This window comes from Gossypium hirsutum, chromosome D09 (assembly GCF_007990345.1).
Source record: "Gossypium hirsutum isolate 1008001.06 chromosome D09, Gossypium_hirsutum_v2.1, whole genome shotgun sequence".
NCBI classification, from domain to species: domain Eukaryota; kingdom Viridiplantae; phylum Streptophyta; class Magnoliopsida; order Malvales; family Malvaceae; genus Gossypium; species Gossypium hirsutum.
In genome coordinates this window covers 3,674,448-3,746,536 of record NC_053445.1, presented here as the reverse complement: position 1 = coordinate 3,746,536, position 72,089 = coordinate 3,674,448, and the positions used below count along the sequence as shown (strand labels likewise).

Below are 72,089 nucleotides of genomic sequence, written 5' to 3'. Positions count from 1 at the left end.
TATTCAGCCTAGCAATCCTTGTTTCCCAGATATCGCTTTCGTCGACGCAAAATGTGAACGTTGTGATTCAGGGAGCAATACCAATTGCTGAAACAGATGATAACTTTGTATGCGCTACATTGGATTGGTGGCCTACTGAAAAATGCAACTACAATCAATGTCCTTGGGGAAAGGCTGGAATTTTAAATTTGGTATGAATATTTTATTTTGTGTGTATGAACAATGTCTTTTACATAAATTTTGACTTTTCTTGTACTTTATGTTTTTCGTAGGATTTGAAAAAGAAGGGTCTAATAAATGCAATAAAAGGTGAGTTCTACGTATATAATATTACATGCCTCTATCATTAATTCATCCATGGTAGTCCATACCCTATGAATAAAAAAAAAGATTGCAAATATTGCGGTTCGAATACTGTTAAAAGCCACCTCATAAGAGTGGTTGCGTGAACGAGTTGGACTAAACTTGGTTCAAAGCTGGTAAGAACAATTTCAGACTAATTTTTAATGCTACTTTCAGCATTCAATCCTTTAAGAATCAAAATTGGTGGGTCGTTGCAAGATAAAGTGGTGTACGGAGTAGGAGGAGTTAAGAATTGCCCCAATTTCATGAAAAATGAAGATAGTTTATTTGGATTCTCTCAGGGCTGCCTTCCCATGGAAAGATGGGACGAACTCAATAATTTTTTCAATCAAACTGGGTTGGTATTTCTATTTATTCTGAAAAAGAATTAAACATTCCCTTTTTTTCTTAGTAAAGACATTGACTTTATTGATATGACATTTTGAAGAGTAAAGGTTACATTCGGGTTGAATGATCTTCTCAAAAGAAATCGGTCAGAAATCGAAAAGGGTCTTTGGGTTGGCAATTGGCAATCGCAAAATGCAGGGGATTTCATGAAGTATACTATTTCCAAGGGATACAAAGTTGATTCTTATGAATTTGGTAACTAAATTTGTTTTCCCGAAGCTCTGCATGAGATTATTTTTCATTATTTTTCGAATTGTATTTTAATCCATTTATTATTTCAGGAAATCAACTCTCCGGAGCTGGGATGGGTGCAAGCGTTGAGGCTGAACAATATGGAAAAGACATAGTGGTACTTAAGAATCTAGTGAAAGAATTACACCCAGATCCAAAAACTCAACCAAAGGTTCTAGGTCCTAGTGGCTATTATGATGAGAAATGGTTTAATTCCTTCCTAGAAGTTTCAGGACATGATGTTGTTGATGGAGTTACACACCATATCTATAATCTTGGACCGGGTATCCAAATATGTCTTAATTCAGTGTTTATCGAAGAGCTTTTAGAGGCTTACTTATTACTAGTAGGGTCAGTTTCTTAATTCGATGGATGCATATGCAGGTGATGATCCAAACGTGATTGCCAAGATTCAAGATCCATCTTACTTAAATCAAGTTTCCCAAACCTATAAAGGTGTTTTGAATATTGTCAACAAGTTTAAACCGCAGTCGAGAGCTTGGGTTTCTGAATCTGGCGAAGCTCTTCACGGCGGTGCTAAAGATTTGTCCCCAACCTTTGCTGATGGATTTTGGTAATATTTTTCTCTCATTTTCTTCTACCTCTTCCTTTTCTCTGTGTATAATAAAACACGCGGTTGAACTTTTCTCCCTTAATAGGTATCTTGATCAATTGGGAATGGCTTCAACCTACAATCAGAAGGTCTTCTGCAGGCAAACTCTCATCGGTGGAAATTATGCTTTACTTAATACTACAACATCTATTCCCAATCCAGATTACTACGGGTCCGTATCTTCACACAGATAGTGTGAGCCTTATCCTTGTTTTTTTCCCTATAGCAACCAACATAATTCATCTTATTAATTTGTTTTGTTTCTAGTGCACTTCTATGGCACCGACTTATGGGAAGTACTGTACTTGCCGTAACTCAAGAGTCTAACCCAAATTTGCGTGTATATGCTCATTGTGCGAAGAAAAAGGTAAGCCAACTTTGATAGAGCGAACTTTTCGTTTTTCAAATTATTTATTGTTATTAAATGTTATCAGCATCATTTTCTCTCTTGTAGCCTGGGATTTCTATCATTTTTATTAACTTGTCGAAAGATAGCTCGTTCAATGTCACCCTTTCAAATTACGAACACCAGGGTCGTAATTTGAGATCCACGGATGTTGTGAAGCCTAATTTTGAATTTAGAGGTTCCAAGGATAGAGAAGAGTATCATTTGGCTGCGCTAGCTAGAAATATACGAGGTCAAATCGTGTTGCTGAATGACGTTCCAATGGTTCCAACAGAAACATTTGACATTCCGGCGGTAGAGCCAAAGCTTGTCAATGCTTCCACACCCATCCATATTGTAGCTCATTCCATAGTCTATGTAACCATCAGAGACTTTCAAGCCCCTGCTTGTGCTTAAATTACATCATTTCTTTATCCAAAATGTAATACCTTTAAACTCTGCTTGAACTTTTAGAATGTGATAAGAGTTTCTAACTTATTTTTTCAGTTGTTACTATTGTTCTTAGTTATGTATGAATGTTTAGATTTTAGTTTCCTTCAATTTTTCTGCCTTTATCTCAATTCATTTCTTACTATATTTTGCATGGACAAAAAAAATCCACCGGGAATAAATCACTCACTTTCGCTTTTATATTAGACTCGGCATGTTTCCGATGTGTTTTCCTCTGGGATGACATTTATCAGCAGAAGCGCCCAAAGAAGAGGTCTCGTCGCGCCTAGTGTCTTCTGCATTTTCGAAGCTGGGACGGCCACGTTAGATTTGCCGCATGTGTTGGCCTTGGTGAATCTGCAATAAAATAAATTAACCAAATATTAATTTTTATATTCAATGTAAAAGCATGAATCGACAAAATGGATCAGTTCAAATAATCACAAAATGAAAGTTGAATCGCGCTAAATTCCACAGTCACAAGATCGAACACTCAGGTAAATACTTGAATCGAACAGTCACATAAAAGAAGCAGCGAGAATAATATAATAATGAAAGAATAATAATAATAGAAAACAAAACCCTAACATAATAAAACAATAAATCATCAACTCCTAACATAACTATAGAAATACCAAAATGACTAATAATCATAACAAAAATAAAACTAAGTAATAAGAAAATAATAATAATAATAATAATAATATATGAAAATAATAAATCAACACAAACAAAAAGAGCATACTAATGCAAGTCACCAATGTAATACTACGATAGCTAAAATAATAATAAATAATAATAAATAATAATAAATAATAAACATAATAATAATAAAAAATAAAAATAAAAATAAGAAAACAAAGGATAATAAATATAATAAAAATAAATAAGAATAATAAATAAATAAAAAGGGAAAAAAGACAAATGTTGGTGGACCGACGGTGGGATGGTGGCAGCGGAGATAGGTGGCGATGGTTGGATGAGGTACGGATGGTAACGGGGATGGAGGGATGGTGGAAGGTGAGGCGATGAAGGGGTGTTTCAGAAGTGGGGGAGTGGAGGTTGTTTTTCGAAGGGGAAAGGGAGGGTTTAGGGTGGTTTGCAGCTTGAAGGAGGGGACAGGGGAAAATAAAAAGGAAAGGGGAAAAAAGGGAGAAAGGATGAGGGCGAATGGGGGTGGGGGGAGAAGGGGTTCAGTTAGGGGGAAGGTTGCGATAGGAAGGAGGGGAGAAAGAGAAAAGACGGAGGGAAGGGGAAAAAACAAAGGGGAGAGGGGAAGTTTGGTTATAGGTGGCTGGAAAGGAAAGGGAAAGAGTAGGAATGCTTGTGGGTAGGGGTTGTCGCAAGAGGAGAAGAAAGAAAGGATGTTATGTGCGGTGGGAGCGATGGTGAATGGTGGTCGACAGTGTCAGAGAGGACTGTGAAGAGCAGTGGCTAGAGTTTTGGTTTTTGGATTTTGGGGGATTAGAATGAATAAGACAAAACCAAAACAAATTAGGGTTTAAGGGTTAAAAAGGGTGACATTATCGTGTAAAGGCCTGTGTTGGGCAACACGGCCATGTCACACACCCGTATGCAACTCTTTCAGGCCGTGTGTGATTCAAAATTTGAACCCAATCTTCACATGCCCGTGTGCCCAGGCCGTGTGCCCGGGGAAAGGCAAGTTTGTGGACTAAGACGCAAACATTTGATATTTTGGACCGAGGTAAGTTTGTATGTAAATAATGCATCATTTTTACTTACGCTTTCATATTTTGATATATTTTGTGAAATGTGGTTGAATATTTGATGTATTTGACAAAATATCAACAAGTGAGAAATTTCCCAGTTGAACCTTAAGAATAGAATAGGATACAAGTGACATGTCACTAGGAAACTATGTGAAAGCTATGTGAAATTATGACTAAGTGAATCTAGGTGTTGGTCTTATAAGTTCTATCAGTGACTGAGTAATTCGGCATGTGTTGCGGATACCTGACAGCTTGTGTGTGCAGCACTGAGTAGTTACGAATGACCGACAACTTGTGTGAGCAAACCCGCGAATGTGAATAGCTTGAGAACGAGCCTATGTGTGATAAGTGATGTGAAGTAGCTTTGGCTACAAGTGTGGAACTATGTGAAATATTCCGATGTATCTGTTAATATTCTGATGTGTTCAACGAGAAATGACTAAGTGTAAATGATTGTGATTATGTGATGAATGAGTGCAGGTACATGTGTATATATATTCATGAGCAATGTGCTCGATATGTGATCGAATTTTGGTAAGGTTGATGTGGAGTAAGTATGACTATGAAGACTTGTAAATATTTGATAATGACTAGCTATGGATAGCAGCAGTTGTATAACTTTGAAAATTCACCAAAAATTATGAAAATCTTATTAGAGGTTGAATAAGATATGAAATTAAATCTTATTGAGTCTAGTTTTACATAGAAGAAACGTTGTAAGCAAGAGAATTTCATATTATGAGATATTTGAATTTTTATGAGACAGGGTCAGAGTGATTTCAGAATCCCCTATTTTGACTTTGGAAACTCATTAATAATTGTATAAAAATAATTATGGATTAGGGTTAGAATTTATATGTTTAAAATTATTAATGAGTCTATTTTCAATAGAAACAAATAGGAAAATCATCTGAATCCCGTACGAGAAGATAACTAATTTTTAGTGAAGAAGGGTCGAAACTGTCAGACAGCAGAACAGGGATGACTTTAAAGAATAAACTGTACTTATTGCTAAACCATAAATTTTGAAAATTTTATGGTAAGAAGATATGTGAGTATAGTTTCAGATAAATTTATTAGATCTTAATTTGGAGTTCCATAGCTCAAGATATAAATAATTTATTAACTATGACTCGCGTAGATAGCTTGATATGAACATGAGTGAATAGTGAAACTATGTGCAAATATGATTGTATTATCTTGAGAACACATTATGAGGATTGATAAAAGCATGTTAATAAATTGTTTATTATTTACATACCAACTTACTAAGCTATATGCTTACTCCCTTTTCTTTCCCTTGTCTTATAGTTTCACCAAGCTAGCTTGGGGTACGGAGATGGTCGGAGATCCATCCACACTATCAACACTTTTTTTGTATTTTTAAAACAATATTATTAATTATGGCATGTATAGAGGACTTGATTATTTTGTTATGTGTCATAATTTATTTGGCCTAAAATGTTGGCCTATGTTTTTTGATAGTTCATTTTGTATAAGGCCATTGATGTTGGCTATTATTGGTTAAGTTGTACGTTTATGATAATGCCATGTTGTGTGTTGATAAATTTGGTATGAGTGTGTAAATGTTTGGATGGAAAAAGACTTGGTAAATATCCTAACTTTCATCCACACGTTTGGCCACATGGCCATGTGCTCAGGGCATGTGCCCCTGTTTTTCAAGAAATTTTTCAAAGTTTTCAAAAGTTCTCGGTTTGGTCCCGAACTACTTTCAAAGTATGTATTGGGTCTCGTAAGCCCATATTAGGGACTTTATGATGAAATATGGAATGTTTTAATTTGGATGAAATTTCATGATTCGGTTTTGTATGATTGGTTATGTTTGTCTGGTAATGCCTCGTACCCTGTCCCGGCGTCTAACATGGGTAAGAGGTGTTACACACACAGCCAAGGACACACCCGTGTGTCAAGGCCGTGTGACCTACATGGCCATGGCTTCACACCATGTAACTCACTGTAGAACACTCCCTTTTGCACACGGCCGGTCAATCTCAGCGAGAAGCCATGTACGGTCAAGACATGTTTTGCCTTAGCATTTAATATTGTCTTTGAACTTTTATAATTTTATTACCGTTTGAAATTTGAATAAATAATAATAATAATAAACCTTTGCAAGCTAGCATAGTTGAGGCTATTAACCAAATAAAAAAAAGTTATTTCAAACTCCGAATTCACAACTCTTATATGTTTAGTAAGTTAGTATTAGATAATCTTGTGGTTGAATGTTTGAAATATTTTTTTTCTTATTTATTTTGGATTTATCAAATGATAAATTATTATATCCTTAGTATGAAATGATTCTGGGATGTTTGATGAATAATTTATTATATTTGTAAATTTTTTATTAATATTTACATTATTGATGATTTTTTTTATTTGAAATTGAATTAATCTTATTTATTTAATATTTATAAACATATTTTGTATACATATATTAAATATTTTTCAAAAATAGTGGTTAGTCTAAAAAGGTACACCAAAATAGACTAATATTGGTATGCACTAGTACCAATAAAAAAAGGTACATTTTGTAATAACTCGGTTTTCAGTGGTATCAAAAATTGTAGTTTCAAGACCTTATTTTCATAAACTAAGTCCGTAAATATTAAATAGGGGTATTTACTGAGTTAGTGTGTTCCTGAATTGAAAAATGGCTAAGCGATTTAGCTGAAATTGTGTCTAATTAAGGCTCAATGACTAAATTGTAAAAATCCAATCGTTATACATTTTTAGTTGACAAAAGACTTGAGGATTAAAATAGAAATTAGCCAAATGTCCAAAATGGTTATTAAACCATTTATAATTGAGATTTAGAAGATGATGATGTCAACTCCCATTAATTAAAGTTAATAGATAGATTAGATTAATTAAATTATGTTAATTAAGTTGGATTAATTAGTCTTAATTAATGTATAAATATAAAGTAAGTGGGAAATGATGACAACCATTTTCATCTTTTTTCACGCTTTAAACTTGACCCAAATTACTAAGTCCGGATCTCGGGTATTACAACACAAACACGTATAAAAAATTACAAACCATTCATCGTAAACTCACATTTTAAAGACATTTTTTCTTATTGTTTTCTTAAGTGTCTTGATACTTATGAAATAGGGAAATATACTAAAGAATACTACAGACTTATTACAACTTTAAAATGTACAAATATCATTCTCAACATGGCATAAAATACTATCACTATGCCCTTAAAGAATCCCTATATGCACAATATCGCCACTTCAAACCACTTCATTATTGCGCTCCTGGCTTGGTCCCTCCTAGAAAACTCACTATTCCAGCATAACCTGAAACATGAACAAATACTTATAAGTTCATACGAACTTATCGATTTTAACTATAAAATACCTTTATGTCTTTCGAGTTGAATTCCCTAACTTAAAAGTTTGGATTACCACCCTGTCTTTGGCGGGCACCTTTATAACGTTAATATTACCTGGCTAACTTCAAATCTTTCCAGATGATAACTACATCTTCTTTTGTCTTAAATCCACGGAGATACTTCTAAAAAGGATACCTATACAAAACCCACTTTTATACAAATTTACCCTTCAAATAAAATTTTCCCTTTATCTTAGAATGGTTATTCACAGACACTCACTCTTGGCGAATATCACTTACCGGTCTTACATATTGCAAATTCTCATATTGAGTTTGATGATTATCAGACTATCAATCATATCATATCATACCTTGACCCAACCTAAACCATACTCATACTAACGATGTAACATTCAAGATCATTCAAAAGCATTCCACGTCTATGTCACATAACACCAGGACACCCAATTTGATAAAGGACTCAGATTACAAATAGTCTCTGAATGAACCATGAAAACAATTCATATATGGTGGATACCAGATTTCAGACATCATGACTACATAACGTAAATGAACTCATTCCAATGAACACATAGATTATTCATTTATATAAAAGAATACGCCCCCATGTCTTATACTGACGAACTACTAGGGCTAATACTCCCTTTAAGATTACCAATACATAATCTTATTCAGAAAACGCCCATTAAAGCTTATCAAACTTCATTACAAGATCAAATAAACCAAGCTATCTTCAAACTCATCAGATCCTTATTATCGAACTAATTATCGAATAAATCTTAGAATATACACAGATCTTACTAAATAGGTAGTTAACTAATTCTAGTACATCGACATTACAGGATTTACACAACAACATATACAAAATACGCCACTAAGGTTTAACAGATCACGCCACACAGGCAACATACAAAATCACATGTTTACTATCCCGACAAAGTTTCACAGATAATATCATTGAACTTTATTTACAGACAACTCCCATGCAGGGTCTCTATTTACAACCTATAGTTCATTTGCTTCTTAATATACTTAATCTTTCAAAAACTTAACATGCAAAGCTATCAAACTTACTAGGAGGTGGTATATCCACTCATTGATTTGAAAACCTTAGCTTCCAACTTTATAAAGGAGAAGAAAACATATAAGTTTAAGAAAGATAACCAGAGAGTAGTATTGAAGGAAGAAAAATCATCTGACTAATCCTTCTCATAATATATATATTCAATTTCCCCCTTAGTGGAACTTGACAAGTGTCAATTGTATCCAAATTTTGTCCTAATAAATGGCCTACAAAGTTTGAGAGAAGTATAAATGAGGATTATGTACAAATATCATTTAACCAGTCAATTCAGTTGGCTTCTAACCAAATCACATTACAAACTCAATTAACACAGTGTTTAGGGAAACTGAGCGTACTATACATTTGGTGAACTATATTTGGCAGTAACTCACACCACGTTTACTTTTTTCTTGACATATTCTTTTTCTTAAATAGAAGAATAACCTAAGATAACATCTTTAATTACCTGCATGGCAAATACTATATGCTAACTCTTATTCATTGGAAAACTGTAAATGGGCGAACTAAACCACGCCAAATAGATAATTTCACACTTATATGCCTCCTGATCAGGTCCGCCAAATTTAGGGTATGACATCTTCTTCAACCCACCATCCCAATTACAAGGAAAATAAAAGGAAAAGCTCTAAAACCCTTGAAGTATTCAACCATAAATTGAAAGGTAATTTCAACTCCCATTTTCTTGTAATTCTTCTAAATTTGAGGTCGTAGGAGCTTGATTTAGATAGCCCATGTACCAATTTACAAAACTATTAAAGTTTTACAAAGTTTTGATTGTTGATTTCTTGAATAATTATTGTTGAAATTGATAGATTTTAAGCTTAGTTTAAGAAAATGACTAAATTGTAAAGCTTAATTGATAGTTTTGCATATTAGGTACCAAAGTGAATAAAATGCAAAATTGTTCTTCAATTTTGGTAGGAATAGAAAGTAGAGGGCCCCTAATGAATAATTGTAAAATTGAAATTTAATCTGAAGCTTTAAATTAAAAGTAATACTTGTCTTAGTTTTAGGGACTAAATTGAATAAATTGTAAAATATGAAAATTTGATATTTGGTTATGATTGGCTAGAAATTGATTGAATAATATGTTTTATGGCTTTACATAGATAACATTGATGCTGAGCCATTGAGAGGGAAAGGAAAAATGGCATTTATCGACAAGTGACGTGAGACCCTGGTTTGTACCTTTACAATTCGTATCATTTTAATTATTTTCACATATTTGCTAGTTGCATATGGAATGTCAAGGTGAGTATACAATGATAAAGTGAATTGTAATGTTAAATGGGTTAGATGATATCAGAATAGAGGGCTAAAATGAATAAGATGATAAATTATATACATTACCTTAAAATGTGATGTGTTGTGGAAATTGAATAAAAAATATGTATGATATGAATGTATGTGTTTGAATAATGATTTGATGATGAGATTATATGTGCTACATGGTTACAATGTGTATCAATTCAGTATTATGCTAATAACGGTCCATTTTGAATGGTAGCATAGGTAAAAATAGAATGAACCATCATTGTCAGGACATTCAGACTATTATTAGATTGTGAACCATCATAATTAGGCTATCTGGGATGGTAATATATTGAATAGATTGAACCATAAACACTAAACCTTGAGGTTTAAGTCGATTTTGTATCAAAAATGGTCGAATTTAGAATTCAATTGCTTGATGTTGTTATAAAGTATCAATTTGACATATTTTAGCTTGAACGCAGTTGGCATATTTTTGTTTTGGTTGTAATTGGAACGTAAAGTGTTATTACAAGTCTCTCAAACTTGTTCCTTGTTGAATTTTATGGAAACAGTATGTCATGTCATGACTTCATATCCCCAACATTAGGACGAAGAGCAGCCCAAGATTCATGTTGTTAAGACGTGTACTCGAGGTCACGATAACACCTACTCAGTATGTTGCGTCGCGACAAGGAACTCCTTGACATTGTGACATCAACCCAATATTTTGAAAATTTTACTATTTGGTCCTAATTTGACCTCGGGTTAGCTTTAGTGCTTTTGTAAGCTTGTATAAAACTCGAAAATGGCTTTAAATTGTATTCTATGATTGTATTGGTTGCAATTAATCATTAATATTATAATTTGAACATAGTTTGATCGTAGTTGCAACGCCCTCAACCCGATTTGATTCACTGGATCTGGATTTTGGGTATTACGCCCTATTATAGATGTAACCTAATCCATTTGGTTTTGTCAATGAAAATTTTCTATTAGTAGCTACTATAAAGTTTAGTTTCTGTTTGGAATTTTTCCTTTTCATGTACTACGAGCGATTATAAATACAATTCAAGATACTTAAATTTTCAGTGACATTTATGTTTTAACTTCCAACTTAACAAAGTACCTTAAAGCACTGATATAATTATAAACATTGGTTAAAGTTTGAGTATGCCTCTTAACTCATTCTGTATGCATAATAGCCAATTTGCCTTTTTCTTTGGTGCAGCCCTGGCGTCGTCCTTCGGCAAGTACATCTTTACAACCTGAAACAGGAAATAACTTTAGTAAGTTCATAAGAACTTAGTGAGAAAATCCTTAAATACTTGATTCCTTACACCACTATGCTTTTAGAGGCTTTGAATATCCTTCATGTGTCCTTAGACCTTTATTTTTCCCTCTAGTGGGTACTTCACGGGAATTTTCCTGCTTCGTACTGTATTAATCTTTTCTTACCTAAGGCCATCACCTTCCTCTATTTGTCTTTAAAAACTTACCTTTCTTCTACAATCATTAAACCATAACTTTGTCATACTCTAGAGAGTAGCCCATACTTAGGTGGTCAATTTTTCCTTTCAAGCGTATCATATTAGAAGCTCATTACTTTCTATGTCTCTTTAAATCCTATCCTTGGACGAACCTTATTACTAGATTCATAAATTACCTTTTGTACTCACCGATTTTTCCATTTATTTTTAGGGGCGAAGTAGACTACGCCAATCACTTAGCACAGAGTTCGCCACAAAGTATCTTTCGGGGTTCATCTTTAAAGTTCACCATAACTTTCCATATGAAGCCTTTCCTTCAAAGTTCTTCGTATAACTTATTCTTTCTGCTTACCTCATACATTATTCCCTCAGACTTCATTACATTTACCATATCTCTAGGGTACTATACTTATCGTTCCTTAAGAAAACCTTACAGTCATTCCTACATTGTTCGCCAAAAATTTCCTTCCTTTTGTTTAATGTTCACTATAACACCCCGAATTTCGAGCCTAGAAGAAATAGGTTTTGAACAATGGAATAGTTAGGAGACTACACATAAATATTTAGTTGTGCAAGGAAGTAACATAAATGAATGTCTGCTTCAGTGGTTAAGTGATTTAGGAGTGTTTGGAAGTGTCTGAGAAGTCAGGGGTTCAAGCCTTAGCTTATGCAAAATTTTTATTTTAAGTGAATAAAATCCTTGGATCTAGATAGTAGGTTCTTAAATTATCGTGGTTAAAATATGATACTAAGGAGTTGTTGGTCTAGTGGTAAGGGGCTTGTGGAATGTACATGGGGTCTAAGGCTCGAGTGGTGGCGCATCAAAAATGGAGTATTTATTTTGTTGCCTAATTCATGTAGGTGGTAGAGTTGGATTGAAATACTGCTAAATGGAGTTTGAATTGGTCATAGAGAGATTTGAGGAGAGAATATTGGGATTTGGGGAGGTTGCTGTTATGGAGAGATATATATCATCTCATTTGTTCCTTGTTCTCGATGGGAGATCGGTGAGGTTTTCAAGATTTTCGCAGCTTTCTCCAACCTGCATTGCTTCCATTCCTAACTGGTGGTGGTTGAGGTTGATTGGCACATTGCCTGGAAACCAAGGGTGCGATGATCATTGATTTTTGGAATAAGAGTGTTCAGAACGACGGGAATCTACAAATCGAATCAGGTGTGTAACCACCCCACTGTAACTGTAGAACGGCAAAAGCCGAAAAGCTAAAATACGGCGTTGAGACCACACGAGTGTGCGATCGCTCGTGGAAAGCCAAACTTGCGAATCATGGGTGATAAACTGTAGAGGCCTCGATAAGCTTTTCTATGGGCTTAGGCCGTAATGGGCCACGTTGGGTCATGAGGGCTCAATGGGCTTGTGGGCCCTACATGGATGAAATCCACGATTTGTGGCGAATTCTGGACTAGGTTATGTAGATCTCATAACCGTGGCGAAATCTGGGTTGAACGGGCCACACGAGCGTATGGGCCCACTTGGGTCAAGTAATGGGCTTTAGGCCTATTTACACTATTATAACCGAAATACCCCCATAGGGTAGAATGACCGAAATACCCCCATAGGGTAAAATGATCGAAATACCCCCATAGGGTAGAATGACTAAAATACCCTCATAGGGTAGAATGAACGAATAACCCCCATAAGGTAAAATGATCGAAATACCCCCATAGGGTAAAATGATCGAAATCGAAATACCCCCATAGGGTAAAATGACCGAAATAACCCCATAGGGTAGAATGACCAAAATACTTCCATAGGGTAGAACGATCGAAATACCCCCATAGAGTAAAATGACCGAAATACTCCCATAGGGTAAAATGACTATTATACACCTAGGAGATGAAATGACTGTTATGGCTTTATGTTATGTATGACTAATTTGCTCTATGATATGTATGACTATGATTGAGTATAACATTTTGCATACACGTGTGATATTATGCCACGATATATTGCATGGGGATGGGTTGTTATATTTGGAGGAAGTGCACCGTACTAATAAGGTTGCACGGGTCGCCCAAGACGATTGTGGACCTACTGATGGCTATATGTTGTTTATTTTACTGGCAGCTTTCCTGCAATACTGTTTAGTGCCGCAACTAGTGCTAATCTTGGTGTGTCTAGCTGGCTGGGTCGATTTTATCCCCACAAGGTGTATTTGGCGGGATAGAGTGTTGTATAGAGGCTGGATTGGGTAGGATTTCTAATTGCATATCTGCACTGATTAACGATTTTGTACTGTTACTGCATCGATTAATGATATTACATACTGTTCACTGCATGACTAATATCTGTTACTGTTATGGGCCAAGGCCCCACTGATACTATTACTAGAATTGGGCAAAGGCCCTACTGATTACTGGCATTGTGATGGGCTCAAGCCTAATCGTTTACTGTTACAGGAAAGGGCTTAGGCCCACACTGAACTGGACTGTTATTGTAACAGGCTCAGGCCCAAACTGCATTTATCTACTGTTTAATTGACTATTTGCTTATTAGGGGATTACACACTGAGTTTTCGTAAACTCACCCCTCTGTTTAACTATACAGGTAATCCCCAGTTGTAGGTAGGTCGATGCTGCGAGGGACTCGGAGGTGGCCACAAAACTGCAGCTGTTCTACACTTGTTTTTATTTAAAATTAAAGTTTGTGTTGGGTTTTGTTTATGTAATAAGGCCATTTATGTTTGTTTAAATTTTTAATTGGTCTTTTGCTTACTTATTTTAAACTGCTAGTTTAGTAGAAGACCAATTTTCAAAATAATTATTGTTTATAAAAACCCAAAATTTAAACATTAGAGTTTTCAAAAGCTTTCGTGATTTTATATCAACCATTTTTAACAATAGCAGATAACAAGGTAAACGTTTTTGACTAGATGATTTGTTAAATAATAATAAAGGGGTTTTTAAACCTAGAAACGAATTTTTACCAACGAGTTCAATTTTTGCTAAACACCTAAATGTGACACCGCCAGATTCGGCCATAACTCTTAGGCCGAGTTTGGGGTGTTACATTCACTACAGAGACTTTACCTTAGAAAGTTGCCACAACGGTTGTAACACCCCTAACCCGTATCCGTCGCCGAATTAGGGTTACGAGGCATTACCGAACAAATTCAACATTTTTAAAACCAAACTGATCACAACGTAAAAATTTAATTACTTTCGCATAGCTATTATAATTTACAATCAAAATGTAATTAACATCGTACTCAAACCTATACATGCCATAAGATTGAGTTCAAATATTTAACAAAATACCAAAAGAAGTCGATAGTGTGATGGACTATGCTGATGATCCCCGAGCTCGTAACGCGTCTCCAAAATCTATAAAAGCAAATGGATGAAAACAAACAAAGTAAGCTTTTATAGCTTAGTAAGTCTACAGCATAACTAAATGTATATAAATATATAAATAAAGTTACTTTTTAATCTATTTCACTGAGATTTCAATTAACATAAATAACTAATATTTATATATTATTGTACTCAGACCATTTCATTTATAGATAGATATGCATACCTGTCGAAAGCGATCAATTGAATATATATATTTTTATACCAAACAACATTACAACGAATGTATACAACCGAGCATATATATATTATACACATATCATAACCGAATGTGTATGAATACTCATTTTAAACTTTAAACCAATACAAATCTAATACATATGAACGAATGCATTCATTTTCATCAAATACTTATAAACCAAGTTATATATATATATATATCTCGAATGCATATATAGTTACTAATCAAATATGTATACCGAATATTTAAAAGTATATATTTATCAAATGCATAATCCCAGAGCATATATATATTTCTCAATTGTATAAGCCGGATATATATATAATCATCAAACGCACTTAGCCAAATGTATATATATAAATATACTTATCAATTAAATATATCCAAAATCATTTAATTGTACACCTAATCACATACTTAAAACAGATTCACCGGCATTTAGCCCGCTAGGCTTTAAGCCTGATTCAGTACACCGGCACCTAGCCTGCTAGACATATAGTCTGAAATATTTCACCGGCATTAAGCCTGCTAGACATATAGTCTGAAGTGTTTCACCGGCAATAAGCCTGCTAAGCGCTATGCTTGAAAATCTCAATTTTCCCATATACAGAATAATTTCCTCAAATACTTATTAACAGCATACACACATTCATTGTAGTCCATATTCAATCACAAAAGAGTTTGCGAATCATACATTCGATTCAATTCAAGAATCTGTACACAAATATACATTTAGATATATTCGAACTCCCAAGTACGTTTTTAACATTTATGCCTTAAAATATAATCAAGGCTTATTCATATATATATATATAGATGTTCCAACTCCATATACTTACTTATTCGAAATTATCTGTACAATTACAACATACATACTTTTAATCAAACCCAAATGTTTTTACATACATCTATATGTTCAAAACTTATGTATACATATGTATTATACATATCTTTAATTTAAGCAAGAATTTATACATGTATTTACTTACATATATTTGAATCTTAAGTGCACATATATATAACTCTCATACAACCAACCAAATTCAAGTATATGTATACATATAGATACATATATAATTATTTGAATTTATATATATAACTTTATACCATTCATACTTTAACTTAGTTCAAAAATTTATATAAGCATATACCTATATATTTGAACATTGTATATACATATTTATACCATTTATAATTTGAATTTATTCAATTAAATTACTTTTAATTATAGCTCAACAACAACATAATAGATATTCATACATATATATATTGATTTAATAACATTAAATAGATAATAGACTTACCTCGGACGATGGAAAATCGAAGTCGGACGATTATTCGACTAATTTGGCTTTTCCCCGATCTAACTCCGATTTCTTTAGTTCTCCATCTAAATATATTCAAAATAAGATAATTTATTTATTAACACATTCAATTTAATCCAAAAACACATAATTTGGCAAATTACTATTTTGCCCCTAATATTTACACTTTTTGCAATTTAGTCCCTATTGCATAAAACACAATTTATACAAAATTTGCCCATACCACACAAGGGCTGAATATTCATGGTTCTCATACAAGTCCACACATTGCATTTATTTCACACTTTAGTCCCCCAAAAATTTAATTTCACAATTTAGCCCTATTTACTCAATTTCACTAAAAATTCCAATACAAAATATATTAATCTAACAAATATATTTCATATTTCACCTACTAACATCATAAAACTCAAGCATTCATCAATGGCACATTTCAAAATCATCCACAATTCACAAAATTAAGATATGGGTTTTGAAGAACACGAAGCAACGATCTCAAAAACGTAAAAATTATCAAAAACCGAAGTAAAACATACCTTGAATTAAGCTTGTTAATGACCGAATACCTCAAAGCTTTTAAACCCTATTTGTTTTTCTAAGTTTCGGCAAAGGAAGAATGAAAATAATGGCTTCAATTGATTTATTATATCATATGTTTATTTAATTATTAGTTTACTATATTAACCTTTAATACAAAATATATAAACCTTATAATATAAGGTCATTTTTTACCATTATCACCCACTCACTACTTTATGGTCTTATTGCATCATAAATCCTTTCATTTAAAAAGACAACAACAATTAGGTGCTTTTATAATTAACCCCTAAATTTTTATTTTTCGTGATTTAATCCTTTTATTTAATCGGATACTAAAACAACAAAATTAAAACACGAAAATTTCACACAATCAAATGCACACAAAGTAAACACACAAAATAATATTGAAATATTTTTAGGACTCGAATTTGTGGTCCCGAAACCACTATTCCGATTAGAGTCAAACCGGGTTGTTACAACTCTCCCCCCATAGGGATTTTCGTCCTCGAAAATCTTACCGGTGAATAGGTTTGGATAACGCTCTTTCATTGTATCTTCTGACTCCCAAGTTGCTTCTTCAACTCCGTGTTTATGCCACAATACTTTAACTAACGAAATTTTCTTATTTCGTAATTCTTTGATCTCACGAGCCAGAATGCTAATCGGTTCTTCTTCATATGACATATCAGAGTTAATTTCAATCTCCGTCGGGCTAATCACATGTGAAGGATCAGATCGGTATCTACGGAGCATCGAAACATGGAATACGTTATGAATCTTTTCTAACTCAGGCGGTAACATCAATCTATAAGCAACCGATCTAACTCGCTCTGTAATCTCATACGGTCCAATAAATCTCGGACTCAATTTTCCTTTACGGCCGAATCTGAGTATTTTCTTCCACGGTGAGACTTTTAAAAACACTTTATCCCCGATCTGAAATTCTATATCCTTTCTTTTCAAATCCGCATAAGATTTCTAACGATCCGATGCTGATTTCAGACTGTCTCGAATCACTTTCACTTTCTGTTTGGTTTCTTTAATCAAATCAACCCCGTGTATCTTATTTTCACTGAGCTCGGTCCAATACAGTGGTGTACGACATTTATGACCGTACAAAGCCTCATAAGGTGCCATTTTGATACTAGATTGAAAGCTATTATTATAAGAAAATTCAAACAAATGTAAGTATCGTTCCCACGTACCTTCAAACTCAAGAATGCAACATCTCAACATATCCTCAAGTATCTGAATGATTCGTTCAGATTGACCATCTGTCTGCGGATGAAAAGCTGTGCTAAAATGTAGTTTCGTACCTAAAGCATCTTGTAGTTTCTTCCAAAATCACGATGTGAATCTCGGATCTCTGTCTGAAACAATAGAAATAGGTACACCATGCAACCTCACAATTTGTGAAATATAAAATTCCACAAGTTTATCGAGCGAAAAATCTGTACGAATCGGAATAAAGTGAGACGATTTTGTCAATCTATCAACAACAACCCAAATTGCATCTTTCTTGCTGGGTGTTAACGGTAAACCGGATACAAAATCCATCGTAACTTTATCCCATTTCCATTCAGGTATCATGATCGGCTGAAGCAATCCAGAAGGTACCTGATGCTCGGCCTTTACTTGCTGACATATTAAACATTTCGAAACAAAGTCAGAGATGTCTCGTTTCATTCCATGCCACCAATAGTGTTGTTTCAGATCATTATACATTTTCGTGCTACCCGAATGAACAGAAAATCGACTATTATGGGCTTCATTCAAAATCATCTGAATTAACTCTGGATTTTTTGGAACACATAATCGGTTTCTGAATCTCAAACAATCCTCAGTATCAACTAGAAACTCTGAATCAACATTTAAGCCACACTGAGTTCGTTTTGCAATTAAATCATCATCGGTTTTCTGAGCTTCACAAATCTGTTGAACAAATAACAGTTTTGCTTTCAACTCAGCTACTATCGCATCATCATCAGACATAGCCATATATGCGTTCATTGCACGCAAAGCAAACAATGATTTTCTACTTAGAGCATCAGCAACAACATTAGCCTTTCCCGGATGACAGTCAATCACAAGCTCGTAATCTTTCAGCAATTCTAACCATCGACACTGTCTCAAATTCAGATCTTTCCGAGTCATCAAATATTTCAGGCTTTTGTGATCGGAATAAACATGACATCTTTCGCCAAACAGATAGTGACGCCATATTTTTAACGCAAATACAATAGCGGCCAATTCCAGATCATGCGTCGGATAGTTCTTTTCATGCGGCTTTAACTGTCTCGAGGCATAGGCTACAACTTTGCCTTCCTGCATCAATACACAGCCCAAACCATTTAAAGATGCATCACTATAGATAACAAACTCTTTACCTGATTCGGGTTGAACTAGGACTGGAGCTTCGGTCAAAAGAACTTTCAACTGATCAAAGCTTTTCTGACACTTTCCTGACCACTCGAACTTAACGTCTTTTTGTAGTAGCTTTGTCATCGGGGTCGCAATCATAGAGAACCCTTTCACAAAACGTCTATAATAGCCAGCGAGGCCCAGAAAGCTTCGAACTTCTGAAACATTCCTCGGAGGTTTCCAGTCAAGTATAGCTAAAATTTTACTCGGATCAACCCGAATACCCGATGCTGATACAACATGGCCCAGAAAACTGACTTCACGTAACCAGAACTCACATTTACTAAACTTTGCATACAACTACTTATCTCGCAAAGTTTGTAATACAAGTCTCAGATGTTCGCCATGCTCATTTTCGTCTCTAGAGTAGATCAAAATGTCATCAATAAATACTACCACAAACCGATCCAGATACTTCCTAAAGATTCGATTCATCAAATCCATGAAAATAGCAGGTGCATTAGTAAGTCCGAAAGGCATAACAAGAAACTCATAATGTCCGTACCTCGTTCGGAAAGCAGTCTTTGGCACATCAGAGTCTTTAACTCGCAACTGATAGTAGCCAGATCTCATATCTATCTTCGAAAACACAGTAGCCCCTTTCAACTGATCGAACAAATCATCAATTCGTGGTAACGGATACTTATTCTTTATAGTCACCTTATTGAGTTGCCGGTAATCAATGCACATTCTCATCGTTCCGTCTTTCTTTTTCACAAACAGAACTGGTGCACCCCAAGGAGAGAAACTCGGTCGTGCAAAACTTTTATCAGTCAACTCTTGCAACTGTACTTTCAATTCTTTTAATTCGGTCGGTGCCATACGGTACGGAGCTATCGAGATTGGAGTCGCCCCTGGTACTAACTCAATACCAAACTCTACCTCTCGAATAGGTGGCAAACCCGATAATTCTTCGGGAAACACGTCTGAATACTCGCACACTACTGGCACAGATTCAATCTTCTTTTCGGTCACTTTACTATCAAGAACAAATGCAAGGTAAGCTTCACAACCTTTTCTCACATACTTCTGAGCCGACATCGAGGATATTATTGCTGGTAAACCATTCAGATCATTAGATTCAATCCGAATAATCTCATCATTCTAACACCGTAGATCAATAGTTTTCCGTTTTCAGTTTACTATAGCATCATGCAGAGTTAACCAATCCATACCCAGAATTATATCAAACTCGTCGAATGGTAACAACATCAAATCAGCCGGAAAACATAAATCTCGAATCATCAACGGACAATTCTTGCACACTTTGTCAACCAAAACACACCGGCCCAGGGGGTTGATACTTTAATTACAAACTCAGTAGACTCAACAGGCAAAGTCTTATTGAATACCAGTAATAACATCTGGAGAAGAAGCCTCCTCCCAAGCACGGATGGCATATGCTCTGGCAGGTGCATGAGCCTCAGATCAAACTGCCGTGTCCTTTGTCCCTCTTTGACTACCACTTACATTACCCAAATGTCTTGGTGGTCTACCTCGTACTGACACATTACTCGGTCTGGTATTCTGCATAGTGTTTTGCTCAGCTACCATCGGACAGTCTCGAATGAAATGATCCTTTGAACCACACTTAAAGCAAGATCGATCATGTAATCTGCAATCTCCAGGATGCCATTTCCCGCAATGCTTGCACTCTGATCTATTTTGTTGAACACTACCAACGCTAGCAACTGAAGTAGCTCGTGAACTCACAGGGGATCGATCTCGATCATACTTAGGAAACCCTACAGTAGCTTTAGATCGGCTATGAACCTCTCTGGATTTTCTTGAGGTCGACTGGAATGATTTACTAAATGATCGTTTACGGGAATCTCGAGCTTCATAGTCAGCTTTCCTCTTCTCTTTCCCGAGCTCTTCAGCTTTATAAGCTCGTTCAACAAGTACTACGAACTCATTTATCTCAAGTATGCCCACTAACAGTTTAATATCTTCATTCAGCCCATCTTCAAATCTTTTACACATAATAGCTTCAGTCGAAACACACTCTCGAGCATATCTACTGAGTCTCACAAATTTCCGTTCATATTCTGTCACTGTCATCCGACCCTGTTTCAATTCAAGAAATTCCTTACGTTTCTGATCAATGAATCTCTGGCTGATGTATTTCTTACAAAACTCAGTCTGAAAGAATTCCCAGGTCACTCGCTCTTTCGGAACCACCGATACTAGTGTATTCCACCAGTGATATGCAGTGTCCCGTAGCAAGGATATGGCACATTTCAAGCACTCATCAAGGGTGCAAGACAACTCATCAAACACTCGAATAGTATTATCAAGCCAGAATTCAGCTCGCTCAGCATCATCATCATCAGTAGCTCTGAACTCTTCGGCCCCGTGTTTTTGAATTTTATCAACAGGAGGCTTAAGTAATCTCATCGGATCACTTACTTGAGGTATAACAGGAACCGAAGATGGATTAGTCGGGGGTGGAGGTTGTTGTGCAACCAGATTAGTTCGGACATATTGAGTAAACCAGTTATTCATCATTTGGTAAAAGGCTTGTTTAGCCTCTCCTTCCTGGTTACTCGAGGTCTGTCGAGAATCTGCCGGCTCTGTCCTTTGCGCGGGAGCAGGCGCTATACTCTCAACATCATCAGCTACGGCTCGATCGGGATCCATTACTATACGAAAACACATTTTTAGACGTCAGCAATCATCACACTATCTCGATATAAAAATATGGCATGTACAACTAGACTCATACACGCTACGTTAGTCCGAGAATCGACTAAACCATAGCTCTGATACCAATAAAATGTAACACCCCTAACCCGTATCCGTCGCCGAATTAGGGTTACGAGGTATTACCGAACAAATTCAACATTTTTAAAACCAAACTGATCACAACGTAAAAATTTAATTACTTTCGCATAGCTATTATAATTTACAATCAAAATGTAATTAACATCGTACTCAAACCTATACATGCCATAAGATTGAGTTCAAATATTTAACAAAATACCAAAAGAAGTCGATAGTGTGATGGACTATGCTGATGATCCCCGAGCTCGTAACGCGTCTCCAAAATCTATAAAAGCGAATGGACGAAAACAAACAAAGTAAGCTTTTATAGCTTAGTAAGTCTACAGCATAACTAAATGTATATAAATATATAAATAAAGTTACTTTTTAATCTATTTCACTGAGATTTCAATTAACACAAATAACTAATATTTATATATTATTGTACTCAGACCATTTCATTTATAGACAGATATGCATACCTCTCAAAAGCGATCAATTGAATATATATATTTTTATACCAAACAACATTACAACGAATGTATACAACCGAGCATATATATATTATACACATATCATAACCGAATGTGTATGAATACTCATTTTAAACTTTAAACCAACACAAATCTAATACATATGAACGAATGCATTCATTTTCATCAAATACTTATAAACCAAGGTATATATATATCTCGAATGCATATATAGTTACTAATCAAATATGTGTATCGAATATTTAAAAGTATATATTTATCAAATGCATAATCCCAGAGCATATATATATTTCTCAATTGTATAAGCCGGATATATATAATCATCAAACGCACTTAGCCAAATGTATATATATAAATATACTTATCAATTAAATATATCTAAAATCATTTAATTGTACACCTAATCACATACTTAAAACAGATTCACCGGCATTTAGCCTGCTAGGCTTTAAGCCTGATTCAGTACACCGGCACCTAGCCTGCTAGACAAATAGTCTGAAATATTTCACCGGCATTAAGCCTGCTAGACATATAGTCTGAAGTGTTTCACCGGCAATAAGCCTGCTAAGCGCTATGCTTGAAAATCTCAATTTTCCCATATACAGAATAATTTCCTCAAATACTTATTAACAGCAAACACACATTCATTGTAGTCCATATTCAATCACAAAAGAGTTTGCGAATCATACATTCGATTCAATTCAAGAATCTGTACACAAATATACATTTAGATATATTCGAACTCCCAAGTACGTTTTTAACATTTATGCCTTAAAATATAATCAAGACTTATTCATATATATATATAGATGTTCCAACTCCATATACTTACTTATTCGAAATTATCTGTACAATTACAACATACATACTTTTAATCAAACCCAAATGTTTTTACATACATCTATATGTTCAAAACTTATGTATACATATGTATTATACATATCTTTAATTTAAGCAAGAATTTATACATGTATTTACTTACATATATTTGAATCTTAAGTGCACATATATATAACTCTCATACAACCAACCAAATTCAAGTATATGTATACATATAGATACATATATAATTATTTGAATTTATATATATAACTTTATACCATTCATACTTTAACTTAGTTCAAAAATTTATATAAGCATATACCTATATATTTGAACATTGTATATACATATTTATACCATTTATAATTTGAATTTATTCAATTAAATTACTTTTAATTATAGCTCAACAACAACATAATAGATATTCATACATATATATATTGATTTAATAACATTAAATAGATAATAGACTTACCTCGGACGATGGAAAATCGAAGTCGGACGATTATTCGACTAATTTGGCTTTTCCCCGATCTAACTCCGATTTCTTTAGTTCTCCATCTAAATATATTCAAAATAAGATAATTTATTTATTAACACATTCAATTTAATCCAAAAACACATAATTTGGCAAATTACTATTTTGCCCCTAATATTTACACTTTTTGCAATTTAGTCCCTATTGCATAAAACACAATTTATACAAAATTTGCCCATACCACACAAGGGCTGAATATTCATGGTTCTCATACAAGTCCACACATTGCATTTATTTCACACTTTAGTCCCCCAAAAATTTAATTTCACAATTTAGCCCTATTTACTCAATTTCACTAAAAATTCCAATACAAAATATACTAATCTAACAAATATATTTCATATTTCACCTACTAACATCATAAAACTCAAGCATTCATCAATGGCACATTTCAAAATCATCCACAATTCACAAAATTAAGATATGGGTTTTGAAGAACACGAAGCAACGATCTCAAAAACGTAAAAATTATCAAAAACCGAAGTAAAACATACCTTGAATTAAGCTTGTTAATGACCGAATACCTCAAAGCTTTTAAACCCTATTTGTTTTTCTAAGTTTCGGCAAAGGAAGAATGAAAATAATGGCTTCAATTGATTTATTATATCATATGTTTATTTAATTATTAGTTTACTATATTAGCCTTTAATACAAAATATATAAACCTTATAATATAAGGTCATTTTTGACCATTATCACCCACTCACTACTTTATGGTCTTATTGCATCATAAATCCTTTCATTTAAAAAGACAACAACAATTAGGTGCTTTTATAATTAACCCCTAAATTTTTATTTTTCGTGATTTAATCTTTTTATTTAATCGGACACTCAAACAACAAAATTAAAACACGAAAATTTCACACAATCAAATGCACACAAAGTAAACACACAAAATAATATTGAAATATTTTTAGGACTCGAATTTGTCGTCTCGAAACCACTATTCCGATTAGAGTCAAACCGGGTTGTTACAAGGGTCATTCTTCAAATTGCGCCTTGAAGGTGTTCCTCCCCTTACTCACGACAAAGGTTTCCTTGACAGAAATTTGCCATAAAGGCGTTTCCTTTTAGAGTTTCGCCATAAAGGCTTACCTTTCCAGAGTTTTGCCACAAAGGTGTTTCTTTTTAGAGGTTCACCACAAAGGCTTACCTTTCCAGATTTTGTCATGAAGGCATTTCCATTCAAAGGTACACTAAAAGGTTTACTTTTCCAGAGTTTTTCCATAAAGGTGTTTCATTTTAGAGGTGTTTTATGCGATAGAGATTTTTTTAAACTCACACTTATTGAGGTTTGCCCCTCATTGTCCTGGGATACACAGAGAACCATATTCAGTAATAACCTTCCTTTAAATCTTTCCATAAAACGCCATAGCCCAGCTATGTTCTTACACGATATGGTCTTTTCATTTGAAATGTCGTGGCCATGGACTTTTCCTTTCAGAGATTTGTGTTTAAAGTCCTTTAGATGACTTTGGAGACAGACATAGATCAACCAAACATGGACTCATCATAACAAATTTTTTCATGCTTTCAAACACATTTACACACCATAATCACTAGGACTTAAACATATCAACCTTTCAAACATAAGCATCCTTTAACCTTAAGATTCATATCTCTTACTTAGGCCTTCAAATTTCATGCAATCCAAACGCACAAGTTTACAAAGCTCACATTACTCATTACAATCATCACATCATACTTCCCTTACCTCAATCTCATAGTTTTACTACTTTTAACAGAAGTTTCTAGATTACACAACAGACATGTAAGAGTCAGCTTAAGGACTCACCTAAACCTCAGAATGTAGCTTATACTTCAGATCCATCATTTAGCAAGATGTCGCAGCTTCCTCTACCTTTCGTTAGAACCCATTTGGGTAACCATTATCATTCCTTTAAACTCAGACATTTTACAGAGTCCTATTCCCCCAAGAATACTTACAAATCCATGATTCCTTGGCAAGCAGAGTCATGAAACGTACCTTGATGAGAGGAAAATAACTAACAAATTTCAGGGGTTCAGACTCAGCTCAAGGAAAATGTATCCATCTTTTTTTAGACCTAGATCTTAATGTTTTCAGAGAAAAAAGGGAAAAGATAACCCTTAACTGCACATGGGTGTCCTTTTAACTTAACCCAAGTCTCTATTGGAACTTGGTAAACATCACATCAATACTGAATTGTCTTATCCAAAATTGGCCACTTCCAAGAAACTTACTCGATTACTTCTCTAGCCTATAATTCTCCTAGTTCATGTTCGGTTAGTTCCCAACCATCTTACCTCACAATTTTAACTGGCACGAGACCACAATTATTACAAGGTGTGTTAAGCCACTGGCGTAAACTCATACCCTATAAATCATTCTTTTCATAACTATAATTCTTATTTCACTAATCATACTAATCTGTCATGGGATCCTCATCCCCCTTATCTTCACATTGGTGTCCGCCCGCCTGACACGCCAAAGTGAGCTTTTGGGAGAATACTACTTTATTAAACATACTTCTTTAAGGCTTTGCGTCTGATCTCATGTCTGCCAGAACCGAGGCATTCCAAGCGTTCTCATATAGTTTTTATACTTAGTTCAATTATAACACTATACACTCCTAAGGATTTCCCTATGTGTCTTACTTCCTTAAACAATATTCAAACGCTAGTGCTTTGACAGGCAGAATGTTACAATAGTTTCCCTGACAACAAATGTGACACCTTATAGCTCAAACCCAATAATCGAGTCAAATATGAGGTGTTACACATATACTGGTACGATACTCACTACTTTGATCATAATACATATAGAGACTAAAATCATTACTTTGATTTAATCGTAATCCAAAGCAAATAGTGCTTCGAAGATACCTTAAAATCTTTCCAATGAATCTCATAAGGGGATTTAATAATTCAGACAACTTGTTTATAGAAAAATAGATGTCTTGATGGGTGAATGATATATATTTTTAGCATCCCAAGAACCTTTCTATATTTGGTTGTACTAGCTAGTGGATAACAACTGTTGGTTTTGAATATTTCATTGGCGTTCATTGGAGTTTTAGCACCATTACATTCATTCATATTTTCTTCACACAATATGTTACTTATATAATATAATATGAAAATATAATGGTAACTACACATCATAGCACTGTTACAACTAGGAAGTAGTTTAGAGTGCCTAGATCTTTTTTGTAGAAAAGCAAGTAGCAACAGAAGAAATAACCAATCTAATTGAGGTGTGGTTGCCGATGATTATAATATCCTTCATGTAGACTATGAAATACATAGTTATCTTAGATCCATGATGTATGCAGAGTGAAGCATCAAATTCATATCTTACAAATCCCATATGTGGTAGATCAGTCTTGAGTTCATGGTATCAAACACAAAAAGCTTGCTTGAGTCCATAGATTTTTTTCTTAACAGCAAATGTGGTATGGTATGCCTTGTTTCCAAACCCCAAAGGTTAGACCATATAGATATGTTCATCTTAATGGCCTTGCAGAAAGGCATAGTTAAAGTCTAGCTACTGTAAAAAAAACATTTGAACTGTAAGGAAAATGAGAGCACCACACGAATAATAATGGAATTGACTATCGAACTCAGTGTGGAGTGGAAATTAACATCAGACCATTGAGTAAACCCCTTAGCCACTAGTTAAACTTAGTAATGGTCTATAGATGTAACACTCATAACCCGTTCCCATCGCCAGAATAAGGTTTCAAAGTATTATTGTACATCTTGAAACTTTTTATATCAATTGGCATCCAATTATCAAATAATTTCATAAATATATATATGATTTAGAATGAAATAGAACATACATTTATGGCCTCAAATTGATCCTTTGAAGCCCTAAAAATAGGTTAGGAACATTCAAGGAACAAATCAGAACAGATCAAAACATTCAGGGAAAAAGTGAAAATTTTCACTACATGGGTCACATGACTGTGTGGCTATCCCACACGCCCATGTGTCTACCCTACACACCCATGTGCTCACCCATGTAACTCACTGACTTGGGCAGCAAACTCGTGTCTCAGCTCATATGCCAGCTTGTGTGAACCCTGCACTTAACACGCTCAGGACACACACCTGTGTGTGATACACGGCCATGTGACAACCCGTGTCCCAAGCCGTGTGTGTGTAGAAGTGACCAAATCCAAGCCTGTTCTTCATGCAATTGTATAGGTATCTATACCAACTTATTTCACATATTCACAAGTCTATAAACACGCTGTAAATCAACCAAAACATACAATTTCCATTCATCTAAAACCAACCAAAGTATCATGTACCAAACACATTATAATGCTCATACTACTCATTACAAAACAACTATCTATAAGCCATAATATACACCAACTAACGCATTCCAAATACATCATTCCAACTTAATATGACACTTACCACCTTGACCTACTACTCAAGTTTACTTAAGGCTAATAATCATACCAGAAAGGCTGTAATTCATTCTTCAAGTACAAAACATCACACATAGCCATGAATTCTAGCATAACAACCATTTGCCCTACTACATGCCATATAAGCCAAATGTTTAAAAAATATACCAAAAGAGTCCTTGGGATAGTGTGATTCTATGAGTTGATCTAATCTCCCGATCACAAAATGTAATCTACAAAACAAAGGGCAATGCACGAGTAAGCTTACTTGAAGCTTAGTAAGTACACTAAATTAAATGATAAATCTTACCAAATTAACATAATAGATCAAATTATAAGATTAAATAACGAAGTTCCTGTCAAACACAGCTTACAATAGGAGTGTATTACACAGTGCATTAATTCACATCACATTCCCAGTCATCGTATTAATAAGATCTAACATTAGGTAATCATATCATTCGAGTTAATTTCAGAGTTTTGACCGGCTCACGATGCTGCTCACATAAGCAACAGAGAATCCGTAACAAATGCAAGATCTCAAGCCATCGTTACGATGTGTATCAACTGTACATAGTACCTGCTAAATAATCACCAATTCACAATGCTGCTCACACAAGTTGTGGAGAATCCACAACACATGCAAGATCTCAACCATTGCTACGGTCTATATCACAGGCTCAAGGCCTAATGGACAACACCAGCACAAAGCCTGCTAGGCATAAAGCCCAATAAACACACTGGCACAAAGCCTATTAGGCACAAAGCTTGATAAATACATCGGCATAAAGCCTAATAGATAACACCGACTCGAGGCCTGCTATTTAAAAACATCATGTGTTCACCATATTTATTTATTATTTATTTTCATATCATTCAATAGTTAAGTTTAACGTTGGATCTAATTATAATAAACATGTAATACATACGGAATCATTGTAACATAAAAGAAATATTTTGAACTTCCTTGACAAAACTGCAGCACGATAAGGTACATAGACTATCATGTAACTTCTTTATGCCTCGATTTTCAACCCATACTTGATCTAGAATAATAATTTTATTCAATCAACTAATTCCAACTATAAAATTAACTCATTTTATGCAATTAAATCCTTTTTTAAATTTTTACAAAATTGCCTCCAATATTTTACTTTTATGCAATTTAGTCCATAACTCAAAACATGCAATTTAACCATTTTTATTCGAATTTCAGCTTAGTCAAATATTCAAGTGCCTTTCTACAGCCCATTTTTGCAATTATTTCACATCAAGTACAAGTAACTTTGTCATTTTAACATTTTAGTCCTTAAACATTAAAATCATCAAAAACTACTTTACATAATTGTCCTATTTAATAACCAAATTTAATAATCCATCATAAAATTCCAAGAATACACAAAACTCATCAATGGCATAATCCACAACATTTAATAGTTTTACAAATTAGTCAATAGATTAGCTAGATTGCGCTAATACAAGCTCAAAAACATAAAAATTACTGAAAATGGGTGAGGTTTACTCACCCAATCAAAGAACTCAAACTTGGCCAAAGCTTCCATGCCCTAGCTATGGTGTTCCAGTTCTCTCCCCTGAAGAAGAAAGGAAATGCTAATTTTATCTTTTAATTTTTTTAGCTTAACTTACCTTTTTTAACTATTTACTAAATTAATCCTTAAATATAACTTATGAAATTACTAAATCATGTCCATATTCATCCATCGAATGAGATTATGGTATAATTACCATCTAAGGAGAATTTAATTGCACAATTGGTCCTTCAATTATTTGTAATTATTGCTTAATTAAACTTTATTTCAATTTAATCCTAAACTAATTAGGACTAAATGAACAAATAGTCCAAAAGTTAGTGGATTTAATCATGTCACCACCTTTGGACTTTTTGACCATGGTCTAATCACCATTTGGTCCTTTTAGTATTTTAAATATGTAGCAATTAACTTTTATCTCTTTTACAATTTAGTCCTTATACCTAAATTAAGCAATCAATCATCAAAATTATCGAACCAAACTTCACCTATAATACGACTCTTTAATTATTTAATAAAAATCTTTACAACTTTAAATTACAAAAACAAGGTCCTAATACATTGTTTTAAATAACTACTTGACTTTTAAATCGAACCACTTATACTAACTTTTAATTCAATTGGTTAAAATACCTCAAATCAAAATCCATTATAAAATTACTATCGACTCGTGTAATTTAAATGCTAATTATATGAACTTACTCATCAAACTTGTGGTCTCAAAACCACTATTTTCGACACCATTAAAAAATGGGTTGTTACAATACAACCATCAACTTTCCTCTTGATCTTATACAACCATATGCAAGAAACAACATTTTTGGTAGGATAATGAGGCACCAATTCTCATGTTTGGTTTTTCATAAATATAACAAATTCATCTTTCATTACTTTTGGCCATTTAGAGGGATTATTAGCTTGTCTGAAACTGTTGAGCTATATAATCAAAAATTTATTTTAGCTTATGGATATTGTTTTGGGAATCAATGACCATCCCTTTTGGAAGTAGGGAGACGATGGTGTTGTATTTGGTTGTGTAATCGTGGTTTGAGTTGTTGTAGGTGTCAGGTTGGGTACTTAGCATGACTGAAGTATTTTCATGGCTGGTTGTGAGTAAGGAACAAAGTGGCTTTTAGATTGTGCAACGGGAGTAAAAAATGAAATAAATGTGGGTAGGTTAATGGAAGTGGTGTAGATGGTGATTTAGTAAATGAACTAGGTTCAAGGATTGGATAATTACCTTGTATTGAAGCCAATGGAAAACTGCCAGAAGAGATGATCTCTTGAGTGGTACAGTTATTTGAAGATTTATGAGTGTTGTGATTAGAGATAGATATTGTTTTAGGTAGATTTGTAAGTTGATGATTGGATGATGCAGTTTAGGGTAGGCTATTTTCAATTGGGTTTTCCCACACAAGAGCTTTAAAATTTGATAAAATTTTTGCAAATTAGCTTTTTAAAGGAAAAAAAATTCAAAAAATTGCATATCACGAGAGTAGTATATTTTGGAAGACATAAGATAAAAGCATTGATGACAGTGATGAGTTTGCAAAAACCTTAAACAAACACATGGTGTGAACCTTGGTTCAAGTTTTTTTTTTTAATATGGCTTTAGGCATGAATAAGACAAATATCCAAAAGTATTTAAAGAAAGATAATATGGGTTCTTACCAAACAATCTCTAAAAAGTTGACTCATTGTTTAAGATTCAGGTGGCCAAACAATTTATGAGATAGACAATGTTGTGGCATGCAAAAGATAAAAGATTTTGTAGTAGATATGCTTCATACAGTAGGGTTCAAACAATTTTTATAATGAGTCTGTGCCGACGTTCCTTGAGAGAGACTCTTTGAGGGGTTTATAGATGAGATAAAAGATGTTCAGTGTCATTAAAACTAAGGTATAGATCATGAATTTTATACCCATAGCCACCATTTGCATAAAGGGAAAGAATTTGACTTTAAAATGATGTTAGATCAAATTTTGAGATTTCTTGAAAAGCTCTTTAACCTCACTTTTGTTTGTCAGTATATCCAAGTGTATTGATAGCACTAGAAAGAACATAGTTTTTCCTCCTTACTTATTGGTTAAATTGTTCCCATTTAGTTATCCTTAGCATATATTTTAGCATTTTTAGTTTATTAAATTGCATTTTATAACTCAGTGAATCCTAGCCTATTCTATCATTAATTTTGTTATCTTTTTGCGTTAATGTCGCTGCATGAGTTAATTTCAGATTGCGTCCAAAATTGTCACCACACCTGACAACTGTCCGGATAAGAACTAAAATTGTGTGAGCTATCCAATCTGGTATAACCAACCTATACATACAAGGAAAAAATAATTTTGAGGAAAGGACACCTATACTGTTGGAGGAGGACATAAAAGGTTGACGTGAGAAGAAAATAGGGGTTTTTTTTCTCTCGATCATCATCTTCATCATCCTCCCTTGAAGCTTGTAGCCATGACAGCTTAAGCCTCTCAAGGGTGAGAAAATGTGAAAACCAGATGCAAACTAGCTTCTGATGAGGAGACCTAAGTGTGAAACAAGAGGGAATAGAGAGATTCAGTCGAGTTGTTTAGGAATAGTATTCTTCACTCGATTCTTTCTTATTTCTTTCCAAATGCTGGTGGTTATTCTTTATTTTCTATTTGTATGAAAGTACACATAAATTCTTGATTAAATGTTACCTTATTCAATCTTGCTTTTATTGTTTAATCTTAGGGTTTGAATGTTTCTTAACATGGAAGTGTTATTGTAGTCACTTACACTGGAAAGTGCAGTGAAAGTTCGAGCCAACAAGAATTACAACGAAAGTTGAGTGAGGATTAGAGGAATTTAGTCTAGTTGTTCTTAATAGTGCCATGTTGCCATCATCGGAAGGTGGGGCTAATGTGCATGTTTAAGTCTCAGATTAAAGAGAGGAGTGACGCTTGGTAAGATATACATTGAATTTTATTGCCTCAACAATCAAGTATCCTTTTATACCTTGTAAGCACTTAGTGTTCTAGTGAAGATTCATGTTGGGGATCCCAGTTTAACATTATCATATTTTATTTTATTTTTTTCAAGTTATTGCATCGACAACTATCCTTACAATTTATCTCGTTTACATCTAATTATTGTACCAACATTAATAGACAAAAGACACCCATCCCTATGGGATTGATATCCGATAGACTCACATCTGTCTACTATACTTGCATCGACAATGTACGCTTACACATTGTTGTTGTGACGTTAAACAGTCGATCATGTACATGGTGCAATGGTTAACAAAAATACAATAGTATAATTTTTTGTCTAGCGATAAAATTGGGGACGGACCTGATAAATCAATAATATTAATGTCTGAAAAGGTTTTGTATTTGATGAAGTGAGTTGCTAAAAAGGATACTGATGTGCTTTATTTTATGAGCATGAATTTAAAAAGTTTTCCCCTTATGAGTAAGGTAGCGAGAAATTATTTAAAAGAAACTTGAGTTCTCTTGCATATGGGTGGCCCATTTGAAAATGCTAGGTGACAATAAAATTGTTCGCAAAGGGCATATGAGCTTGTGGAGAATTTAGAAAAAGGAAATCTCTCTTTCTCTCCAAAATTCTTACGTCGACTTTCTTCTTTACTATTCTTATTCGATTTTTCGCGGTTTCCTATTAGATTTTTCGCAGTCAATCACCGCTCTTGCGTTCGTGGCCCTTTTTCATCTGGTAAATGATCTCTTTTTGCCTTATTCCTTTGATTTGGGGTCTAGCAATTTTAGTTTATAGTACTTAATCAATGTATCCTGTGTTTATGAGAAGATCAAGGTGATGGGATTTCCCAGTCGGTGCTTTAAATGTGCGGATTAACGTTGCTCGACCTAAGGTAAGATTTTAGTCGATTTAAGTGGGTTGTCCATCACTTTTGGTTCAGTTTAATGTCATTCTAAATGTTTAATTCTGGGTTCGTTTGGTCAATTTTAGGTATTGGAGTGCTCAACAGTTTTTTTGCAACGAAACAAAACTAGGTATGTACCCGAAACACAAAAATAAGGGATTCGACGAAAGGCCAAAATTGCTTGCTGTTTGGACAGCAGCAGTAGGCTAACTTTGAAAAATCACCATAAATTGTGGAAATCAAATTAGAGAATGAAAAAAAAATATTGGATTAAATATATTTGAGTCTAGTTTTTAATAGAAGAAACAAAGTAAGCAAAAAATTTCATATTATGAGATATTTGAATTTTAGTGAGACAGGGTCAAAATGATTTCGGAATCCCCTATCCTGAATTTAGAAAATTATTAAAAATTGTATAAAAATAATTATGGGTTATAATTTATATGTTTAAAATCCTGAATGAGTCTACTTTCAAGAGAAACAAACGAGAACATCATCCACATTCTGTACGAGAAGATAATTAATTTTTAGTACAGAAAGGTCGAAATTATCAGACAGTAGAACAGGGGAAATTTTGAAGAATAAAATGTACTTATTGGCTAAATTGATAATTCTAAAAATTTTATGATAAGAAGATATGTGAGTCTAGTTTCAAGAAAAATTTACGGATCTTAATTTGGAATTCTGTAGCTTAAGATACAAATAATTTAGTAATAGTGACTCAAGTAGACAGCTCTGAAGGATCATATGAGTAAATAGTGGAAACACATATGAATAATTAACTAGCACGGGTTATATTAAAATGTATCACGAGGCCAAGGTCAATTTGGGTCATGTGGGCCACACGAACGAGCATCATGGGCTTGTAGGGCCATTTTCACTGTTTGACTGATAAGGTTACAAGGGTCGCCCAAGTCGACTGTGAACCTATGGTAGGGTCAGTAAGCTTACCTAGACCCCTAATTAACTGGCATGACTGTATGACTAATATGATTAAGCCTGATGATGTCCCACTGATTTGATATTGTATGCCCTGTTTACATGAATAATATTATGTTATAGCACATATATATGTATATTGTATTGCATTGGGTTGTGGGATTATAATGTTTGGAGGAAGTGTACGAAAAGGCCTCGAGCCTAATTTACTGGCAGCTCAGCTGTAAACTACTGTCTAGTGCCGCATTCGGTACTACTTGGAGTGTAGGGATGGGTGAGTTGATTATATCCCCACATGGAGTGTAGGGTTAGACGGAGATGGTGTGTAAAGGCTGGATGGATAGGATTTTTGTGATTGCATATCTGTTACTGCTACTGATACTGTGATGGGTAAAGCCCTACTGCATGACTATTTTTGTACTGAGATGAGGTTACTGATACTGAAAAGGGCTTAAGCCCAAACTGTGATTATCTATTTATTGTCTGTTCATTTGTATGGGGATTACACACTGAGTTTACGTACACTCACCCCTTCTGTTTAATCTGTATAGGTAATCCCTAGATTTAGGCAGATCAGTGCGGCGGAGGACTCAGTGGTGGCCACACAACTTTTTTTACACTATTTATTAGCTATTTATGATTTTACTTTTATTTGGGAGTATTTTGCTGTAATTATGGCCTTTACGGATTTTGGTTTAAATTTGGTTTTTATACGGTTTTATGATTTAAATCTGCTAGTGTTAGGTAAAACTCGGGTTTTCAAATGAAATTAATGTTTTATTAAAAATACCACGAATATGCAAACTGTTTAAAAGCTTTCGCAATAAGAAAACATTTTGAAATTGAATAACGATTTGTAAATGAATAATGTTTTGGAAACGAATGACACGATTTGAAATTAACATAAGATAATGAAAAAAATGGTTAAATAGAAAAGGGGATTTAGCGACAACATATTTTTCGAAAAGAACTACCTTGTGACATCATCAGATTCGACCATAACATCTAGGCCGGGTCTGGGGTGTTATAATGTAAACAACTTAAAAATCATAGCAAAAACCAGCATATAGTCTACCACATTGCCTTATTCCCAAAACATAAGCAAAACAATAACACCTATGAAATAATTGAAATGGACTTGCTTGGAATCACCACTCAGAACCACACTGCTCATACCAGGACGCTACTAATCTGCAATGGTTTTAAAAGAAGTGGGTGAGCTTAACAAGCTTAGTGAATGCCTAGAACAACTACCGTTCAAACATGTCATCAAGCATTAGTAGAACACATACATGGCATAATTAGAATAATTGCAACCTTCTCGACATATTACATTTACACAAGCATGTTTAACAGTTTATTGGTTAAGTCATTGCATACACTATCATATATACATCGTAATACATACAAATGTATTTATAGACAATTTCCATAATAGTCACATATCATATAAACATATATCACAATACACACGTATTCATATTTTAAGATAATTGGAGATAATTTGGCACTTGAGTTATGAAACGTAAAAATGGGCACTATCACCACTCATGAGATACACGAATCTCCAACACACCACATAAACTCATAGAGTCAAACATGTTCTATAAGTGAAGCATTAAGCTAACACTCTCCAACACACCAAACATGTCCCTTTGAATGAAGCTTAACTCACATTCCCTTATCTCTCCAAACATGTCCCAAGGCCTCAACGCCAAAATCAAATATACATATAAGTGAGTACTCACAATCTTATGGCATGCCAACTATATCCAATGGTCTCAAGTATCACAAGGCAAAAATATTTGTATTTAATAACACATATTACTTACCAATTTCTAATTATTTTCACTGCACATTTGTGTCATTTGCATGATATTATCATTGTCACTTAGCATGTATGACATGCCTATATATATACTTTCTCACAAAAATAATCATGAACATATAACACATACATGGCATCTGTTTTCGGTTCACAATATAACTATAACACAAGTACATATCTTACAAGATAAACATAAGTACAAGAAAGCTTACACTCAAAATTTAGAGTAGGGGTTTAGGCTACCACTAAATCAAACAACGATTGAATCGTGTCCACAAGTTGTTAATCTAAACACTCACCACTATTCTTTCGCCAAAATGCCTAAAGCTCAAACTAGAATTTCCTAGCTTGTAGATGGTCCTAGAGAATCTGAAACTTCAACATAATAATTCACACAATAATACATTCAAAAATCAGCTAAGAACTCACCATAAGCAATAAAAAAACATAAGCCTAAGCTATGTTCCCATATAACCAAAACATTTAACATAATAATCTTTACATTCAAATATATCGATCTATACTTAATCTTTTCGCCAAAAACCAATTCCATTTTTTTCACCTACGACTAATTCCCAACCTTTAAACTACACTAAAATACTTAGTTCATAGTATCGACTTTTTCAACATGTTTATGGCTATTTTTTTGAAATTCATTAAAACCCAAGAAATCCTTAATGATACTTCAAAACAAGTTTATAAACCTCTTAATCATGTCAAAACCTATTGATTAGTACTTTCAAATCACATTTTTACTCAAAAATTTTAAATTTACCATTAATAACTCCATTATCAACTTTTAATCAAAACATGCAATTTAACGGTTAAAAATTCAGTTTCAAAGGCCTAATAACATTAAAAACTTATAAGAAAGTGAATGGTTACCTTTGATGGAATAAAAAGTTTTTTATGCAAACTCAGGAAAACCACAAATGAAGAAGATGATAAAACTAATGGAATTTTAGGGTGTTTTCTTGAAGATTTATGGAGATCAAAGACTTGGGTGATGATGGAAATCAATTGGATGAAGATTTAACAAAGAAATTTGATTGAGATAGTTGGGAGAGCAAAGGGGACGACAAGAACTAGCAAAGAAGAGAAAAATAACGTGAATCTATAGGTGGGGGTTTATTTTAGGTTCAATTTTTAAAAATTGGTAAAAGTGCAGCATAAATGCTCACAATTTTGACCCTATTACAAATGAGTTCTTTTTCTAAAATTAGAGATTTCTAGAACACTTTTTTTAAAAATTGATTTGACTTTCTAAAAGCCATAGTTAGAAACATTACTGACACAATATGTCGTAAAATTTTGAATACTCTAAGGTTAAAATTCCTAAATACCCCTAAAACTCCTAGGCCTTATTTTGGGGTGTTACAGTCCTTCACAAAAAAAATGAAAGGGGAAAAGTTCAATAAATGTTAGGTTATCTTGGAAAATTTTACAGATTAAAATTAAATTGTGTGAAATGCTAGGAGTACAGAAAGTATTTGAAAGCTTGAAATCATTATTTGATGCATGTAAATGAGTTAAACCAATGTGAGTATAATTGGAGTTGTTTTACCATTACCCACTAAAACTTTAATACCTTTGTAAGCTTTCAAGTTGTATGGTTCAATGGTTATATGATGAGATACACTAGAGTTTAAAATCCAAGACTGCATTGATGTCTAATAACCTATGACGAAGTTAGCTTTAGCTTCAAAGTGATTATGAGACTTGGGTCTACACACTCACAATTGATACTAGATACCGTTATTAAAACTTTTGGTATGATAAGGGTGCCACTAATTTGTGGTATTGAAACAATGTTAAGACGTCAAGAGTGGTTGTTGGTATTATTATTGAAGGGAAATCGAATGAGACGACTGATAGAGTGTCCACATTTCATGGAAATAGGGGTGATAATTGGGCTAGGAGCTATTTTTTTATTATTCACGTTAAAGGAAAAGTTCATGATTAAGAAGTTTTAGAAATTTCATGAAGCTTTAGACCAAGACCACTAAGGATCTTGACAATGAGTTCAAATTTTGAAACTAGGCATTGCTAGTGTGAAGTTCATCTAAAAGAGACCAAATATGTTGTAAATATTTAGTTATTGGTCAGGATTTTTTCATAAGCCTTACAAGTTGGTCATGAAGATTAAAGATCCATGTTTGAAATCTATTGGCATAAGTAGTATGTAAGGATTCCCAAGCTTGTTTTGCTATTTTAGTAGTGGCAACAATAGAGGCAATTGAAGGATTAGCAGATGCCATAATAGCATTTTGGATTAGCTTATCTTGGTGGAATCATAAAGTGTATACAGGATTATTATTGATCATGATGGTGCGAGATGGAACAAGAGTAGATTAATTTAGATGATTATAGAGGTTGTGACCTTCGTGAGCATAAAAATAATTATTCAAACTTGTAAACTATCTTAAAAGAATCGAAACAACCCCAAAAATAATAAAAGCATAAATTACAAAATTACTAACAATAAAACACTTGCTAATAAGGAGAAGATATGACATGGCGAGCTTTCTTAAAGTTTGTAGATACCATATTGTATAAATGAAGAGACAAGGATTAGGTATCATTGCTAGGATTGTAGGTTGGTACTACTTACTTACCATTAATAAAACTAAAGGCAATTTAATTCCCTTTAGTTTATATTGACAACTTGTTGCCTAGGGAAATCTGATTTTGACTATGGAAAAGAATAATATATGAGACCAGGCTTGCAAGGATCTTTATCGGATGGAGAAGGATCTATATGAAGACAAGCTTACCTTAGACTACAAGGTGTAAAGGGTAAGACACACAAGCATTAGATTAGTCTAACCTATGAAATAGGACTCATTAACTCAAAATTTTCTCTGTGGGAGGATGATGTCTAAGATAAAAGTGACAAGGAAGGACTTTGAGTTAGAAAAGGCTAGATTGACTTGTGAGATTAGTAGCATCTAAAAAGAGAATTACTAGTTGAAGCTTGATGATTAAATTCAAGGGTCTCAAGTTGAAAAGCTTCAAAAGGAAAGAGAAGTCACAAAGAGTGATTTGTGAGCCTAAAATCCATCTTAACCGAATAAACTTAATTTAAGGATCCAATTCACTTATTTATTTTCTTTTCAATTCGATTTTCCTCTTTCAACTTTTAAATTCTATCTTTGTGGTTTTCTTTTTAAGCTAGATCTTAAGTTCTACATCTAGCATGATTGGTACAATATTAATACTTTAAATATTTAAATATAATATTTTGAATTTTAAGGACCAACTTAGAATATGGATTGTAGTTTGAGGACACTTGGTGGAATTAATCCAAATAAATATTATGTTCAAAAATTTAATCATGTTTTCTTAAATTCAAACTTTAGCTCTTTTTTTTCACATTACGAATTTATTTTATGTATATTTTGATACATTAATATATTCATGTTGCTTTCATATTAGTTTTTGTCATATTTCTTTTAGTATTATATTCATGTCACATATTTTATTTTTTGCATAATTTGTATTAAAGATTTAATTTGAATTCTAATTGGTTAAATTCTGCTACTCGTCCTTGTACTTTAGAAAAGTTGTGGATTTAATCCTTGCGCTTTTATTTGGTCAATTTTAGTCCCTATACTTTCCAAAATTTAAAATTGTAGTCCTCACCAAACAATAATTGTTAAATTCATTAAGTTAATTTTTGTTATTTCCCAAATCTGATATGGTAAGCAGATCATCATATGTGTAATGTCATGTCAGCTTATCATCTCCACATATTACGTACTAAAAATCTAGTTAATGGATTGACGACTGTCATTTCATGTCATGTTGGGAATTGGCCCATATAAACAATGAACAAGTAAAAGTAGAGAAGAATGAACACAAATATTTTACATGGAAAACCCTCAAAGAGATAGAAACCATAGGCAAATGAGGTTTTGACTTTTCACTAATGAGTAAACAAATGAGAGTATAATATGGAGAAAATAACATAAATGTGCAACATGTACATTAGCCAAAACCCTCAAAACAAAGTTCAAAATCCCAAAGAGCAAACGGATAAACAAAACCCTAAACCTTATAGGGCACTCACAAAAGGGGTATAAAATACTCTCTATAATTATCACAAAACTCTCACCAAAACTCTTATACGACTAATCTTGTTACTCTCAAAGAAAAGCTTTCACTAATTGCCACATCAAAATAGGGATACAATGGCACCTTTAAATAAGCTACGATTAGAGTTCTAATCATACTAAAATATCCATAGAATAATCCAAATTTAATTGGCAAAAGATAGCAAAGTTTAATTGGGAGAAGAATACGAGGCACACCCCACAAATGTCCACCTTGATTCGTATTTATCATGCCTCCTTTTCAATTCCCCATTACGGGCTTAACTCAAATTTTGGAGAATGTCAACCAAGTCTAAATCGTGCTCGAACATGGAAACTGAAAGGCTCCTAGTCTTTAAATCAAAGTTGTATAAGGCAATAAAGGCTGGTAATACCCAAACAAAAGTGAAAACATCAACTCTCTCCACCTGATCGTAATCCTTTGCGACCAACCTTGCCTCAAAACATTCTGCGAACCATTCGAGTCCTTAAAACCAAAAAGGGATGAAGTTCTTTTCTAAATCAGGCACATGCCTAACATCTGACATGACTCCACCTTCAACTAGATTTTGTGAAGAGCAACGAATCATCACCCTTATCTTCGACCGCATCAGCTACCTCCATAATTATTCAAAAATGCCAAAAACTAAAATTTATGATCTGCCAAACTTCTCGATATCCAAAATCATTGTTGTGTCACCGAATAAGTCGATCTGCAAAAGTTGAATCTAGCTCTAATACTAGTTTTTTGGGAATTAACTCGTATAAATAATGAACAAATAAAAGTAAAAAAGAATAAACACAAATATTTTACGTGAAAACCCCTCAAAGAGAGAAAAACCACGGGCAAAGGAGGCTTAACTCTTCATAGATGAGTAAACAAACAATAGTACAATATGTAAAACATAACCTAAATCTATAACATGTATATTACCTAAAACCCTTAATACAAAACTCAAAATCGTAAAGAGAAAACTGATAAAAAAACCCTAAACCTCATAGGGCACTCATAAAAGGGGTATAAAATACTCTCCATAATTACCACAAAACTCTCACCTCTTATGTGACTACATTTGTCGTTCTAAAAGAAAAGTTCTCGCTATTTGGCACATCAAAATAGCAATACAATGGCCCTTTTAAATAGGCTAAGATTAGAGTTCTAATTATACTAAAATATCACTAGAATAATCAAAGCTTAACTTGGAAAAGATTGAAAAGTTTAATTGGGAGAAGAATACAATGCACACCCCAAAAATACTCTACCTTGACTCGTATTTATCATGCCTCCTTTTCCATTCCCCGTCACGGGCCTAACTTGAATTTTGGAAAATGTCAACCAAGTTTAAACCATGCTCGAACTTGGAAACTGAAAGACTCTTAGTCTTCACATCAAAGTCGTTTAATGAAACAAGGGCTAGTAATACCAAAACAGAAGAGAAAACATCAACTCTCTCTACCTAGTTATAACCCTCTGCAACCAACCTTGCCTCAAAATATTCTGTGAACCATTCAAGTCCTTAAAACCAAAAAAGGATGCACATGTCTTACATCTGACACGACTCCACTTTCAACTGGATTTTGTGGAGAGCAACGAATCATCACCCTTATCCTGGGCCACATCAGCTACCTTCGTAATTATTCGAACTGCCAAAAACTAAAATTAATGATCCATCAAACTTTTTGATATCCAAAACCGTTGTTGTGTCACCGAACAAGTCGATCTACAAAAGTTGAATCTAGCTATGATACTAGTTTGTTGGGAATTGACCCGTATAAACAATGAATAAATAAAAGTAGAGAAGAACGAACACAAATATTTTATGTGAAAAACCCTCAAAGAGAGAAAAACCATGGGCAAATGAGGCTTTGGCTTTTTATTAATGAGTAAACAAACAATAGTAAAATATAGAGAAAATAACATAAATCTATAACATGTATATTACCCAAAACCCTTAATACAAAGCTCAAAATCCCAAAAAGAAAACTGATAAACAAAACCTAAACCTCATAGGGCAATCACAAAAGGGGTATAAAATAATCTCCATAATTATCGCGAAACTCTCACCTCTTATGCAACTACATATTGTTACTCTAAAAGAAAAGCTCTCGCTAATTGGCACATCAAAATAGGAATACAATGGCCCCTTTAAATAGGCTAATATTAGAGTTCTAATCATATTAAAATATCCTTGGAATAATCAAAGCTTAATTTGGAAAAGATAGCAAAGTTTAATTGAAAGAAGAATACGAGGCACACCCCACAAATCTCAACATTGACTCGTATTTATCATGTCTTCTTTTTCATTCCCCGTCACAGGCCTAACTCGAATTTTGGAGAATGTCAACCAAGTCTAAATCGTACTCAAACTTGGAAACTAAAAGACTCTTAGTCTTTAAATCAAAGTTGTATAATGAAACAGTGGCTAATAATACCTGGACAGAAGAGAAAACATCAACTATCTCCACCTGGTTGTAACCCTCTCGACCTACCTTGCCTCAAAACATTTTGCGAACCATTTGAGTCCTTAAAACCAAAAAAGGATGAGATTTTTTTCTGAATCAGGCACATGCTTGACATCTAACACGACTCCACCTTAAATCGGATTATGTAGAGAGCAACGAATCATCACCCTTATCCTCGACCATATTAGCTACCTCCGTAATTATTTGAAACTGCCAGAAACTAAAATTTATGATTTGTCAAACTTCTCGATATCCAAAATCGTTGTTGTGTCACTGAATAAGTCGATCTACGGAAGATGAGCCTAGCTTTAATACCATTTTGTTGGGGGTTGACCCATATAAACAATGAACAAGTAAAAGTAGAGAATAATGAACACTAATATTTTTTTATGGAAAACCCTCAAAGAGAGAAAAACCATGGGTAAAGGAGGCTTTGGCTTTCCACTAATGAGTAATCAAATGAGAATACAATATGGAGAAAATAACCTAAATGTACAACATGTACATTACCCAAAACCCTCAATACAAATTTCAAAATCTCAAATAGCAAATTGATAAACAAAACCCTAAACCTCATAGGGCACTCACAAAAAGGGTATAAAATACTCTCCATAATTACCACGAAACTCTCACCAAAACTCTTATGCAACTACATCTTGTCGCTCTCAATGAAAAGCTCTAGCTAATTGGCACATCAAAATAGGGATACAATGACCCTTTAAATAGGCTAAGATTAGAGTTCTAATCATACTAAAATATCTCTAAAATAATCAGAGTTTAACTTGGAAAAGATAGAAAAGTTTAACTAGGAGAAGATTGAAATTCCAAAATTTGATAAGTATAGGGACTTAGAATGATCCAATTAGAAAAAATAGACTATATTTACAATTGTACACATAGTACAAGACTAGTAATTGAATTTAACAAAACAAATTAAACTATTATTGTTTTGATTAGAACTAAAATTTCAGAATTTAAAAATTACAGAGATTAAAATTGACCGATTTAAAAAGTACATGCACTAAATTGATCAAATAAAAATATAAGAACTAAATACACAACTTTCAAAAAATACAAAAACTCATCGCAAAATTTAATTATTCTAATTTCAATGAGTTAAAAAAAAATTAAATCATTGCACAAATGAATTTTGTTTAAAATTAAAAGGTATTGCATGAAGCAACCACTGTAAGCATAAGATCATATGCCAAAATATACAAAATAGTATTTAAAATACTTGTATCAAATTATAAATTAAACTTAAAAAAAAGTAATTTCAAGGGGGCTGAAACATAAAATATTAAAAATTGGGGGAAGACTAAGAGTCTTTTGGTAACAAATGAAGAGGAAAGCTAGTCATTTAATGATATTAATAATTTTAATCCATAATATTGCTTCAGTTTAGAAAACTTATCAAACTTTTAAAAAAATACTTTTAAATTAGGAATGAAAATCACTTATAAATAATTAGATTTAACTTCTTTATATATAAAAATATTTAATTAATGATATAAATTGTCGTTTTTTAACTTGATGGCTGGTTCATGATTTATTTACCTTTTTTGGACCAATGATTTATTTACTTTTAAATTAGGATAAAAATCCTTCCCAAAAAATTGATTAACAGTTGATTAAGGAACTTCAATCACGTTAATTAAGATTAATTACCATTAATTAAAACTGGAAAGACTTCACTAAAATTATAAATAACGACATATAAATGGAACACATTAAACACAAATAGCAATATTCACAATGATGGCTCTCCAAATTGTTTTCTTTTCAATTTTCTTCTTTGTCTCCTTCACTATAGCTCAAGGTGTAAGAACTTTGAATGTTAGAAATTACGGTGCCATTGTTGATGGCCGAACAGACGATAAAAAGGTACCAATATTTTTTATTTCTATTTTTCAATTAAATTATATAATAATATATTCGTGAACATTTTTAGGCTTTTCTTCGAGCATGGAATGACGCTTGCTATCAGAATGGAGGTTCTATAGTTTATATACCTAAAGGAGTGTACATGGTGGGATCAGTTGAATTTGCAGGTCCTTGTAGAGGACCAATAATGTTTTTAATCAGTGGAGATTTAAAGGCTCCAATTGGACCTTATTCCAATGTTGAGAATTGGATAGGGTTTCAACATGTAAATAACTTAATAGTTAAAGGTGGTGGAACATTGGATGGTCAGGGACCTTCTGCTTGGCCTTACAACAAATGTCAAAAGACCAACAATTGTGACCCTCTTCCAATTGTGAGTATACTTCTTTCAATTTTATCCATTTTTTTGTTTGGGTATAAATTAAATAATATCTTTTAATTTCAGTCAATTAAATTCGACTTTGTGACAAATTCAAGGATTGAATCCATAAGATCAGTCAATAGTAAAAATGTTCATCTTGCAATCTACGGTTGCAACAATGTAAACGTGTCGAAAGTCGATTTGTTAGCTCCTGCCGACAGTCCCAACACCGATGGAATCAAGATCAGCCGGTCGGCTGACATTCGAATTACCAACTCTAGAATAAGAACAGGTGATGATTGTATCGCCATCATCTCTGGAAGCTCCAACATTGATGTGTCCTATGTGTATTGTGGTCCTGGACATGGTATCAGCATTGGAAGCCTTGGTAAGTACAAAAATGAAGAGAATGTTAATGGTGTGACTGTAAGAAAATGTACCCTCAATGGAACAGACAATGGTGTTAGAATCAAATCATGGGAATCTCCTTATGCAATCACTGCTTCAAAGTTTTTATTTCAAGACATTTTTATGGAGAATGTTAGAAACCCAATCATTGTTGACCAGACATATTGCCCTCACTCTCCATGCAATCAAGAGGTAATTTTAATTAACCATAATTTGGGCTAATTTTCATTATTGATCAGACATAACCTAACGTTGTCTCTCTCGTTCTTTTTTTCAGACAGCTTCTTATGTCCAAATCCAAGATGTTACATATAGGAACATATGGGGAACGTCGAGTTCTCAAGTTGCAGTTTCGTTTGAATGTAGTAAAAAATTTCCATGCAAGAACATAGTGATGACTGATGTTAATTTGGCTATTGTTGGAGGTGAAGGTCCTTTACAATCTTCGTGTTCATACGTTAAAGGTCGTTCCTTTGGCCGACAAAATCCTCCACCTTGTTTCTAGTTGGATTCTTTAAAGTATTTGTTCGAAGTTATGTGGTTTATTATAATTTCGGTCGTAGGTTTAGCTGGAAAATTTTAGTAAATGTAGCATGTAGCCTTTTTTTTCGTAATAAAAAATATGTATTTGATTTGATATTTTTTATTAGAGATAAATATCAAAATTATCATGAACTTTGATTCAATGAGCAATTTTGTATAAGAACTCGATTTTATACATGAAATTCTGATTTGATTTAATTTTCACAAATTACTAATAGCATTACCGAATTAGCATTATTTTCCATTGATATATTACATAGATAAATAATTATATTAATTTGATGTGAAAATAAATGTATGTATTTATCCTTTAACTGTGTATACTTAAATTGAAATTAGAGTTTCATATATACATATGAACTACAATTCAAGTTTCATTTATATCAAATTACTCATTATATATGTAAATTTAACATGGTGTTGGAGATTGTTATTCATTGATAAAGAAGTAAAATTATTAAATTTTGAAATTTTTTCATTATCAATTTGAAGTAAATATGTTTGTCAATTTAGAAATCACCATCTTGGGAACAATATATTTATTATGACTAAATCAGTAAACAATCAAGTTAATATGGTAAACCATTATTAAAAATCATAATATATAATTTCTTTTGTTTTTTAATTAATTTTAGAAATTATAGCTAAAGGTTTAGGGTGGTTTTAAAATTTTATAAAAATTAAATTAATTTATTAAATATTTTATATTTAAAATAATAGATTAATATTGGGTTCTTAAAATTTATTATACATTCTTTTTTTATTTAATTTTTTTATTTATTATTTGTCAACTCCTAACCCTGTTTATGAAGTTTAAAAAGTGTTTTCGCTTTTCTTAAAATAATTATAATTATTATATTTATAATAATCTACTGCCCACATTTGTGAATAAAAATGCGGACTGTGCGGTAAGTCTCACCCAAATGAAAACCTCATTTCCCGTCTTAAACTTATTGCCAAATTTGTAAACATTAATGGGAGGAATTTCTGGCACATATATGGATATTAGTATAGGATTATGATGGTTAAGTATATGAACTTTTTTTTTAAAAAAATTAAGAGTTAATATCTCTTTTCATCCTTGTACTATAATTAAATTATTATTTTGATATTTGTACTATTTTTTTATTAGTTTGGCCCCTATATTTTCATTATGTATAGCCCCAAAAAAATTTAAAAAGAAAAAGAAAAATTAAAAAATCATTAAAATTCCTTAAAAAATCCTAGAAGTATTAAAACTTAGAAAATTATAAAAAAAAAACTTAAAACATCATAATCTATTTTTGAAAATTGTAAATATTTTTTAAAATTATACGTATGAGAAACTTAAAAAAATAAAAGAAAATCATATTAAAAAATGCATTTGTTTGGAAATTTAGGTTTTTTAAAAAAATTTAGAATTTATGAATATTTTTAATAATATTATGGGTTTTTTTAAATATTAGGGATTTTTTTTGCATTTTTATGAATTTTTTGATATTTTAAAGGAATTTTGTGTTTTTTTAAGTAAAAATACCATAAAATTATTAAAAGTTCTCATAAAATTCTAAAATTTTCTAAATAAAAAAAACCTAAAATTCCAAACAATTTTTTAAAATTTTTAAAATTTTTAATTTTTTTTGAAGTTTTGTATACTTATAATTTTAAATTTTTTACAATTTTCAAAAAGAATATTACGATTTTTAATTTTTTAATAATTTTATGAGTTTTAAATTCTTTTAAAAAATTATTATTCTTTTGGAACTTCAATGATTTTTTTTAGTTTTGTTATATATTTTTTAAAATTTTAAGTGAATTTTTCACTTTTTCTTTACATGTGATAGTGTCATTGGTTGGTTCAAATTTTTTTAAGGAGAATTTAAGTTTGGGTAACAAGAATTATAAAATTAAAGTGTAGGATTCAAATTGATAACAAAAATAAAGTATAAAAGCTAAACCGATAAAAAGTTATACATATACTAAAGTGATAATTTTTTTTTTTTTTGCAGCAAAATAGCTGAAATTCATTACTAATGCGTGGCTCAAGGTGGTTGTACAAAGTCAAATTGACAGAGAAAAGAAAAGATGGACCAGCAGAAGATAAACCAATCCGCAAGCATAGCACACAAAAAAAACATCAAATCCATTAAACGCAAAACAAAACCACCCTAAACCAAATACAAAACGTCACAAAATAGAATATCATCCAAATATTCATCTTCTTCCAGTGTATATCCGCAGTTGAGTCGAAAACGGAAGAAAAAGAAAAGCCTTGAAACCCAGCCATGGAGATTCCTCTGAACCTTCTCCATTTTCAAAGCGTTCCAAAATATCTCAACGGTTTTGAATCCAAACCGTCCAATCCTCAGCCACCATCTTTCGCACCGAATCTGGAGCTCTATCAACCCAGAAACAAGGGATTTGGCGTCCCCTTCCTTCCAATGCCAGGGTATGTGTCGCCCTATTAACTGCTCTAGGAACAAAAATGTAAGAAACTTCCTCAAAATGTCTTTCAAGGATACGGATGCTGTGAGTAATCGGTCTGAGAATAGGTTTGTCCTCCCCTTTTGACTTGAGCTTTGATTATCGACAGAGAATCCTCTTCCAGAAGAAGGCACCTAAAACCCATCTCAAACACAAGCAACAGAGCCCTTTCACACGCCCTAGCTTCAGCAACAAAAGCATCGACAGCGCCTTCAAAAGGGTAAGTACATGCCTTCAAAACCTTTGATAAAAGGCAATTAGGCTGGGAAAAAAGACGCCAAAACTTGTTTTGCTAATAAGGCTTTATTAAACAAAAACAGATCCCGAAATCCCAGCCCACCAACACACTTAGGCTTGCGCAGCGCATTCCAATTACTCCAATGGATACCTTTAGCTGATTTATTATTAGACCATCAGAATTTATTCAAAATGCCCTCTAACTTGCGACATAAAATTTTTGACAAAGCAAAACATTGCATAACATACACTCTGATAGCTTGAAGAACTAACTTAATGAATACCTCCTTAGCCTCATCGAAAGGTAGCGCAGACTTCACCCATCAATTCTTTTTCTGAAACAGTCAACAAAATTAGCAAAAACTCACATTTTTTTCTTTCCAACCATCATTGATAATCCCAAGTATTTTTCAAGATTTGAAGCTACACGAACACCCAAAATGTTGGTTATGCTCTCCCTTACATTAGAATTCACACGAGCACCAAAATAAATAAGAGATTTATTGAAATTCACCCGTTGTCTTGAAACCAACTCATACTCCCGAATAATGTTTCAAACAATATTAACCTCTTTACTTGAGGCATCCCCAAATAGGATACAGTCATCCGCAAAGAAAAAACGGTTAATCGTGAGTCTTTCCCTTCTAATAGGAGCATCCTTCATCAAAGCCTTCTATTTGGCTTCATTAAGTAGTGTAGAGAAACCCTCAGCACATATTAAAAATAGATAATGGCTGGGTGAATCACTCACCAGAATTCCCATTGAAGCCCACAATATAGGAGACAGAACAAACACATCTCATAATGAGAACGATCCAACCAGTGTGAAATTCCAATTAAATCATCATTCCAGCCAAAAAATCCCACTCAATACAATCATAGCTTTACTCATATCGAGTTTAAACGCAAAATTCCCTTTTCTACTTTTCTTTTTCATTTTAAGGTAATGTAAAACCTCATAAGCGATTAGCACATTATCTGAAATATGTCTTCCTAGGATAAAAGCCCATTGAGCTTCATTAATACAACCTCTCAATATTGCACTCATACGCTCCACTAAGACTTTCGCAATAATTTTATAAACCACGTTACAAAGGCTTATAAGTCTGAATTGTGAAAGATTTTTTGGTTTCTCAACTTTGGGGATCAAAACAATATGGGTTTTATTAATTTTTCCCATGTCAATTTCACCTTTCAAAACAGATAAACAGTAACTAGAAATTTCAAATCCAACAATATGCCAATACCTCTGATAGAAAGTTGCTGGAAAGCTATCAATTCTAGGAGCCTTCAGAGGTGTCATCGAATTGACAACATGCCCAATATCCTCCTCAGTGAAAGGTTTAAGCAGCTCGTCATTCATACTCGTTGTGATTCGCTTCTCCACTAACCTAAACGACCGTTCATCATCACTTGTCTCAGAGGCCAAAAATAAATTTCCAAAATACTTCAAGGCGAGTTGTAGCATCTCCTCAATCGTTGAAAACCAACGTCCATCCTCTCCTTCCAAACCGGTTATCCGATTACGATTTTGGCGCTGAACAGCAACTTTATGAAAATAACTTGTATTCTGATCCCCATTTTTCAACCAGTTGACACGAGATCGTTGCTCCCAAAAAATCTCTTTTTTATCAGCCTCCAAATTAAGACCTAGTTGAACATCCATGATTTCGACTAAAACCTTATCAGGTGGATTCCTGTTATAAAGATCATGTAGTCGTTCTTCTAAATCCAAATGAGTTTTCTTTTGCTCCTTATTTTTGAAATGACTCCAATGTTGAAACGACCCCAATTTCGCAAGCTTAACCATGACACTTCCTAATAAGACATCCCAATTCCTCTCTACCTCCTTCTCAAAAGAATCTTCTAAACACCATTTGGCCTCAAACTGAAAAGGCTTGACCCCATATCAGTGAGCATTCGTTCGCATACCGGTCGTGTCCAAAAGAATCTGAAAATGGTCCAAAAATGTATGACTCAAATGTTCCACTTGGTAACTTGGAAAGAGATTCATCCAAGAAAGGTATTAAACCAAAAGAAAGGTATTAAGCCAACATTACAGTGATACTAAATCTTTGGTTCCTCAATTGGCATATATGTAAAGATGCATGCACAAAGGCATGCAAAAAGGGATAGATAGTTGCATATTATGGTAAAAACAAGGTGGAATGTGGCAACAAACAATCAAACGGACAGTTTGATCATGCAGCATGCTTCTATAATAAATATATAGATAGATGTTCTGCAATATTTCAAAGCAAATTAAAATCTGTAAAACTTCAAAATTGAAGGTTGGGGTGAGGTTTGGATTGAATCGAGTGCAATTTTTTGAGTTAATCAAGTTTAAGAGTCCTATTTTAGCATTCTAATTTGGTTTGAAATCTTTTCGAATCGAATGAAATGACATGAAATTCAAGTCGAATCGAATCGAGTGAAATTGTTCAAGTTAAATTAAAAAATTAAACATGTCAAATTAAAATATTGTTACAGTATAACAAATATTTGAAAAAGTTTTCAAAGCAAAATAAAAAAATAAGATACTTAATATGATAAACTTGAATCATTAACTTATTTAGGTTTCCAAAATTATTACTTTTGAACATTTTTAAAATTTCAACATTCTTTATATATTTTTTAGAATTTTTATAATCTTTCAAAAAAATATAAATTTTGGAACTTTTATAAATATTTTGAATTTTAAAAATTATTTTGAATTGTTTTGTTATTTTTGTTGAGAAGAGATCAACTTACTCATTTTCAAAGTTGGCAGGGACCAAAAGAATATTTACACCAATCTGTTACTCGAGTTATTCGAATTGTAAAATTTAACTCGAACTTAAAACTTGAAATTTGAAATTTTTTAAATTTTTTTCAAGCCGAATCAAGTTTTACTCACCCTTACAACTATGCTATTCAAGAGAGATAGTCAAATTTCACTTTGAGACACGTCAATATGTAACAGTATTTCAAGCAAAGAGAATGCTCAATTTCTATTTTGGATGAACTTGCTTAGGACCAGGGATTTAAATTGCGGTCGCGGCCGTTTTCGGTCGCATTGCGTTTATCATGATTGCGGTTTCGGACAGTGCCGCTACTGCTATATAACGGCCGCTATTTCGATAACGGACCACTATTTAAATCCCTGCTTAGGACAACTTGGTTGGGTATTGAAAAGGTTGAAGGTGCTATTTTGGATATTTCAAATCCCTTGGATTATGGAGAATGGATCAAGATAACATTGAAGATATATCTTCAATAATCCTTTTTACGTTAGGTATTTATTATTATATTGTATCTTACTATTTTAGTTTCAAATTTATAAGGGGTTGGATTGTAATTGATCTAGTATGTTAGCAAGTTTTGAAACTCTTATATATTTGATAAATTTGTATAGGTTTTTTTACTGAGTATTGTGAGCACTTATTTGTTCATTGAGGAACATATTTTTGTGAGTACATTTGAGATAGTAAATAAGTTTTAATGCTTTACTGCCTAGAGAACTTAAAAGTGAGTGATCTAGATCTTTAGGTACAAAAGTGAGGTTGTTATACTAGAGTGTGATAAAACTTTAATCACTTGTTGTATTAAGATTAAAGATAATATATTTACGCATTAAGTTAGGCTCCGTAGAATAAAGAAACCAAACTACATAAACAACTTGTGTTATTGTTTTCTCTGCTCTTATTGCAATGTCTCCTTTAATGGCCACTGCAACCATCACTTCCATTTGGTATCAGAATCTCTCACTTAACTTATATTTCCCAGTCTTGTTAATTGCTAGATATGGAATAATCTTCAATTGCTCATCCCTCTATGTTGGAGGGTTCTAACTACTCTTATTAGAGGGCAAGAATGAAAGCCTTCATCAAGTCCACTGATGAGAAAAGCATGGAACTTAGTCCTCACTGGATGGTAAACACCTATGATTGAGATAGAAATAGGAAGAACTCCTAAGTTTGCATTGGGCATCAAAGTATATAAGTCATGCATACATAGTCCATCATCCATTCAGGGTTAAGGTATGCCACACTATGAATGTCACAAGTGAATAAACCCATAAACGGATCTAGGATCTACTCTATTTTGGTCTTGTCTAATGTACTGTCAGTCTATTTAGTCACATCTATGTTTCTATTTTTTGAAAGTCATTCACTTCGATGCTCAACACAAAGTATCTCCCCAATTGGACTTAATAAACGACATATCAATCTTTCAATCAGTTTGTTCATTTTTTATTAGTCTGAAGACATGTTTAGGTTTATCTACTAATACAAGTTGTCTTTCCGTATTACAATCCAACCACGTAACTTCTTATTATTAGTTAAACATTAGATAACTAGTGAGCCAATATTTACTTCCAATTTGCTTTACCTGCAAAAAATTGTTAAGAACAATATACAAAGACTATCAATGTAATCAATGTATATTTTGTTAAATCAATTTGTTTGAAAAATATAAGTCTACATAGATGAAAATAGTACACTTAGGGCACTTGATCAAACACATTTTGCAAATGTCAATTCTAAAACTCTTTATACTATCTTTTGTGTGTCGATGTACAAGAATTTAAGAGGACTTCGAAGTGGACAACTACTAAGGAAGCATGGGACATCCTGGAAACTATTCATGAAGGCCTCAACATAGTAAAACGATTTAAAATGTAAATATTAACCACTAACTTTGAAACCTTGAGAATGTAATATTTAGAAACTATTGGTGATTTTTATGCAAAGCTTTATGATATGTCGAAGTTCGCTTTAAAAGAAGACTATTTGAACTCAAAATTGGTTAAAAAAGTGTTGAGGTCATTCTCGGAGAGGTTTGCCATCAATGTACTTTCATTCAGAAGGAAGAAGATATAGATAGCATGAGGATTGATGAACTAATAGGATCTTTGCAAACCTTTGAGATGGCTTTAAATGAAGTTAATGAAGCAAAGCCGATGGAGAAAGGAGTATTGTTTTGCAAGTGACATATGCAATGACCAACTCCATTATAATTGAAGATCTTCAAAAACAAATGTTTTGCTTACTCAGAACTTTAACAAAGTGTTCAAGAAGCGGTCCAAAAGATCGAAGAAATTTGAGGTTACCAAAAACATTCCCAAGAATAAATTCAAAGGAGTGATTATCAAAAAAAGGGCCAACGGAGAGAAGAAGAAAGAACTCTAATGCCATGAGTGTCATGGGTTTGGGTAAATCCAGGCTATGTGTGCTAACACTATAACGAAAAAGAAGAAATTATTGTAAGTGACCCGAAACAATGAAGATTCCACCAACAATTTTGATTCTAATGAAACCATGTCAGCTATTCAGAATTAACCTACTCCTTAATCCGTCAAGGACATGCATGAGTTCCTCAGGTTGGTGAGTTATTATAGACGCTTTATTCACCATTATGCAGCAATTGCTAAGCCTATGAGAAACTTTATTAAGAAAGACAATTTCAACAAACCTTTCACTATTGAGACTGATGCATCATGGAGGTGTTGTCTTATCACAAGATTGTCACCCGATTGCCTTCTTTAGCCAGCAACTTAGTAGCCGAATGCAATTAGCATTTACTTACTTATAGGAGATGTATGCCATCACTCAAGCAGTAGCGAAGTGGCATCAATATTTTTTGGGAGGCAAATTCACTATAGTCATTGATCAACAACCACTTTAAAACCTTACTGAACAGTTTATTTAAACTTCAGACCAACAAAAGTGGCTTGAAAATTTGATTGGCTATGATTTTGATATTGTTTATTGTTCGAGCAAGTAGAACAGTGCAATAGATGCTCTTTCCAGAGTCTAGAAATCTCAATTTCTTGCTTCATCTCGTGTTGAATTTGATATTGTGGTGGATTTAAACACCATTAACAAAGATCACCTCAAATTACTTGCCTTGCAGCAACATTTGTTACATGATCAGCAGGGCCTTCCTAACTTTACATTCAAGGATGGTCTTTAAAGGAATTTCCATGGATTTGATTATTGGGTTACCAGCATTCAAAGGCAAAACTATCATCATGGTGATATTTTATCAGCTCTCCAAATATGGACATTTCTTCGGTTTACTGTCTAACTTTTCTAGTGCATCCGTAGTTATATTTGTGACAGATTTTGTTCAACTTCATGGCATACCTGTTGAAATTAGGACAATTGAGTTATGGCGAGAACTTCATCGTCTACAAGGCACAACATTTATCACCAGCATGGATTACCACCCGCAAGCTGGCGACCAAAATAACGCTCTTTACAATGTTATGTTGCGGATTGTCCCACCACTTGGAAACAAATATTACCATGGGTCGAATGTTGGTATAACACGACCTACAAAACCTCTGCTCAAATAACTACGTTTGAGATTTTATATGGTCACCCTCCACCTACATGATTCGAGTGTTAATGCATTAGTTGAAAACTACATTTTAGATCGCGATAAAGTTCTCTCCTTGCTTAAACAGAATTTGAGGAAATCTTTGGCTGATCGACGTAGACAAGAGGTTCATTTTGAGGAAGGAGATTGGGTTTATATGAAACTTCAGCCTTTTAGTTAGAATTCGATTCACCTACAGCACCATCACAAGCTCAGCAGAAGGTACTCCGACCCCTATTATACACAAGTTGGAGCTTTCAGATTCTACTCATATTCTTTCTCTTTTTCATGTTTGATTGCTCTGCAAGTCACACCATTAGATTTGGTTGATTCTATTTTCACATTGATTTTGCAACCAGCTGCAGTGCTTGATTAAAGGCTAGTCATTCAGAGCAATGACTTATTCAGTGGGAGGGACTTCCAGTTACTGATCCAACAATTTCCTAACTGGAATCTTGCAGACAGGTTCTTGTTGGTGGAGGGAGTATTGTTATGACTATATATTCAGAATAACAGCAATAAAAATCAGATAAATTTCTTTTACATTTTCTTTGTTTTCTTAATTGCATTTACAATTCACTAAAAACTTTAATAGAATATTTCGTAAATAATCCTGCTTATAATCGTTTTTAAGTTAAATAAATGAATATGAATAAAATTTTAAGACTCGTTTATCAAACAACTGAACATGAACAAAGCATGTTTAATTCATTTTTGTTCACGAACAAACTTATTTCAATCTAATTAAAATATTGTTTATTATTCAATGATTAATATCAATATTATTTTACTTTATTTATTTATATTGTAATTGTTAATACTTACTTCTAAAGTACTAATAAATTTATTTATTTGTGGTTTATTTATTTAAGTTTGTTCACGAACAAACTTATTTCAATCTAATTAAAATATTGTTTATTATTCAATGATTAATATCAATATTATTTTACTTTATTTATTTATATTGTAATTGTTAATACTTACTTCTAAAGTACTAATAAATTTATTTATTTGTGGTTTATTTATTTAAGTTTGTTAGTTTATTATTCACAAATAAAATTTTTATTATTCAAAAATATGTTTGATTATATGTTTATAAATATATTTATTTAATGTTTGTGAATATGTTCATTTGAGGTGGATTTGAATGGGTGATTGGGCGCAGTGCGGTGCAGTGCAATACGTTTAGCTTACTTTTTGTCTCATGCTGCAGTATCGTTACTATTAGAGTTGTGTGACTCGAATCCTTATTAAAGAAATAATACAGTAGCAAAACTAAGGGATCTGAGCTACAAACTATGTTGCAGAAGTAGAATCCGTATAGAACTTCTTCTATTTGACATTGATTAAATAGATGTAGTCGAAACTTCTCTTGTATCGTTCGATTTTCAAAATTAGTGAATTTTTTTCTTCCTTGTCCATGGTTTTTACCCGAAAGGGTTTTTACGTAAAATCTGTATGTTTTATTTTTCATTATTATTGTTTTGCGATTGTTCTATATTGCCATATTGACGTTCAGTTTTAACAACTATAGTATCTAATATCAACGTTACAGTTGTTTTTACACTAACCGTAAATAAACGTACTGTCCATCTAAACTCACTCTTGATGTTCACAAACATATTTATTTAATTCAAACAAATAAATATACACATAATTTTAAATAAGTCAACATCATAAGAGCGGTGGTGTAGTTACAACTATGAAAGTTTATAAAATGATCATCCAATTATTTGATTTTTAGACGGAACAATTTTTAAAATTGGCATATTAATAATTTTAACCCTAAACATTTATACATTGTCTTAATCTTGATTTTTAGTTTTTTTTTTAATATTTTCTTTTCTTTGTGAACCTTTCACTTAAAAAGCTAAAAAAATAAATTTAACAATTAAATTTGATAAAAAAAAATACCAAAAAAAGAAACACAAAAAAATTTAATATAATAATTTCCATCTTTTCTCATTCTTTAAAATTAACCCTTAATATCACAAATAAAAGTAAAACCAAAAAGAAAAAGAAAATTAAATTACACAATGTGTAAATAGTGAAGGTTAATTTTTTATGATCAAAAGTAAATTGATATAATGTATAAATGTTAAAGGTTTAAAGTTGTATTAATGCCAATTTTAAAAGTTATCAAATTATCTCCCCGTTAATAATTTAGTGATTAATGATAGAATTTCTTTGAATAATTACGTGATAATGATTGAATAACTAGGGAACGAAAATGGTGGTTTAACAAGGGTGTTGCAAAGAATCTCTTTTGTCTGTATACAATGATTGATAATATTATCTCTAAAACAGAGAAACCTAAACAAGATTGGATGCAGAAGAGGACTGCTTGCTTGTGGTCCAGCTGATTTTACGGTTCTCCTTTAACCTCAAATCTTCTCCTCATATCTAATGGAAGGCTCAGATTTTGCACATATGTTTAAAATTTTAAAATATTTGGATTTTTTAATTGTGTTGGTATGTTTTATTTAAATTATTTAAATTCAAGTCACTCTAATAATGTTGGTTTCTTTTTGAGATTATTGTCCACGTGTCTTAGCTGCATGCATATATATAATTTTTTAGGGTAATTTTTATTTTACTTGTTGATAAATATTAATCTATCGCTATAATTATTAATTTATCATTTGGAGTTCACTAATCAAACTTTTAAAAAATGGTTTAAGAAAATTATTTGGAATTTAATAGAAGATTTTAAATGGTTTAAGAAATTAAGGTAAAAAAAATGATTGGTGGGGAAAGAGTGATTAGAACTTGTTCCTGGTCTTAAACCCACGTTTTTAAATTGTGGTGAAAAGAGACCCATTACTTTTGTCCTAAACAGAGATCTTTTTCCTAGGAAAATGAATTGAACTCCAACTCCCATCACAACCCACAAAAGGTTCTTAATGAATTGATTGAATAAAATTTGACGAGTTTTTTTTTTGATATGTTTTTATAAATAAAAAATTCAAAACTCAAAAATAATAAATCACACAATTAGTTAATAAATAATGGGTAAGTTTTTATTTTGGTCATTTAATTAAAAAATTATAATTTAGTCATTGAACGAAAATTTTCATTTAAGTCGTTGAACTTGGAGGTGAGCAAAACTCGATTCGATTTAAAAAAAATCAAAAAAGTTTTGAATTTTTAGTTAATCGAATCGAATTATTCAAGTTATTCAAATTATTCTAGTCAACTCGAATAAGTAATTCGAGTTTCGAGTTGAATTTTACAATTCAAATAACTCGAATAATTCGAATAACAGATAGGTATAAATATCCTTTCGGTCCTTGTCAAGTTTGAAAATGAGCAAATCGATCTCTCTCTTAACAAAAGTTATAAAAAAATTTAAAATAATTTTCAAATTTTCAAATACTTATTTTTTAAAAATATATATAAAAATTTAAAAAGACATTCTAAAAAATATATAAAGAAAGTTAAAAAAATTAAAAATTTTCTAGAATAATAATTTTGATGACCTAAATAAGTTAATTAATCATTCAAGTTTATAATACTAAATTATTTTTTTATTATTTGCTTTAAAAAAGTTTTCAAATATATATGGTTTTTAATTTATGTGGTCTAACATGGAATTAGCTATATTGTAATAAGATTTTATTTTGACATGTTTTATTTATTTTAATTTAACTAGAATAATTTCATTCAATTCGACTCAATTCGAAAAAAATTTCAAATCGAGTTAGGATGATAAAATAGATTTCGTCAACTCGATTAATTCAAAATTTTTTCACTCGATTCCATCGAATGCTTACCTCTAATTAAACTATTTAAAATTTTTTATTTAAATCAGTGGGTTGTTAAGTTTTGCCAGTGAACTCCAAGCAACAATTCGACAATCAGTACAGTAGATCAATATTTATTGATAAGTAAAAGAACACACCTTAGATTCAAGTCAATCTGACGGTCAGTGTCGAAAATTGAAAAAAAACTGTTTGGATTTTGGTTCGAAAATTCATACCTTTGAAAGTTGTTTTATGAAAAAAAAGCTAAACTGTATAAGAGAAAGGGAAAAAGAGCTTTCGATTTGTACAGCTAGTGCGAACAAAGAAACCCATATAGCATTGATTTTAACAGCCCAGTGGCTAAAATGAAAACTTTTGAATAGTTCAATAACTAAATTGTAACTCTTTAGTTAAGTGACTAAAACAAAAGCTTACCGATAGTTTAGTGACTAATGGTATAGTTTACTAATAGTAAAATTGGATTTCTAATGACATAATAGTAAATTTAGCCCTTAACATTTACATTTTTTTATCAATTTGACTATTATTTTTTGTAGTTAAATTTGACTATTAACCTTTTAAAAATAGCCAAATCATTTTTTTAACGAAAATGATGATTAACTAGTTACAAAAATTAGTTCATAGAATTTCAAAATTAAAAAAAATAGAATAACTAAAAACAATCCAATTAGAGAGCATGGACAAAATCTCTAACTTTACGCATAAGACAAGACTAATAATATAATTTAACCAAGCAGATTTAAGTTGAGGAGTGAAATTTCAAATTTTAAAAATTACAGATACTAAATCGGCAACCAACACAAAGTAGAGGGTCTAATTGCAGACATAGACTTTATATTAATTACTTTAAAATATTAAATTAAACCGATAACAGAAAATTTCATCAACCTCTCATCTGTTTTCTCACAATCCTGGCCCAAAACCAGATCTGTAGCAAAGCAAACTTCCTAATATCTGTTCCCAATTTCTCAGCTAATTTGAACCTCAAAAAAAGAGAAAATATAAATAGAAAAACATTTTATCCTCCATGATTTCCAAATTCTTGGGACCCACTTAAAGAACAACACAGATTTTCCTGTTTAATTTCCATGGTTTTTTTTTCACTCAATTTTTTGATGTACAAAAAAAAAAAAAACCATACCTTTCCACTATATATAATTTTCCCATTCACCCAATTTCTCCAAAATTTTGTTGTAATTGCTAAGGATTCGTTAGTTTGAAAAAATGGCTTCCATTGGTAATAGTTGTTCTTCACCATTTATAATTGAAAGAAATGGAGAAAGTAAAGCTTTTGTTTTTTCAACTTTTAGGTCAAGAAAGATGAAGACTTTGGGTGTTGTGAATGGTGGGGTTTCTTTGTTTTATAACAAAGGGAAACAGCTTTCTAGATTTAAGCCTTTGAGAGTAGCTAGTACTGGGGATGCTGTTGGTCTTGGTGATGGTGATGACTCTGAAAATTCACTTCAGGCTACCATTGAAAAGAGCAAGAAAGTTCTTGCCATGCAAAGAGACCTACTTCAACAGGTACCCCTTTCTTTCTTAATTTCTTTTTTTTTTTTTTTGTAAATCGTGTTTCTTTTGGATTAAAATTTTGTGTTATATATATATATATATATTTCAAAGTGATTCATTCTTTGTTTACTTTATTGAATGTGGACTTTGTAACTATTACCTTTTGCAGCAAAGAAAGATAAAGAAACTTGGGGTTAGGGAATTATAGCTATCAATCTTTGTGGACTTAGCAATTTTTTAAGGGATCAAAAAATAAAATATCTGTAATAGCCAGTAAGTCTCTGTAGATTAGTTCAAGAGATAGGGTTCCATTGGAATCTGCCATTTCATATTACTCAACAAGCTTTTAGATTACAAAGTTACATTCATAAAGGGTATTCTTTTACTGCTCTGTGGTGTCTGAAATATATATATTTACTCAGAATCGGAAATGTCATTGCGGAACCGGTATCTGTTTTTCCGGTATTGAACTCCTTAGATTACTATTGAAGTGTTAGATTACTTGTACATTAACAAGCATTTGGTATTTTTGGTTCTTGGTGCCTATCAATCTATTTCTTGGCTCATTCGGCATTGTGGACTCTGAACTTCATGTTGCTATGGTCGTTGAAATTTTGGCGATGAAAACCTTTTAGCACTTGCAATCATATTAAACATCAACTAGCTTTATGAATGATAAAATTTTCGATGTTTAAGATATTATGAGTCAACTCTTGCCTTTCAAGAGCTATAAGCGCTTGCTGATTTGGTTAGTGAAAATTGAAACCTTAGTGATGTTATTGATTTTCTATATCCATGGCAGATTGCTGAAAGAAGGAAACTGGTTTCGTCCATAAAAGGTAGTGTTACCGACCAAGATGAAGATGAAGATGAAGATGAAGATTTTAGTACAGGGGATAGCTCTCTTCCCAATCCAGATCTTACTTCTAGAAGCTATAACAGAGTGGATGTAGTGAATAATGGTAGCATTCCTTCAAGCAGTCATGTTAATTCAACTACGAAGAATGAATCAAAGATTCTACCTTCAGTTGAAGTCCAAGAGAAACCGGAACTATATTTTGCTCCTGAAAAGGCTTCCTCTAATAATGGTTCTATCAAACAATCCAAAACCATTGATTCTAAAGCATTTAAGTCTGATGTGCTTCCTTCTTATCTCTCGAGTTCCAAAGCCCAAGTTACAGACGAAGAGGAAGAAAGTTCAACTGAAGCAGACTCGAAAGAGGCTGCTGAGGTAGATGATGCTGCAGTTGAAGATGAAAAACCCCCGCCGCTAGCTGGTGTAAATGTCATGAATATTATATTAGTAGCAGCAGAATGTGCCCCATGGTCTAAAACAGGTAATATACCATTTGATAGATAATCCGAGGTGGCAGTCTCTCTTTTCTGTTCTTGATAGGCAGGCATCGTATAACTTGTCCATCCTTCATAATGTAATTGGAAGCTACTGTGTTGTTATTATAGGTGGGCTAGGAGATGTTGCTGGTTCTTTGCCAAAGGCTTTGGCTCGACGTGGACACAGGGTTATGGTAATATTTTGTATCTTTGTTCCCAATGATCAACCTAGGGATGGCTATGGCACTTACTTAATATGGCTTCGTACCATTTTTTTTTTTTTTTGCTTAGGTTGTGGCACCTCGATATGCTAATTATGCTGATTCTCAAGATACCGGAGTTCGAAAGAGGTACAAGGTAAATGGTCAGGTAAGACAGTGCTATTGCATATTGTTGCAAATTACTTAGCTTTTGGTTGCTAAACAAAATCGGGTAATCCTACAGCATAATCTTCTCATGTTATGTTATTTGCAGGAGCTGGAAGTATCCTACTTCCAAGCCTATGTAGATGGTGTTGATTTTGTTTTCATGGATAGTCCCATGTTTCAGAGTATGCAGAATAACATATACGGAGGAAACCGACTGGTAGAATGTCTTTTATCGTGCTTTGTTAACATCTTATATTAGTGTGATTGGCTGGTTGTAGTCTATGTTACACGAATTCAAGTGTGAGGTTGGATACCAGCATGTTTCCAACATGGCTATGTTCAAATATTTTGATTTTAATTAACTTTAGTCTTGTGGTGCAGGATATTTTGAAGCGCATGGTATTGTTTTGCAAAGCAGCAGTTGAGGTACGATTACTAGATTGCCTAAGAATATGTAGAAATTGACTTATTTTAGTAGAGTCGAATATTGATTATATCTTAGTAGTGTCGTAAAGTGAAGAAGTCGGTTTATTTTTTTCAGGTTCCTTGGCATGTTCCTTGTGGAGGTGTCTGTTATGGAGATGGTAATCTGGTTTTCATTGCTAATGATTGGCATACGGCCTTGTTGCCAGTGTACTTGAAAGCATATTATCGGGACAATGGTTTGATGTCCTTCACGAGATCCGTTCTTGTTATCCATAATATTGCTCACCAGGTTTGTCCTTTTGATGATTCTCTCGTTGCAATCTTTTATAGTAAAAACAGATTCGGATCATTGGTATTTTTGCTTTGCATTTCATGAAAATGAAACTGATTCCCAAGTGTATTCACTTTTTTATCTCTAAACATTTTTGCATCGGAATGCATGATTAATAACCAAAAAGTGGAAAGATTCGAGCTATGTTCCTTGGGCTCGGGCTTGAGTGTTGTATTTGCGTATACATCCAACAGAAGTATGTTTGAATATTTGAATCCAGGGTCGGGGGCCTGTGGAGGATTTCAGCTATGTCGATCTACCAGAACACTACATGGACCTTTTCAAGTTATATGATCCGATTGGAGGTGATCACTTCAATATCTTTGCGGCCGGACTAAAGACGGCTGACCGAGTAGTCACTGTTAGCCATGGATATTCTTGGGAGCTTAAAACTGCAGAAGGTGGTTGGGGTTTGCACAGGATCATAAACGAAAATGATTGGAAGTTGAGGGGAATAGTCAATGGAATCGATACAAAGGAATGGAATCCACAATACGATATTCACCTCAAATCCGATGGTTATACTAACTACTCCTTGGAAACACTGCAAACCGGTAAACCTAAATGCAAGGCCGCGCTACAAAAGGAGCTCGGGTTGCCAGTTCGCGAAGATGTCCCACTGCTCGGCTTTATCGGGAGACTAGATCAACAAAAAGGTGTTGATCTAATTGCCGAGGCAATTCCCTGGATGATAGGCCAAGATGTGCAATTAGTCATGTTAGGCACCGGCAGACCTGACCTAGAACAGATGCTTAGACAGTTTGAAAACGAACATCGTGACAAAGTAAGAGGATGGGTAGGGTTTTCCGTAAAGACAGCTCACCGTATAACAGCCGGGGCTGATATTTTACTCATGCCATCAAGATTTGAACCCTGCGGTCTAAACCAACTATATGCTATGAACTATGGAACAATACCGGTTGTCCATGCAGTCGGTGGACTGAGAGACACAGTGCAGCAGTTCAATCCGTTTGAAGAGTCTGGGGTCGGGTGGACATTTGACAGTGCGGATGCAAGCAAGTTGATACATGCATTAGGTAACTGTTTGTTGACATATCGGCAGTATAAAACAAGTTGGGAAGGGTTGCAAATACGGGGAATGAAGCAAGATTTGAGCTGGGACAATGCAGCTGAGAAGTATGAGGAAGTGCTTGTTGCAGCCAAATATCAGTGGTGAGAGCTCTGTTTGGTCTGATTGAACCCTCTTATCACCTTTTTACCGCAAATTTTGGGTCTTGTTTTAAAATGTTGTATTAATGTTGTATTCCTAGTTATTTGCTCTCTTTTTTGTTGTGCATGTATTGTATCTAACATTGCCAGGGTTCATAGTTAGTCCATAATGCCATGTTTACTGTCTTTATTTTTTCAAAATTTATTAAATAATGTATTTTTATTTTATATAATTAATGTAAAATAATATTATGTGAATTTACACTTATTTTTTTGATAATTAGAATATTACAACAACAATAAGATCAAACCGTAGAACTATGAATGGAAATAATAAGCAATTCTAACATTTTGAAGCTTCTTTTTTTTTTATCCTAATCGGAGTATCTATTGTCGATAGTAGTAGTAGTGACTAGTATAAAATTATAACTAAATATTTTTTAAAGTATAATGAATGGATAATTTAACATGGATATAGAGGACAACTAGTTTGATTCTCGTGTGATGTACAAATGATTATATTTAATATGAAATATATTTTTAATTCTTTATTTTTATTTAAAAATAATGTTTGATAATATTAACCAAATGGATTAATTACTCTTATTTGGATTAAGATTAAAATTTTAAAATTTAAAATATATAAAAACTAAAATTGATTGAAGTAAAGTATAAAGATTAAATCCACAATTTTTACAAAATATAAAGACTAATAAAATTGGTCAAATATATATTTTTGGGTAAATTACACCATTAAACACTAAATTTTAAGTCCTTTAACTAAAAAAAAAGTTACAATTTGATTACTAATTATTTTAAAAAAAAACTAAGGCCATAAATGAGTCAAAAATAAGAGAAAATACATGAATAAAATAGAAACTTCTAGAATCTATTTTACGTAATTTCATATACGAAATCATCAAACATCCTGGAATCCCGAACTTTCCAGGCATTTCGATTCCTTTTATAAAAATCTTCTCTTCCTTCACATTTTTTTTTCAATTCAAAGTTTTCTCTTTCTTCTTCTTAGAGATTCTTTAAGCTTCTCTGATTTTCCTAGTATGGCGGAAGCTCCTACGCCGACCCAACAGCCTCGTCCTGTCGTTTACGTAGTTTTCCAGATCGGCGGCGTAGGAGTCGTCAGCGAAAATAAACTTGGGCCGGCGCCAGCTTCCAAAGATTCCATAGAAGCAATGCCGAGGATAAAAGTGAAAGAGAGTGGCAATGATTGTTGTGTTTGTTTGGAAGAGTTCGAAGTTGAAGAAGAAGCAAGGGAGATGCCATGTAAGCATGTGTTCCATTCGGGTTGTATTGAGAAGTGGTTGTTGATCCATGGGTTATGCCCGGTTTGTCGATTCTTGATGCCGCCTGAGACGGCTGAAATAGGAGGTGGTGAGGGTAATGGTGGCCGGCGAAGAATGGAGGGTGGGGAGATCAATGGTTTGGAAATTGTACAGTCGGTTTTTGCTTTTGCTAGCTTGGCTAGCATGATGGGTATGATGGGTTGGGGTCGGGCTTTCCGTCAACCTGATTCGGGTCAAGTTGATGATGATAGGTCTTCCAATTGCAACACGGATGATACGCCTTCCAATCAAAACACGGATAGCAATTGACGCATCCTTTTTTTTCTGCATTGTACCTAAAGAAATATTTTTTAACCCACTAAATTGTATATTAAAAGTAAAAAAGAATTTATTTACTGTACTTTCGTAACTTATCTAAAAGCATATATTTGATAATTGAATTTTTTTTAATCTAGTTGCTACTTAATTTGTATTTCATCATCTCACTTGATAGTAATTTATATTAACGTGAGATTGATAATCATGATAGTCATGATGGCGTTAACTTTTCTAATACATCCTAAATTAAAAAATATATAAATTAGAAAATTTTCATATCAATATTTAAATCCATTCAACCTTTTGAACCAAATTCTCAAACAACCATAATCATAGTGGATTGAAATGAAACAAGTAGAAAAATATATGATTGATTAGTATTTTTTACAACTTTTTTTTTAAATTATTTTGAGTTTTATGATTTTACTCAACATCTCCACAACACTTCCTACAAATATTTGGGCATTACTTTTTGTGGGCAACCCCTTAACTAAATCACTTGGGGTGTTGAATATTATTTGAGAACTCTCAAGTATCACTTCTCGTTAATGTTACTTAGAGAAACTCTTTAAGGGGACTTCTCAGAGTCAAGTTGTGTAGAGTTATGACACCAATTATAAAATCTTATTTGACATAATTGACAACTTATCCAATCGTCACCCTAATTATCTTGTCCTTATCTAAACTTAGTATATTAGGCCAATTTGCTTTACCACCTTTAGTCACCTATAGCTGAACCACATGTGACATATTAGGATCCAAGCCTATAAGCCAACACTTCATCCCAAAAAGGTCTCTCTCTCTCCACTAATTAAACTCAAGAATATCTTCCAACCACTACCAACGACCCTCAACCTTACTTGAAGCCAAGTAAATCATTTATCCCCATCACACCACAATCTTTGTTCGATCCTCACATCAACAATGATCCTTTAATATATTTCTTAAAATTTTTTAATAATTATTTATGATGATTAAATTTTTATAATTTTTAAATGTTTAAAAAAATTATAATTTAAAAAATCATATCTAGAATGAATCTAAACAAATGAATGTCTATATTTAAATAAACTTAGACATTAAATTGTCCAAGTTCATTTTGGATTCATATTTTCATAATTTTCTTGGATTTTATTTTTTAGAATATATACATTTACAGGGGATGTCATGTGTCAGCTTTTTATTGCTTTTATTATTCACGTCAACATCTATTAAAAGTCAAACTAGTCAATGATAATTTCTATTAACGGAGGAGCTAAATTAATTTTTTTTATTTGGGCTCACTTGAGTGAAAATTTTTGATGATGTCCTAATTATTTTTTTAAAAATTTTTATTGAAGGTTTTTTTGACACTTAATCCTTAAAAAGAGATACATTTTAAATTAATACTACACTTTTTTTAAAGGGTAAAAATACTTTACACTATTCAATGTCTTTTTTATTCTTTTCCATTTTTTAGATTTTTTTTCTTTTCTTAATAGTGGATAAAAGGGTTTTTTACAAAAATAATATAAAAAAATAAAAAATTATCAAAATGTTATAACCTTTTTTTATTTATCAAAAAATATATAAATTTTTTATTTACCAAAATATATCAAAAAACTAAAAAAATAAAAAAATAAAAAAATAAAAAAATAAAAACCAGAAAAAAAAACTTGAACCGATTTGACAACTCCCTGGGTGGAGGGAAGCAGGTTGGCGGCACCAAACAAGGGAAGCAGGTTGGCGGCACCAGTCGAGGGAACCAGGTTGGCGGCACCAGTCCTACCAACCAGATTGGCGGCACTACTCGTGTTATTAACACGACCTCTGTCCAGCTGAAACAAGAAAAATCAGAAGAAAAAGAAAAGAAAGAAGAGGTGCTGCGGAAAAAAAGAGAAAAGAGAGAAAAATAAGAGAAAAATAAGGTATTTTTAAAAAAATAATTGATTATGTTATTGTTATTGTTTTGTATAATTTGTATTTTTTTTTGTTTTAGTTTAGTTATTAAGATTAAAATCAATAAAACTCAAATTGATAGTTTTAGTTAAGGTTTTTTTACCAAAATATTACAAAAAAATAAAAATTTTATAGTATTATTATTATTATTATTATTATTATTATTATTATTATTAAGGTATTAAGATGTTACTTAGTATTATTGTTAGTAAAAAACTAGTATTATTTTTATAGTTAGTTATTAATAATTTTAGTTAGTATTATTTTGTATATAAAATTATTAATATTATTATTGTGTTAGTTATTAGGATTAGTGGTTAAATGGCTTTCATGTACAAAATTGAATATTGAAACATTACTTTTTTTTATTTAAGTTATTTATTATCCGTGCGAGATGTTTTACGAGATTTTGTTTATTTTTTGACAGATTAAATATTGAAGATGGATGCTAAGTTTTTTGTATGCGTTTATTTTGACGGAGTCATCTTGACAACAAGTGTTGATGTGTATTTGAATGTCAGCAACAAATAGCAATGAGATTTACTAGAAATGTCTCGTTTGATGAAATGAAGGCAAGGATTAATGCAAAAAATTTAAGACGTTGTGGGAGAAGGATAGTAAAAATTTTCTACAAGTTTCCAGTTTCGACAAATCCAATTAAATTCGTCGAAATGGAACTTGCAGACGACGAAGACGTTGAGACAATGGTCGATCTCTACTATAGGAATGGGAGTGACAAGAATGCACCGATTCACTTATTTGCTGAGTTAGCCGATATGGAGCAAAATGAAGATGTCAATGCATCTGATGAATAACACGGAGCTCAAGAACCGTGGATGGTGGCTCCAATATCATGCGTTGATAGTGAATCGACTATGGGTGGGATGGGTATCGACCTGAATATTACACCCGATGTTGATATGGTTGGTGGTGAAGAAGAATGTGGTTGCGAAGAAGAAGGTGGTGGCGATCATTGGGATGAAGAGGTCGATAGTGAAGGTGATCCCGATGTGGACGATGTACCTGATGATATCGACGATGAAGACATTAACGCTTCTTCGATCGGGGAGCAGATGCAGCATATTTTGATACAAAATAATCCTGGGCCACACATGTCGCTCATAGACCCCGACGCAGCGTATGTAGCTGAGTTCCCAGAGTACCCTAAAATAGTTCATCGTCACGGGCTGGCCGTAACATCTGATGATGATGAGTTATTCATAGGCCAGAGATTCAGCTGTAAAGAAGAGTGCGTATATGCCATCAAACGGTACAGCATGAATATATCGGTTGATTATAAAGTCGCAGTGTCTACTCCGACAATATATGTTGGGGAGTGTTGGAAGGCAGCGGAAGGCTGCAATTGGCAGGTGCGAGCTGCATTCATTAAAAGTTCTCAGATGTGGGAGATACGAAAATTTGTTGGTCCTCATACATGCACATCAACACGTATGACAGAAGATCATGGAAAACTTGATTCCAAAACAATCTGTACGTGTATCATGCCAATGGTGAAGGACATGCCGACCATTAAAGTTTCGGTACTGATTGCTGAAATGCAAGCACGATTCCAGTATCGAGTCTTATATCGGAAGACATGGATTGCTAAACAGATGGTGATGGAGCAACTATATGAGGATTACGATTCATCGTATAATGAGCTTCAAGGTTGGATAACTGCTATGCGGGAGTATGTACCGGGGACTGTGATTTAGTTACAGACAAGAACATATTACGGCCCGGACGGCCAGTTACAGTCAGTAAAAAGGATTTTCCATCGGATGTTCTGGACGTTCGATCCATGTGTGCGGGTATTTCCCCACTGCAAGCCACTTGTGTAGGTAGATGGGACCTGGCTGTATGGAAAATATACACAGATCCTACTTATTGCGGTTGCTCAAGACGGCAACAGAAACGTGCTCCCGATAGCATTTGCTATCGTAGATAAAGAGAACATGGAGTCTTGGGAATTTTTCCTCACAAATCTACGGAGGTATGTTATTAGCAACGATAACATTTGCATCATCTCCGATAGAGGGAAGGGTTTAATTGCAGCAATCAGGCGTTCCGGTGTGCCGTGGAGATCCGTTTACTGCATCTGTCACATTGCGGCTAACTTCCACAAAGATTACAAGATTGCAGACTTGAAGAGACAAGTCGTGGCAATGGGTAAATGATAACCTTATATTTTCAATATAAGTTGTAATGTTTCATGTTATCGAGTTACTAGAACTTATTTTTCTTAATACGTATGCAGCGTACGAGTTAGGGCCACATATGTTCCGGTAAGAAATGATCCGACTTGAGAGTGACATGGAGGGGCAGACAAACACATCTTTCCGACAATGGCTGGGCACAATGGAGCCGTGGCAATGGGCTCAAAGTTTTGACGAGGGCTTTCGTTATGGCCAAATGACCACAAACTTAGTCGAAGGGATCAACGCTGTTTTGTTAAAAACACGTCATCTTCCGATTGCATCTGTATTTTTTGCTACTTTCTACAGGCTGGCTACTTTGATGCCAAGTATGGGTCAGCAGCAAGTCGACCAGATTGAGGCGGGACACGTGTTTGTCGAACATGTCAGGGATACAATGGTCGAAAACCGTCGGTTGGCGAGGTCAATGAATGTAAAAATATATTCACGACGACTGGAAACATTTTGAGTTACTGAGAGCATCAGTCGTTCACCTGGTATACCAACTAGGTCCTACGGAGTTGATCTCCGGAACCGACGGTGCGAGTGCAGAAGGTTCTAAACACTTCGTTATCCCTGTGCGCATGTCGTGGCAGCGTGTGCTAAAGTTAACGTCAATGTTGAACAATATGTCAATGATGTGTACATGCTGGAGCGCACATTGTATGTCTGGGAAAATGAGTTCCCCGTCTTGCCTGACCTATCTACGTGGGAGGTGCCTCTGACGACTTTCGAGCTTCTCCCAGATAAAGGGCTACGGAGGAATCTGAGAGGTCGTCCGCAGTCAAGCAGAATCTGTAATGAAATGGACATCAGGGAGAAGTCTGACGGAAAGCGTTGTGGAATATGCAGGTTAAGTGGTCATAGTCGGAATAAATGCCCTAACCGAAACTTTCATGTTGGACAGTCGTCCGGATCGGGTCGTAATTGACCTAATATTGTAAAATTTTTATGTGTAATGATAAAAAAAGTATACAAATGATTATGATTACATTGCATCCAAATTAAGTTATAAAATAGTATATGACGTTTGGAATTATTAATATTATATCAAAAATGGAGGCATATAACCTTAAATTAAGCTTTAATATAATGCAACTTTAAAATAATTAAATTGGTAAAAAGAAATTGAACAATAAGCACAATAACTAAAAATAGAATAATTAAATTAGAATAATTAAATTGATACAAAAAAGTACAAACGTGTGCCATACACCCCTAAAATTGATGGTTCGATGGTGTAGTCCTAGGGGTATACCTATTCGGAGGTCGACGGTCACGTTCTAGGTGCCCGCGACGACCGACATTATCATTTGGCGCAGGTGGGGGTGTAGTAAAAATAGGGAGGAAATCATTTTGAGCAGGTCCCTCGTTCGGCAGCGACAAACTTGATGCACCTGAGGGAGTCCCATAATGCTACGGGTATGGGCCGGGCGAGTAGGATCTGAATAGTTCAAAGTCGTATGCATATTCTAGCCCTGAGAAGCTCGGCAAATTGCCAGTGCCTGACAAATCCGGATGATAGCTATTTGAACCGACAAATCTAGATTGTTCTGGATCTGGCTGGGGCTCCTGCTCGGGCTCTGGTGGTTCCGGAGAATAATGTGCCATGGGATTCGGATCATGCTGGGCCGCTGTGGCCGATCCCCCATGTCGCTGCATGTGCGGGGGGATTATAATCGACTGGCCTCCGAATAAATATGGCTTCCCGCAACTATAGTACCATTGCATATACTCTAATGATGGTTGTGAGTCGGTAGCCATAATCATCTGAGGTCTTCGACGAAATCGATCGTTCCACAGTGCCACAAATTTCCGGTGCTTAATTCCCCAATCCATCATCGATTTTCCTCTCTCATTCTTTCCGTGAACTTCTCCCACCTCACACGGCGGATCTGGGATAGGTTGGATGCAGCCAAACTACCGTAGCACCCGATCCCCGTGATACCACTCGACCATGTTGAAATTTATAATTGGTGCATTAGTGCACCATATGTACGAATGCACGTACGTAGACGAGGGTACCACGGCTGTAATTTTTGGTGTTCGGTACGGCTATCATATAAACTGCATGATTAATAACATGGTTATAATTAGCCATAACGTGTGCGTAAGATATAGAAAGTAAGATGTCATGAATATTAGAATAGCATGAATATTAGAATAGCATCTTACCCCATCCCGGGCATACTGTTCAAT

The 72,089-nt window shown here is 33.4% G+C and overlaps 5 protein-coding genes across 8 annotated transcripts in view; all 5 read left to right on the top strand.

Moving 5' to 3' along the window:
• The window catches only part of LOC107892793 (heparanase-like protein 2), a 2,412-nt gene extending 16 nt beyond the window's left edge, over window positions 1-2,396 (top strand). The window contains exons 1-9 of the mRNA XM_016817844.1: window positions 1-191; window positions 273-309; window positions 520-700; window positions 791-945; window positions 1,032-1,265; window positions 1,366-1,555; window positions 1,641-1,766; window positions 1,862-1,961; window positions 2,049-2,396. The exon at window positions 1-191 is cut by the window's left edge and continues 16 nt beyond it. Of these exons, the coding sequence (XP_016673333.1) occupies window positions 1-191; window positions 273-309; window positions 520-700; window positions 791-945; window positions 1,032-1,265; window positions 1,366-1,555; window positions 1,641-1,766; window positions 1,862-1,961; window positions 2,049-2,396 (1,562 nt within the window). The remainder of the gene's footprint in view (window positions 192-272; window positions 310-519; window positions 701-790; window positions 946-1,031; window positions 1,266-1,365; window positions 1,556-1,640; window positions 1,767-1,861; window positions 1,962-2,048) is intronic.
• A 42,335-nt stretch (window positions 2,397-44,731) lies between these two features.
• LOC107892425 (exopolygalacturonase clone GBGA483) lies at window positions 44,732-46,131 on the top strand. The gene is made up of 4 exons (XM_016817509.1): window positions 44,732-44,857; window positions 44,925-45,230; window positions 45,303-45,818; window positions 45,904-46,131. Exons 1-4 carry the CDS (start codon window positions 44,732-44,734, stop codon window positions 46,129-46,131), a joined length of 1,176 nt encoding a protein of 391 aa, XP_016672998.1.
• A 2,016-nt stretch (window positions 46,132-48,147) lies between these two features.
• LOC107890444 (uncharacterized) lies at window positions 48,148-55,773 on the top strand. 4 transcript variants are annotated; one of them, XR_005918390.1, is made up of 4 exons: window positions 48,148-48,635; window positions 48,742-48,852; window positions 54,765-55,454; window positions 55,592-55,773. XR_005918390.1 is itself a non-coding variant. In XM_016814859.2 (3 exons), exons 1-3 carry the CDS (start codon window positions 48,434-48,436, stop codon window positions 55,207-55,209), a joined length of 720 nt encoding a protein of 239 aa, XP_016670348.1. In that variant the 5' UTR covers window positions 48,152-48,433; the 3' UTR covers window positions 55,210-55,773. The 4 variants fall into 4 exon arrangements, 2 of the variants coding, with proteins under 2 accessions (XP_016670348.1, XP_040957525.1); XR_001681960.2 differs by having other exon boundaries at window positions 48,152-48,597; XM_016814859.2 differs by having other exon boundaries at window positions 48,152-48,597; window positions 54,765-55,773.
• Window positions 55,774-59,865: 4,092 nt separating this feature from the next.
• LOC107890446 (granule-bound starch synthase 2, chloroplastic/amyloplastic) lies at window positions 59,866-64,393 on the top strand. Its single transcript, XM_016814860.2, has 8 exons — window positions 59,866-60,520; window positions 61,311-61,845; window positions 61,970-62,034; window positions 62,132-62,209; window positions 62,315-62,425; window positions 62,590-62,634; window positions 62,750-62,923; window positions 63,186-64,393. Exons 1-8 carry the CDS (start codon window positions 60,221-60,223, stop codon window positions 64,140-64,142), a joined length of 2,265 nt encoding a protein of 754 aa, XP_016670349.1. The 5' UTR covers window positions 59,866-60,220; the 3' UTR covers window positions 64,143-64,393.
• An 803-nt stretch (window positions 64,394-65,196) lies between these two features.
• On the top strand, window positions 65,197-65,748 carry LOC107892426 (E3 ubiquitin-protein ligase RNF181). Its single transcript, XM_016817510.1, has one exon. It carries the CDS (start codon window positions 65,197-65,199, stop codon window positions 65,746-65,748), a length of 552 nt encoding a protein of 183 aa, XP_016672999.1.
• The last annotated feature ends 6,341 nt before the right edge of the window (window positions 65,749-72,089 follow it).

Bases quoted from the DNA above. Each gene is read 5' to 3' on its own strand.
- LOC107890446 (XM_016814860.2), top strand. From the start codon at position 60,221: ATGGCTTCCATTGGTAATAGTTGTTCTTCACCATTTATAATTGAAAGA. The intron at 62,426-62,589 runs GTAGAATGTCTT...CTTGTGGTGCAG, and splicing joins TATACGGAGGAAACCGACTG to GATATTTTGAAGCGCATGGT. The intron at 62,635-62,749 runs GTACGATTACTA...TATTTTTTTCAG, and splicing joins TTTGCAAAGCAGCAGTTGAG to GTTCCTTGGCATGTTCCTTG.
- LOC107892425 (XM_016817509.1), top strand. From the start codon at position 44,732: ATGGCTCTCCAAATTGTTTTCTTTTCAATTTTCTTCTTTGTCTCCTTC. The intron at 44,858-44,924 runs GTACCAATATTT...GAACATTTTTAG, and splicing joins GCCGAACAGACGATAAAAAG to GCTTTTCTTCGAGCATGGAA. The intron at 45,819-45,903 runs GTAATTTTAATT...TCTTTTTTTCAG, and splicing joins ACTCTCCATGCAATCAAGAG to ACAGCTTCTTATGTCCAAAT.
- LOC107892426 (XM_016817510.1), top strand. From the start codon at position 65,197: ATGGCGGAAGCTCCTACGCCGACCCAACAGCCTCGTCCTGTCGTTTAC.
- LOC107890444 (XM_016814859.2), top strand. From the start codon at position 48,434: ATGGAGATTCCTCTGAACCTTCTCCATTTTCAAAGCGTTCCAAAATAT. The intron at 48,598-48,741 runs GTATGTGTCGCC...GATTATCGACAG, and splicing joins CCCTTCCTTCCAATGCCAGG to AGAATCCTCTTCCAGAAGAA. The intron at 48,853-54,764 runs GTAAGTACATGC...CTTGCCTTGCAG, and splicing joins TCGACAGCGCCTTCAAAAGG to CAACATTTGTTACATGATCA.